The sequence below is a fragment of the Oncorhynchus nerka genome, linkage group LG2 (assembly GCF_034236695.1).
Source record: "Oncorhynchus nerka isolate Pitt River linkage group LG2, Oner_Uvic_2.0, whole genome shotgun sequence".
Lineage (NCBI taxonomy): Eukaryota > Metazoa > Chordata > Actinopteri > Salmoniformes > Salmonidae > Oncorhynchus > Oncorhynchus nerka.
In genome coordinates this window covers 53,637,177-53,690,109 of record NC_088397.1, presented here as the reverse complement: position 1 = coordinate 53,690,109, position 52,933 = coordinate 53,637,177, and the positions used below count along the sequence as shown (strand labels likewise).

Sequence of the window (52,933 nt, the reverse complement as noted above, 5' to 3'; positions counted from 1 at the left end):
AACAAATGCTTTCTAAAAGAGTTTGGTTCAGGGTTAGTTAGGCTAAGGTATTCTGGTCACACACGTTGTTAAGGAGTTGATAGTCATCATGCCAGTCACCATCTTTTACCCACAACAGTTTTGAAAGAGAAAGTCCCAGGTTTCATCATCCATTGTGACAGAGTACATTTGCAGTAGTGATTTTGAAAGACCTCCATGTCACAGCTGAGGAGGAAATGACTCTCAGAGAGGAAAAATACATCTTCTCTCTTTTTTTTTCTTAAAAAAAATGTATTTTTGTTTCATGCAACAAAATGTAAAGGGTAAAACACAGGCTTTGAAGTAGGGCTAAATTAAGTGGCATACTATCTGTGAACTGTCACTCAAAACCTTCCTTTTATGCCCTAATTCCTCTGGTGTAGAAAGCCATATCTGAGAATCTGTCTGTGAAAATATCAATTTGAACAAAACAACAGTTGTGAGGTCATGATCTGTTTGAGCCACGTTTAAGCATGGCCGATATCCCATATTGACAAAAGTAAAGCCCAAAACTATTTTAACAACTAACTTTCCCATCCCATTCCCCAAACACCAGAGGGCAACAACCGTGTGAGTTGGAAGTAGGGGAAAGGTGCTTTATTGTGGTATATTCTAAACATACAAGGATGACCTTCCAGAGAAGAACTCTGAGAGTCAAATGGCTATGTTCCAAATAACAGCTCCATTTCTCCTATTTATAACTACCTCACAAAGCTTCATTAAGAATCCTTGTTCACAAGGAACAGTCAGTTATGTCCTTGGTATGATCATTACTCTGGTTTTACAGTTTGGAGATCAATAAAGGACAATGTCTTATTTCTTGCTTGACAGGTACACCAAGTAGACTATATTCTCTCCATAACCTAAAAATACACTTTTGATCAAATCTGTAGACAGTCCCAAGCACCTTTCAGTGACCTTATATGGATGCCTAGTTAAATAAAGGTTACATTAAAATATAAAAAAATTAAACATAACAAAAAAGAGAGTAGAGGCGCCGAAGGCTCTAGGCTCTACTGAAGTAGTCCTAAACCCACTAAACCCAAACAAAAACAAAGAAGTCATTTCTCAAGGCTGACACAAGTCAGCTTTCCACATCACAACATTGAGCCACCATCCGGTTACATAAGGCTGCCCTGATCTCACCAACAGGACAGTGACTGTTGTTCTACAGTATCTATCAGGGTAATATTACCCTGGTCTGCATGAAGGACCTTGAAAAAAACAGACATTGTAGTAAAGTGTGCAGGCAAGCCTGTAGAAGTACCCGTTTTAAATTATAATTCCTAGCCAGCATTTAATGACATCCGGTTAGTTGGGAAGAAGACTTATTTGAGGAAACTTGCCAGACAATTGGAGTTGCCTGTGTTGAGTTTGATGCTTTTGAGCCAGTTCTGTGTTAGTGAGACTGCCCTGACTCTGAGTTTGTGTACATTAGAATTAATCTCTTTTAGTCCTAAGTAATTAACAGGACAAAGTCTTTCAAAGGTTGTTTTAATCCCTGAATAAAGGACTAAGACATTGTAATAAAACAGCATGGATAACTTATGGGGCATTTCCACCTGAGACTTACCCCACACCAGTGTGTGGAGCAAGCAGAATCAAACTTGGAGCAAGCAGAATCAAACTTGGAGCAAGCAGAATCAAAGTCTGCGTAATCAAGACAGTTGCTTAGTAAGCAGGTGTTAACCATAGAAGGAGTTAACCCATTTATGTAAATGCAGGCTGAAAAGTACCAGTGGCCTGAACTTGGCCCCAAGTCAGAGCAGGTTCGCTGAAGCCATGATCCAGTGAGACACTGGAGCCGTGCCTTGGAAGTAAAAAACAAAAGTTTGAGCATGAGGTAAGTTTCTTCCTGAGATAAGTCTCAGGTAGAAATTCACCACCAGAATGTGCTGGTTTCAGACAGTCCATGGTTGGTCTGTCTAGTTTTCTTATCATCATTTCCATCATGCACCAAAATGTTGAGAAGGTGTATGATCTGTGATATGAGCAGGCACGCAGTAGGCCCGAGACTCCTGCGCAGTTCCCTAAGGACTGCCACACAGAAAGAATATTAGCCCACAGCGAGAAGCACGAGATTGAACTTCACTCAACTTTCTAGAGCATTAGTCACCAACCAGTCGATCGCAATCACATTCCAAGTCGGTCACCAAACACTTCTGTAAAAAACCCAATGATAAAGCCTTGTGTTCCTATTTGTTTTATTCATCCCGGGATGTTGGCGCCCAGTGCACCCGATTCAGCTACCCTGTGTGGCGGGTAGGCAAACTGTTGCCATTTTGAACTATTTCATTTGTCTGAAGGTACAAACTCTGCCCTCCCGCTGGCCGAGAGAGCAAATCAAGTGCACTATAGGCCTACCGCTGGCCAATCAGATGGCTCAGATTACCATGTCTGCAGTAACGTAGCAGACATAAAAGAAAGCTACAACAAAGTTGATACTGTGAGATTTCAAAACGTTTAAAACCATGAGAGCGCGACGAATAGAGCAAAGATATGCTGTTTTTATGAGGGAGTTCATGTTGAAGTTCTTACTCTTTGTATTCATCACTTTTATAAGCCATAAAATGTGTGTTCTTCCTATTTCCACTGAGCGCTACAACAAGCACTGCAGCAGTAATGATTGAGTGGGAAAGTGTATCGATAGGCTTGATGTTAAGTTCCCCAGTTTCTGTGTTTTGGGTTTTGGGTTAGTGTTCCTTTGTTAGGAAAGAGAGCTTCTTGGTTTGTCCTGTGTTTCGTTGGTTTTCTGTATAATTGTTGTGAAGTAGTTTGTAGCTGGTCCTGCAGACATATATGTTTGTCAAATTGACTATGTTTTTTATTATTGAAATTGTTCACTTTACATTAGTAATTATTCTGTTTTTGTTCCCAGGGGGGAAGGGGAAGGCACCTTGGGAGTGCTTAGGCAAGAGGCCTGCGGGCATACATATACCCGTAGTATGTACTCTGTCTATGCACACTAGGTAAGACCTGGGCAGACCACCCCCTGTATTTTGGTTAGTGCGCCAGGTGGTATTAAGAATAGATAAGTAGTGGGTGGGTAGGTAAGGTAGGAGAGGGGACTTTTGCTTTGTTATTATTAGAGGCTTGAGGCTTTTTTTTAATATAGAGGAATATTTCACTTTCTCTGTTCATAGGAGGAACAACATTAATTTGTACATGAGGCAGAAATAATGTGGTTTCGCCATCAGCTGGAAGACTGTTTCCCTTTTTGGTCTGTGTCAGTGGAGGAAAGGGAGAGCGGAGGGATGCTGCTCTCTCCCTCCGCTGAGACTGACCATAGATTCATGTACCATCGACCCAATAAAATAAAAGCAAATTATTTAAATGTATGCTCACTCAGCTGTGCCACATAAGTAATACAACAACGGATCTATTACCGGTGTGATCATTTACAGTATCCTACCTCGAATTCCCAAACAACAATGCATTGGCAGGGCAATTGAAGAAAAGGCTATATGCAATGAAATTATATTGGGCCTATAGCTTACTGAACAAACCTCATTGCTACAGTACTGTTTTTAATTGGTTAATGTTGCATAGGCTTACGTTTTTTAAAGTAATGTAAAAAAAAAAAAATTTTTAAGTCTAAGCGGTAGATCTCTGCTTGCATTTTGACTCAGTGATTTTAACTCAAAGGTTGGTGACCACTGTTCTAGAGTTTTCCCTGTTAACACAATGTTTTGCCTTTACTGTGGCAAATTTGATCGAATCAACGCAATATTAGCCACTTTCAATGCAACATATCAAAACAAAATTAACTATGCAAGAGATTTTCTTGTAGGCAGAATGCATCGGAGTAGGATTCTATTGCATTGACATGTACCAACCAGCCCTTGCTCTACACAGACCAGTTAGGCTTAACCAATCAGAGCTGCAGTAGGCCTATATGCAAATAGAACATTGCCATATATGGATCTGTGCCATTTACTTTGAACTGGACTGTGTTTACAGCATGAGTGGTTCTGAGCTTGGTTATTAGCCCAGTTATAGATGCTTTGTAGTAAGCAATAGGGGAGTATTTACTTCCTACAAGAGCACAAATCGTGTACATTTCGAGACATCTTTGAAAAGAGAGTCAGGTAAAGAGCTTTTGTTGTCTTAAAGGGGCAGTGTTGTATTTTGAGACAGGCTTGAATAAGCTAAGTAGCCAATAGGCAGAGGTTAGTATAATTTGTCTGATTCTATGTAATAATGGTATGGGAATAATAATGCATTTTATTTTGTAAAGCAGTTTCTTGCATCAAACAACACAACATTTTCAGTCACCTCCTTGTCTGAAGAACAAGTGGATAAACAGGTTAATGTCAGGCCCTGTGTTTTTTTTTCAAAAGTCTCATGGAATGTTGGCGTACATTGAACACCACACATTGGCTGCTACTGCAGGCTGAATGATAGAACAGCTATTTCCATGTTAAAATGTTATGGGATGCATTTTCTCCATAGTTTTTGATGGTAGGCCACTCTGGTAGGCCTACATTATGATCAAATAGCCACAGTAGATGACTTGGCCACTGTTAACTGTAAATGAAAGCGGGTACAGCCCAAGTGTTCACAGTAAACGCACACTGGAAGTTGCACAGAATTTTCACAACGTTCAAGTTTGCGTTCAGCAGACCTGAAATTTGCTCAGTGCTGAGCATTTTTAGAGAGAACATTGGTTACAACACACATAAACACACAGGCACACACACAACAAACATACAGGAACTTATAAAGAGCAGATTCTGAATGACCTTTCAAAATAACACACACACTAACACACAATCAAATTAAAAACGTATGAAGGCCTACAGTATGAAGGCCTGCTGATCTTGGCTGATAAGTGTTTCATACATTGTCATCACTTCATGTGTCCTTCAATTCGACTGATTGCTGAGAATCTCCAAATAACATTTCCCTGCTGTTTCCTAACAGTACCCCCTCCCTCCTTTATGCCTCTCCTCTTCTCCCTCTGCTGATTTAAGTATGAACACACTCCCCCTGATAAATCTCTTCTGCATGTTTCTGCCCAGACCTCCCACAGCCTTTTCCCCTCCCAGCTGTTCCAGGTGTGTCCTCTGGGGTTCCCTTTCTGTTCTGGCTGTGGCTTCCCTCCCACCTCCAGTCTTTCACTGGCTGTTGCAGACGCTGCCTCCCAATTTGCCCCCGGCAGCGGCCTTCTTGCGTCTCTTGTTGAGCAGTGGGTTGCTGGAGGTGTCCAGGTCTTTGATCTTCACCTGGTCGTAGTCCACACGCATGGTGGCCAGAGCACTGGTCATCTCCTCCTACAGCACATAGAGAGGAAAGGGTTAGGGAGAAAAGGAGGGTGGGAAATAGAGAAGAGAGAGAGAAGAAGAATCAAAGTGAGGGCGGGTTTATTCAATGATAGATAGATAGACAGAAGATAAAGCTCTGCTCTGAATATAGCCTACAGCATAATAAATATGAGAGGAGGCAATAAGCCCTCTGTTTCTAAAAATGGCTTCAGACCAGACTCTGATGTTTGCCTCCCCCTTGTGGAAGGTCAACCACTCCAGGGTCATCTGGTCTGGGAGCAATTCCATTTCCATATTTTCACACCACAAAAGCACTGAAACTACACTCACATTTTGAGATATCTATGTGGTAAAACGTGTCATTTTCATTGTTTCAACTGCATTTAAAATATTGTCTGGATGTAAAGTCTATACATTCTATGATTCTGTTGATCCTGGGAAGTTCCTGGATGACCAGAGGTGTCAGTGTTAGTCTGATTCTGACCTTCACGTCGTCCCACATCTCTCTGTCCTCAGTCAGGACCCGTGTGGTGTGGAGCGGTGTGGAGGGAACAACCATGGACTGCTGCAATGACAAAACACAGACACGAATATATAGTATGCATGCACTGTAAATGCACACACACACACACACACACACACACACTCACATTGATCCAGGGGTGGTTCATAAACTGTGTGATGGTCATTCTGTCGTTGGGGTCTGTCTTTAGCAGCTGATGGATCAACTGTTTGGCTGAGAGAAATCAATAAGAGGATAGAGGTCAAAACACACACACACACACACCAGGCCCCAGCCAAGGCGTTGTTTTGGAATAAGGCACCAGTTGGTCCACATGAGCAGGAAGTCCTACCAGTGTGAATTCAGAGATTTAGCCATACTATCCCTGGCATTTAAGAGCTGCTAATCTGAGTTTATGTGCCTTGTCTATGTTTGGGTGTGCTTGTGGATGAGTGTTGTGCTATAAAACTGACTATTTAGAAGTTTGCTTATGTTTGTCTGAATGAAAGGGATTTCTGGGAGTGACTTGGGGGGCCAAATAAAAACACCCGCAGGTCACCAATTGAGGAACCATTGTCTAGTGGAAGGATGACCCAACCCAGTCTCACCTTCCTCTGACACCTCAGCCCACTCAGGTTTGGGGAACTCGTACTGGCCCATCCTGATCCTCCGTTTCATCCCTGGAGAGATGGCCTGGCCCGTGTTAGAGTAGAACGGTGGGAAACCACACAGCCTAAACAGAAGACAAATGCGTAGATGTTGATAGTTATTAGGTTGCACTGACTATCAAACGATTATATAGTATGCATGCACTGTATATGCACACACACACACGCACACACACACTACTCACAGGATGTACATGATGACGCCCAGAGACCACATGTCACATGACTTGTCATATTTCTCCGGGCCCAAAACCTCAGGAGCTTATAAACAGAAAAACAGACAGATGGAAAATACAATTACTTGTCCAATATTATAAGCAGAATATAGTGACGGACAGTGCATTCGGAAAGTATTTAGACCCCTTGACTTTTTCACATTTTGTTACGTTACTGTCACACCCTGATCTGTTTCACCTGTCTTTGTGATTGTCTCCACCTCCCTCCAGGTGTCGCCCATCTTCCTCATTATCCCCTGTGTATTTATACCTGTGTTCTCTGTTTGTCTGTTGCCAGTTTGTTTTCTTTCGTCAAGCCTACCAGTGTTTTTCCCTCTGTTCCTGTCTCTTGATTGTTCCTGTTTTCTAGTTTTCCCGGTTTTGACCTTTTCTACCTGCCCTGACCCTGAGCCTGCCTGCCATCCTGTACCTTTGCCCCACCTATCTGGATTACTGACCTCTGCCTACCCTGACCCTGAGCCTGCCTACCATCCTGTACCTTTGCCCCACATATCTGGATTACTGATCCCTGCCTGTGTTGAAGCACCTTTGGCAGCGATTACAGCCTGAAGTCTTCTTGGTTATGATGCTACAAGCTTGGCACACCTGTATTTGGGGAGTTTCCCCCATTCTTCTCTACAGATCCTCTCAAGCTCTGTCAGGTTGGATGGGGAGTGTTGCTGCACAGCTATTTTCAGGTCTCTACAGAGATGTTCAATCGGGTTCGAGTCCGGGCTCTGGCTGGGCCCCTCAAGGACATTCAGAGACTTGTCCCGAAGTCACTCGTTGTCTTGGCTGTGTGCTTAGGGTCGTTGTCCTGTTGGAAGGTGAACCTTCACCCCAGTCTGAGGTCCTGAGCGCTCTGAAGCAGATTTCCATCAAGGATCTCTTTGTAGTTTGCTCCGTTCATCTTTGCCTCGATCCTGACTAGTCTCCCAGTCCCTGCCACTGAAAAACATCCCCACAGCATGAAGCTGCCAACACCATGCTACACCATAGGGATGGTGTCAGGTTTCCTCCAGACGTGACTCTTGGCATTCAGGCCAAAGAGTTCAATCTTGGTTTCATCAGACCAGAGAATCTTGTTTCTCATGGTCTGAGAGTCCTTTATTGAGGAGTGGTTTCCGTCTGGCCGCTCTACCATAAAGGCCTGATTTGTGGAGTGCTGCAGAGGTGGTTGTCCATCTGGAAGGTTCCACAGAGGAACTCTGGAGCTCTGTCAGAGTGACCATCGTGTTCTTGTTTACTTCGCTGACCAAGGCCCGTCTCCCCCGATTGCTCAGTTTGGCCGGGAGACCAGATCTAGGAAGAGTCTTGGTGGTTCCAAATTTCTTCCATTTAAGAATGATGGAGGCCACTGTGGTCTTGGGGACCTTCAATGCTGGGAAATGTTTTGGTACCCTTGCCCAGATCAGTGCTTCGACACAATCCTGTCTCGGAGCTCAACAGACAATTCCTTTGACCTCATGGCTTGGTTTTTGCTCTGACATGCACTGTCAACCATGGGACCTATATAGAATGTGCCTTTCCAAATCATGTCCACTCAATAGAATTTACCACAGGTGGACTCCAAGTTGTAGAAACATCTCATGGATGATTCATGGAAACAGGATGCACCTGAGCTCAATTTCGAGTCTTATAGCAAACAGTCTGAATACTTATGTAGATAAGGTATTTCTAAAAACATTTTTTTCGCTTTGTCATTATGGGGTATTGTGTGTAGATTGCTGAGTAACATTTTTTATTTAATCAAGTTTAGAACAAGGCTGTAATATAACAAAATGTTGAAAAAGTCAAGAGGTCTTAATACTTTCCGAAGGCTCTGTAAATCTGATTGTTACACATATTCCTACAGTAGTTTAGTATTGTCACCCAGCTCGCACATGACGTTCTGAGAACCATATGTTTCTTAGAGCTTGGTGAGAGTGTGATTGTTCTATGTTCACTTTGCATACAACCTTCCCACAACATTCTGGGAATGGTGCAGGACAGTTGCTTGGCTTTGGAACATTCTACACACATTTAAGGAACTTGACAAAATTACAGTATTTTCTTGGTATTTAATTAATTTAACAGAACGTTTCCTAAAAGTTCAATCATGGTCAAATTTAATTTAAATGTTGGTAATGTTCTTGGAACGTTCTCCAATTGGTGTGACATTGGGAATGTTCTCAAATATTACAAAGAACATTAAAGAAAAACTCTACCCAAAAACTATCTTTTGTTATTTGTTTCATTCGTGCATTGTTGATATTGTTCCAAATGTATTGTATGTCAGCAATGAAGTTTTCAAGATATGTAACTTTCAAAATACAGTAATCTGGCCTGTATGATGTGTTTTGCATCATACAGATGTTCTCAGAACTTCCTTGCAACCTAAAAATGAACGTTCCCAGAACAGGCGAAATATTCACTTCCGTTCTCCTAAACGTTTAAAAAAACATATGGCTTCATTCCCAGAACCAATGGAAAACCAAAGATGTACGTTCCCACAACTTCCAAGGAATCAAATATGTTAGCTGGGAACTTACCCACATAGTAAGGGGTGTAGCAGGGGGTCTGCAGGAGGTTGTGTAGAGTGGTCTCCTTAGCGAAGCCAAAGTCTGTCAGTTTGAGAGTCCCGTTGCTCTTCTGATGAGTGTACAGCAGGTTCTCAGGCTGAGGGAGGGGAAGTGAAACGTATCTGTCATTAACTGTACGCATATTATTACTAAATGTATGGCAAATTTGTCATTATCTGCTGCTGTTATCTTTATCTGTGTGTCAGTGTCACATTGCTCACCTTGATGTCTCTGTGTGCGATGTTCATGTTGTGGAGAAACTCGATGGCCGTGCCAATATCCCGCATGATCTCTGAGCCCTCTAGATGAGAGCAGAGTTACACAGTCTCAGGACAACACTGTCAGTAACATTACACATATACAGTATAGTATGTCCATTCCCAGAAACAGACTCCTTGGCCCCCTCCACTCTGTGCCCCTTCACCTCTCTCAGTGAAAGCTTGGTCTCCTCTGGCCTGGATCCGGCTGAACAGTTCTCCCCCTTGCATACTGGAACAAGAGAAACACATACATTGAGTTAACATTGAGATGCTGTCATGTAGTTATCATTTGACATTTTTCAAAAAGATGAACTCTGCTACTTGAATAAAAAGCCCTAAAACAATAGTGAAAACAGGAACCATTTAGATGAGGTTGATGTTTCGTGGGATAACATTAGACTGGGAACAGAACAGTCTGCTATGCACAAGCACTTCATCTGGCCCTCTGTCTTTCCATTTTGTCATTATACACATAAACATCCATACAGACTGGGACTCCTCTATCCTCCTCAATGATCTTTGTCTTTCGAAAAACACAGTGAATCACCTTCTGTTATGTGGAAAGAATTGTTTATATGCTCTTTTGAGTGTGCGTGTGTGTATGCATGTGAGAGATAGAGAGAGTGAGCGAGAGAGTAAGGAGGAAGTGAGTAAGAGAGATTGATCCAAGTCAAACTCAGTTATAGAATATTCTCCTTCATTAAACTAGCTGAGCTTGACTGAGCTTAGCTGCCCTCCTCTCAACCTCTCTGAGACAGGAAAGAGCTGGCCACAAAGACAGATTACTTTACAGGGAGCAACACACGTCACATACACCCCCAGCTCTGAATCATCACACTCACTGTCTATGACTTGCCAGTACACTATACTCCCATTTCTTTAGAAATGTAGCTCATTGGAAATCAATGTCAGTATCTAAAAATTCCACATACACACTTGAGTTAATGCATTCTCACTGCTCCAACCATGTGTTCTTTATTTCCTTAAAACATGACTACGAGAGAATACTACAGTATATCAAGAGCGTCTATGTCATCTCTGAGTACTGAGGAGAACCTGTGGTGATCTGTGAGGCACAGGTGGAGCCCCAGCTGTGGCCCAGGCCTGCCCACATCCTTGGCCTGCATAGACATACCAAGGCCAAGTGACTGACCTTTCCATCAAGCCTAATGGTATCAGAGAGAAGCTATGAGGGATTGGCACTATGTCAATAGTTTATGGCTAGCTGCTGAAGACAGATAAATGGGACTTGTATTCCCACATAGCAGAGGATTCTGGGCAATGTAGTCAAAGAGCTGACAGGACAAGATCCTACCATTCCATGATGATGAGCAGGCACTTCTTCCCATGATGCATGTTCTCGTACAGACTGAGAATACCAACGATGTAAGGCCCCCCCGACACCCGCCAGTGAAGCTCAACCTCCTGCCTCGCCTTGGGACTGTCATAGAGGATCTGTGTTGGAGTGAAGTGTGGGGAAGGAGTGGAGTACGGGAAGAGCAGAGAGTGAGATTGATTTACTTCATTTAAGCGAAACAATTGGCATTCCAACCAGGCACTCGTTCTGTCATGAAGGGAATTGATCAATCATGACAAAAGAGGCTGGTTGGCCACACACCCGAACCTGATCCATTTAAATGTCAAAGTATTAATCATGATGACACTTAACAACTCCCCTGATTTGCCTGACCTGTCCGTAACAGGACTTCAATGTTATCTTTTCCCTCTTTCAGTTCTCTACCACAGTGGGCCTGTTAAGTCATTTCACACACACACACACACACACACACACACAAACACACACACACACAGTAGATAGCTGGCAGGCCTTGACATAGCACCCGTCTTCCATTCCATCAGAGGGTATTTTTGGGTGCTGACAGTTAGAGTGGGCTCCTGCTGGATAACATGCCGGCCCAGTCACAGAGCTGCAGCTGAGAACAGAACACAACACAGACAGTCTGGCCACCACTCATCCTTTTGCCACAACCTTACACACGCTTTACCTCACTTTTTACAGCTTCAATTATATGACAACGTGGATGGTGAGAGAAATGTGGAAGCTCCTGTACATACATTTCTCTTGCACTTGGAGAAGGAGTTTCATCGAGAAAGTTGTGGTTTCAGAATGACTGGCAATAAACAAAATGTTATGCTCTCATTCGATTATAGAAGTCATAACCAGAGAACCTGAGTCCCTCACTTAACAAGGAATGAGTTTCTTGAACACAGGGAAAGTATGCAAAAGTTTGGATTTGGCCCTAAGAGACTTGCTCTCATCGTATCCTCGTTGCATCATCCATCCAAATGGAATGGCTTATGAGTGGCCAAGGCACATGCTGTAAAGAGCAGCTAATTAAAAGACACAGGTGAAACTTCAACCTGAACAATCATAAACCCTTTTTTAAGATTTACAATGTTACCATAGGAACTAGGTTTCATATCAACTTCACACAAAATGAGGGATTCTTCATCTTTGAGTATTTATATTGTGAATGAGTGTATATTTATGTGTGTGTTTATCGTACACATGTGCTTAGTTGTGTTTTCTTTGGCATGAATTAGTGTGTGAGTGTATTTTTCATATCTATGCCTATAGTGATAGTCTTTCTCTGAAGAGGAAGGATGGATGTGTGGTGAAAGTGGAAGCGATGCGAAGGACTTCCGTTGGCCTCTTTAACTGATGTGTGTTTAAACTTAATCTCACAACCCACAGTACCCAGGGTCACTATAAAAGAGTGGTCTTCATTTCTGTCCAGTATCTGTGAGAAAGAGTCTTGGCTACTTTATTGTGTTTTATGGGTTCTCATATGAAGATACAGATAGCTTAGGGCCCCGTGCGCTTCATTTCCTGGACAGTGGATGAGAGTGTCTGCTAAATGATTCAAATGTAAATGTAATGTAGGCACAACTGGAAACGCTGGAAAACGTTAGTACAAGGGGATTTAAGGTGCTACAAATGGGATTTTTTGAGAATATATTTTTTTTCCGGACATTTCTGTAATTTCAGAAAATGTCCATAATATATCTGCAGTAATAGTGGAATGATGTGTTGATTTGCCGTGATATTCACCTCTTGATTTCTACCTCTGGGTCGGCTTCTGTTGTCAAAATGGGATAGCTGTTTTGACTTTGCGGCTGTGATATCTGGTGGAAACCGGGGCAAGCGGCCAATGTAGAAATCTCTCTGTCATTTCCTGCTTGATAGAATTCTATACTGTTCATTCAATTTCTGCACTGAATAGTGTAGGAAATCATTGTTACATCTAAATAGCTTTTCACAGCTATTATTATTATTTTTTACAGCTATTTGAAGCTTGTCAGTGGTGGAAAAAGTACCCAATCATCCTTGAGTAAAAATAATGATACTGTACCTTTATAGAAAATGACTCAAGTAAAAGTGAAAGTTACACAGTAAAATACTACTTTAGAAAAAGTCTGAATATACAAAATGTTGAATATAAGTATCAAAAGTAAATGTAAAAGTATAAATCATTTCAAATTCCTTATATTAAGCAAACCAGACGACACCTTTTCTTGTTTTTTAAATGTATGGATAGCCAGGGGCACACTCCAACACTTAAACATAATTTACAAACAAAGCATTTGTGTTTAGTGAGTCTGCCAGATCAGAGGCAATAGGGATGACCAGTGATGTTCTCTTGAGAAGTGTGTGAATTGGACCATTTTCCTGTCCTGCTAAACATTCAAAATGTAACGAGTACTTTTGGGTGTCAGGGAAAATGTATGGAGTAAAAAGTACATTATTTTCTTTAGAAATGTAGTGAAGTAAAAGAAGAAGTTGACAAAAATATAAGTAGTGAAGTAAAGTATTGATACCCCCCAAAAAACAACTTAATACTTTAAAGTATTTTTACTTAAGTACTTTACACCACTGCCGAAAGTAAAAGGCTCAAGCACGAGTCTCCGCCATGTTACAGGGAAATGGGATGTGGTGGAGGCAGAAGACTTGCTGTGAATGCAGCCTAGTACTGTTGCAATCCATCTAGCTTCCACATAGGGGAGAAATTCTGAGAAATTCAATGTGGGCAAACACATAGACGCAGAAACACACAAACACACACACACACACACACACACACACACACACACATATTCTCATAACAGACTTTCCAGGGTTCAGGTTAGTAGGTTAACTCTGCTACAGACAACATGTTTTTTTTTGTACATTAAGCAGACACTCTGAACCTTTGAATGCAGCCAATCCATATAGCAACCACATCGGTGAGAAAATCAACAGTCCCCCCCATCTTCCTCAAAACCAATCAGATCCTTCTCAGCCCCTTCTAACATAGCATTGTGTCCTGGTAGCCACAGAGGAAATCTCGTATTTTCCTTCATATAGCTCCATAGACTTTCTCACGCACACTGGCACATGCAGCATCAATAGCTTTACACGCTGCTGCAAATGAGGACGTTTAGAGACTGTTCAAGGTTGAGGGCAGTCTGGATATTGATGTGTGTGTCTCAGGAACAGAGCTTGTTTACCCTACCTTTCCCTTTATAATTGTTTCTAGCCAACAAAGCGGAGGTCATAAAATTGAGTAAATAGAGCTGAGAGATAGGCGTGAGAGTGCAGGATATATAATGAGTAGTTATGGAAGAACAGATGAAACTGGAGAGAACGTTAAGAGATACTACTGATATTAGATTAGGAACCTTATCTGATGCTCAATAGATAATAAGATTCCACTTTAAACTAAATGTAGCTAAATCTATAGTATTTACATATAGGCTACACAGGCAGACATTGTACTAATACCGATTTGTGGTATGTAGCCAGGTATAATCGTGAAATATATATTAACCCGAACAGAACATGTTTTTACTATAAAGCTTATCATCACACCATTCTTCTCTGACTGATTAACTGGTTCAATTCTCATAACCAACTTTTTAACTCTGGTTAACTCTGCTACACGGTACATTTTTAGCCAGACACACATTGACAGATTTTTCACCTAGTCGGCACGGGGATCACTTTCATGTGAAACGAAACCATAGTATTTTAAGTGGGCCTCAACGGAAGCACAGATGGATCACAATCCTGCCAACCATGCCAAAAAGTTGTATAAGCCATGCCAGTGGTTTATAATATAATAACAACAACCACAAACATAAACAGAAGCCGAGGAAGCTAAAACTACATAGATGCAAATCCATGAAACGAGATTAATCAAAAACCTCTTTGAAAGAAGAAGAGCTTGGCTATGAAGAGAGTGAATTAGAGTTCCAGAATGAAACATTCCCCAGCCAAATAAAGGTTCTAATGGAACATACAGTGAATGGAATCTCAGGATTTCCTTCATGGAAGAACACCGGGTATTTTTAGGCTATACTCAGACTCTTAGAGCTTGCAGCTTGACAAGTCTAAGACGAGAGAACCCTGATCGCTGTAATCGAATCAGATTAAAAGGATGGCTTCTCTTCAGGTCTAGTAGAGTGGATTAAAACTATACTCATCCATTACCCTTAGCGCTTAGGAGTGGACTTAATTATAAAGTGATGGAGCTGGACAGCTGTTCATCCCTATGACTCGTTCTGTCTATGGCTGTTTGTCTTGTGGTTAAAAACAAAGGACAAATCGAGTCGTAAATGTGTCCATTTTATACTTTATGCACAAGGCTCACCCAGGCTTATACAAACAGAGGCTGGCTTCTGTACAATCACAAAAACACAAAAGCAAACTCTGAAACATCACCACACCCCTGACAGAATATTTTCCAATCCACATTTCACACTTTGTATTTTATTTGGCATACAGTGGGTGGTGTCCATTCCCTGCAGTCAATATTGAAATGCTTTCCATTGGTCACATTCTCCAAGCTCATAAATTGGATCTGAGTGAGAGCCCTTGTAGGACAGCTTTGCCCTGTGGCTCCATGGGTAGTTCCTGGTCACTGTGACCAGAGAGGACTAGGCGAAGCGAGAGGGTTGACTCCGCCCAAAATATGTCCTCACAGGTTAAGCAGACTTGGTCTGCTTAACAATTATAGGGTTAAGCAGACCAAGTGAGGAGTTTTTGTATGGGGGCAATGAGAGAGTGTTCATTTGGTAAAGATAAAAGTGAATTGCTATTTTGATAGGTGAGGCTTATTTGAGCAAACAGAAGTTTCATAATGCTTACATTTTCTACGAGTATATTGATATGTTTTCCACAAAAGATCAATGGCTAGCTAGGACATTCCCACCTGATCTCGCCTCCTCCAGCCTGTCTTTCGCCTTTGTGGACATGTATTTCCATTAGTAGAGCGGTCAGTCGACCATCTTGTCAATATAATAGATCATCTTTGCTGTGACCTGCTCTGGGTCCTCTCTGACAGTGGGAGTTATGATCAGGCACCTGGTGAGACACCCAGTTGTGATTGCAATTAAAATGCGTAACACAGCTTCTTACCTATAATAGGCAACTATACCAGACAATGTCAGTCAGCAGGCCAACTTTCAGTCCTCCAATTTAAAATGCTCATTACTTATCCACAGCATCCGTCAGTACTTGTACCCTAATTATCCACAGCATCCGTTTGCCAAATGGTGTTTTCCTGACTGATTGCACTCTGCTGTATGTTGTCCCAAACACTGAAAATAACCTCTAATAATAATAATTATTGTAAAAACATTTATTTGGAGGGTAGATCAGATTTAATATTGCAGATAGATTGTGGCTTCCATCAATGTAATTGTCTGCATCATTTCCAATCCCCCATATATTTTTTTGTAAATATATATATATATAATTTATATATTTAAAAAAATTGATTTTCCTTTATTAATTTCCCCTAACCCTACCACCCCTTCCCTAACTGGAGTAAACTAATGGGACAACAACACTTAGGCTTCTACTTCCAGCTTATACATACTTTATACATTTTAGGGACACGGTATATTTTACAATAGTTATCTTTTGTTTGTTTTTAATCCCATTCTTCAGCTACACACAACCCCTCCCATCTATCTCTGAAGACCATCCAGTTTGGATTTCTAATTGCCATATATTTTTCAACTGTGCTGTGATGTTTCACAAAAGTTCTGAATCTTTCTATTCTAATAGTTTCTACAGATTGTAAATTAAAGATAAATTTTTTTGTTAAGAGTATTATTATATTATTGATCGATTGACTATGATTTTCAAAATCACCCAGCAGTGCTAACTGCAGAGTTAGCTCCAGGTAAATGGTACAATTCCTCAGCCATTCCTGAACCTGTTACCAAAAACAAGCTACATATGAACAATACCAAAACAAATGATCTAATGATTCTGTCTCTCCGCAGCTAAATCTGCAGAGCTGGGATGGTTGTACCCCCCATATATATATATGGGGTAATGGATGGGTATGGTTTTAATCCACTCTACTAGACCTGAAGAGAAGCCATACTTTTAAATCTGATTCAATTACAGCGATCAGGGTTCTCTCATCTTAGACTTGCCTGGCTGCAAGCTCTAAGAGTCTGTGTCTAGCCTAAAAATGATTGCAACCAATAGAATGTTATATATATATATATAAATAATTGCAATAATTTATCTCTTTTTATAGTCATTTAAATTGAAAAACTGTACATTTAAATAACCTCTAATAATTGAATGTGAATGACAACATAGATTTGAATTCAGGACAATTCCAGACACATATGACTCTTTTTTTCTGCCATCCCCTGTAAAATGACCTGCTCTCTTCCCTTCTCTCTCTCCTCCGATTCTGTACTGTAGCCAATATTTTTATCCTGACCCACGCCCCCCTCGTCCTTTGTGTGTGACTATATGCTCCTGGTTAGGAGATTCTGATCCGGCTGGATTACTGTAGGACTGTCACGCCCTGGTCTAAGTATTTTGTGTTTTCTTCATGTATTGGGTCAGGCCAGGGTGTGGCATAGAGTTTTTGTATTGTGGTGTGTTTTGTCTTGGGATTTTGGAATGTGTGTATAGTGGGATTGTAGCTTAGTGGGGTGTTCTAGGAGAGTCTATGGCTGTCTGAAGTGGTTCTCAATCAGAGGCAGGTGTTTACCGTTGTCTCTGATTGGGAACCATATTTAGGCAGCCATATTCTTTGGTTGTATTGTGGGTGATTGTCCTGTGTGTCTTGATGTCCTGGTTAGAGGTTAGTAGACACTTGTATAGGCTGTTTTCGGTTTGTTGTGTGTTACGTTTGTTTATTAAAGATGAATCACAATAGACACGCTGCAGTTTGGTCCGACTCTCCTTCACCATTAGAAAGCCGTTACAAGGACAACCATATGTAAAAAGGAGGATCCGGACCCAGAACAGGGTCAATACGGACCACGGGCCCAGACTATAAAAACAAAATATATATACTTATTTATTATGAATTCAGTCGGAATTCAACTCCTGGTATCATTTGAACACCCATAAAACATAGAAAATATGTAGAATTGCCAGAAAAGAGCTTTAAAACGGCTACTTTTTCCCTTCCTTCCATGGCAAAAGTGTAGAATTGTAGGAAATTAGCTTAAAAACTGTATTTTTTTCTCTGCCAACAAGATGGATGTGAACAGTTTGGGATTGAAAGGGTTGCGCAGGTGGGGGTTTGACACTACGCCGATAAATAACATTATCCATCTGGACCTTTGTCACCGAGGAAATGTCTCTGACCAGACCTTTTCAAATAGTATTTGAGTACCCCTGCTGTAGGCAGTAAACCGCTGCCTCTGTAGCCCTGTACTAATAGGTGACAGCTTTCCATTGGCCAGAACAACGTGAGTTGTGTGTGGTGTGTGATGAGAAAACCTACTGAGCTAAAGCATAAGTTAACAGTGTCTTGCATCATGCCAATGTGCTAAATATTATATGGTCAGATCACACACAAGGTTGTTGCCGCTCAACCAGAATAGTAACATGCAAAGCACACTCGTGCAGATGTTGGAACCAGTTCAGAGAACAGAACCAAAAACGATTACATTTTTCAAGGAACAGAACCAGAACCAAAACCGAGAACAAAAGTGATCTATACTGTTCCGGACCAGAACCATTATTTTAAAAGCATGGGAACTGGTTAATAACGTTATTTAACGTTCTGGGCATTTTTTTCCCCAGTCCCACAAAAAACTAAACAAAGCACCTACAGTATGCAAAGCCCTCACTCACTCAAAAACGTATTCCAGTGTCTGCCTGCCAGCTGATAATCTTTCCCAGTGTGTGTGTGTAGACTGCCTGCCTCTCCCCCTCCCGCTGAAGCATGCACAGTCTGCTGTAGCTACAGACGTTACAAGCGTGATTCAGAAATTAGGGAGAGAGATTTTTCATTAGAGAACAACGGATTAACTTTTTCAAAGCTAATTAAGGATACTATGGTTATTACGGTGTTAACTACCCTGCTGTGTTACAAAAAGGTAAGACATGTTTTTATTTTAATTCTGATGCCACTCTGTACACACTTGTTAGCTAGCTAGCTGGTCTAGCTCTTGAAAACTCGAGGCGGCATTATGTGTAATGTAATGGAACGGAGAGTCATGATCAAGGGCTATCTCTGGTCCAATGTTAGTTAAACCAACTCTCTGAAGTTCAAAGACATTCAAAGTTCTTTCATAGAAGCTGCTCTTCCGTAGGTATAATTCTGTGGGCCTAATTCAGATAATGCATGTCATAACAACAAGATGCCCACTTGTCTGCCCAATGCATGTGCATAGCTTGCCCGCACCATAGTAAGCTGCTCTATCCATTGGTGAAGTAATTTAATGTTGAGCTAAATGTAAAAAATAATATATATTTCAAAGTTTTAAAAAGGAACAGAAAGGAGTGATATAAACCATGACTTTTTTTTGTTCGAACCGGTTCAGAACTTTATTTTGCTGGTTGGAACAGTGGAACGACACTAAAAAAATAATGGTTCTGTTCAGAATTAAACAATTGGAAAATAATTTTGGTTCCAACCCATGCACACGTGTAAATCAAAACCAGTGTAACACATTTGTTCTGAGCCTCAGCCTATCTCATGATCCCCCCTGCCTGTCTTCCAGGAACCCAACCCCAGGAGCAGAGTCAGCACCTTAAAGGAAAACTCTGTCTTTTGGTATTTGTTTCATACGTCCATTGTTGATACAGTCCTAAAATGTTTTCCATATCATCAATCAAGTTTTCAAGATCTACAGTACCAGTCAAAAGTTTGGACAGCTACTCATTCAAGGGTTTTTCTTTAATTGGACTATTTTCTACATTGTAGAATAATAGTGAAGACATCAGAACTATGAAATAACACATACAGTGGGGCAAAAAAGTATTTAGTCAGCCACCAATTGTGCCAGTTCTCCCACTTAAAAAGATGAGAGAGGCCTGTAATTTTCAACGTAGGTACACTTCAACTATGACAGACAAAATTAGAAAAAAAATCCAGAAAATCACATTGTAGGATTTTAATGAATTTATTTGCAAATTATGGTGGAAAATAAGTATTTGGTCAATAACAAAAGTTTCTCAATACTTTGTTATATACCCTTTGTTGACAATGACAGAGGTCAAACGTTTTCTGTAAGTCTTCACAAGGTTTTCACACACTGTTGCTGGTATTTTGGCCCATTCCTCCATGCAGATCTCCTCTAGAGCAGTGATGTTTTGGGCTGTTGCTGGGCAACATGGACTTTCAACTCCCTCCAAAGATTTTCTATGGGGTTGAGATCTGGAGACAGGCTAGGCCACTCCAGGACCTTGAAATGCTTCTTACGAAGCCACTCCTTCGTTGCCCGGGCGGTGTGTTTGGGATCATTGTCATGCTGAAAGACCCAGCCACGTTTCATCTTCAATGCCCTTGCTGATGGAAAGAGCTTTTCACTCAAAATCTCACGATACATGATCCCATTCATTCTTTCCTTTACACGGATCAGTCGTCCTGGTCCCTTTGCAGAAAAACAGCCCCAAAGCACGATGTTTCCACCCCCATGCTTCACAGTAGGTATGGTGTTCTTTGGATGCAACTCGGCATTCTTTGTCCTCCAAACACGACGAGTTGAGTTTTTACCAAAAAGTAACATTTTGGTTTCATCTGACCATATGACATTCTCCCAATCTTCTTCTGGATCATCCAAATGCTCTCTAGCAAACTTCAGACGGGCCTGGACATGTACTGGCTTAAGCAGGGGGACACGTCTGGCATTGCAGGATTTGAGTCCCTGGCGGTGTAGTGTGTTACTGATGGTAGGCTTTGTTACTTTGGTCCCAGCTCTCTGCAGGTCATTCACTAGGTCCCCCCGTGTGGTTCTGGGATTTTTGCTTACCGTTCTTGTGATCATTTTGACCCCACGGGGTGAGATCTTGCGTGGAGCCCCAGATCGAGGGAGATTATCAGTGGTCTTGTATGTCTTCCATTTCCTAATAATTGCTCCCACAGTTGATTTCTTCAAACCAAGCTGCTTACCTATTGCAGATTCAGTCTTCCCAGCCTGGTGCAGGTCTACAATTTTGTTTCTGGTGTCCTTTGACAGCTCTTTGGTCTTGGCCATAGTGGAGTTTGGAGTGTGACTGTTTGAGGTTGTGGACAGGTGTCTTTTATACTGATAACAAGTTCAAACAGGTGCCATTAATACAGGTAACAAGTGGAGGACAGAGGAGCCTCTTAAAGAAGAAGTTACAGGTCTGTGAGAGCCAGAAATCTTGCTTGTTTGTAGGTGACCAAATACTTATTTTCCACCATAATCTGCAAATAAATTCATTAAAAATCCTACAATGTGATTTTCTGGATTTTTTTTCTCATTTTGTCTGTCATAGTTGAAGTGTACCTATGATGAAAATTACAGGCCTCTCTCATATTTTTAAGTGGGAGAACTTGCACAATTGGTGGCTGGCTAAATACTTTTTTTGCCCCACTGTATGGGATCATGAAGTAACCAACAATGTGTTAAACAAATCAAAATATAATTTATATTTGAGATTCTTCAAAAGTAGCTACCCGTTGCTTTGATGACATCTTTGCACACTCTTGGCATTCTCTCAACCAGCTTCATGATGTAGTCACCTGGAATGCATTTCAATTAACAGGTGTGCCTTGTTAAAAGTTCATTTGTGGAATTTCTTTCCTTCTTTGAGTCAATCAGTTGTGACAAGGCAGGGGTGTTATACAGAAGACAGCCCTATTTGGTTAAAGACCAAGTCCATAGTATGGCAAGAACAGCTCAAATAAGCAAAGAGAAACCACAGTCCATCATTACTTTAAGACATGAAAAATGTATTGAAGTGCAGTCGCAAAAACCATCAAGCGCTATGATGAAACTGGCTCTCATGAGGACCGCCACAGGAAAGGAAGACCCACAGCTTTCTCTGCTGCAGAGGATAAGTTCATTAGAGTTACCAGCCTCCGAAATTGCAGCCCAAATAAATGCTTCACAGAGTTCAAGTAACAGACACATCTCAACCACAAGTGTTCAAAGGAGATTGCGTGAATCAGGCCTTCATGGCTGAATTGCTGCAAAGAGACGTCCTTGGGCAAAGAAACACGAGCAATGGACATTAGACCGGTGGAAATCTGTCCTTTGGTCTAATGAGTCCAAATGTGAGATTTTGGTTCCAACCGCTGTGTCTTTGTGAGACACAGGGTAGGTGAACGGATGATCTCCACATGTGTGGTTCCCACTGTGAAGCATGGAGGAGGAGGTGTGATGGTGCTTTGCTGGTGACACTTAGTGGGTTTGCACTTAGTGGGACTATCATTTGTTTTTCAACAGGACATTGACCCAACACACCTCCAGGCTGTGTAAGGGCTATTTGACCACGAAGGAGAGTCGTGGAGTGCTGCATCAGATGACCTGGCCTCCACAATCACCCGACCTCAACCTAATTGAGATGAGTTGGGTTTGGGATGAGTTGGACCGCAGAGCAAAGGAAAAGCCTCCAACTAGTGCTCAGCATTAGTGGGAACTCCTTCAGGACTGTTTGAAAAGCATTCCTCATGAAGCTGGTTGAGAGAATTCCAAGAGTGTGCAAAGCTGTCATCGAGGCAAAGGGTGGCTACTTTGAATAATCTAAATTATAAAATATATTTGGATTTGTTTAACACTGTTTTGGTTGCTACATGATTCCATGTGTTATTTCATAGTACTGATGTCTTCACTATTATTCTACAATGTAGAAAATAGTTTTAAAAAATACGAAAAACGCTTGATTAATAGGTGTGTCCAAACTTTTGACTGGTACTGTGTAACTAAACAAAATGTATTATGTTGGCTATATTTCTATATTTTGGAAGTTATATATCTTGAAAACTTGATTGCTTAACATGAAAAACATTTTGAGACAATCTCGACAATGGACTAATGAAACAAATACCAAAATAACGTTTTTCGGTGGAATTATCCTTTAACTGATAGGCTAGTTGAAGGTCAATGACACAGCCAGCCAGCCAGCAGGGGCTTTAGCTTTAGCCCCGAATGATTTTGGGTCATCACCGAATATGTAGAGCTGCTGGGATGGTGTAAAACAAAATTATCAACTGAATATGCCGCTTAGTTCATAGAGCTGTGGTTACTTGAAACTCCTGAAGTCATCCACACTTTATAATCAGCGGTATAGTGATGCTGTTGGGCAGCGGAGCGATGCTTCGCCCCTTCTCAGTATGGTGCTGTGTCTCACACAATCAATTAACGATTCATTCGTTCTCTAGATAACAAAGCGAATATAATAGCATATATGATGTTAGGCTACTGTTAGACCAAATACACCACGTCATTTCTTATGACAATTTAGGATGATTGTGCTGAAATGTAAAAAAATGTTTTTTTAAACTCAACAGCGTGCGCCATAGGCTAAATATGCTTTGATTGAAACAAAATACAGGTGGCTCTGTTTAACTCCATCTGCTCTAACATTTGATTAAACATTAGTTAGGCTACTTAAATAATTTAACAAGATCAAAATGCATATTCCCAAAGAGATTGGGATCAAATTATTGTCATGCAGGTTGTTGGCATGCAAATGACTAGATGCTGATCCAGTAAAACGTTAATAATTTTCCTTCACGATTGACAATGATGATGGCCTAATTTATAATAAGGTAGGCCTCATTTTTTGTTTTAGGATGAAAAAAATAGAACATTTTCTTTGAGCCACTAGGCCTATGTGTAGGCATATGTAATCGTGCAATTTGGATGAGGCATTGTATGTAGGCCTATATTCTAAAATTATATTATACAATCGGCCTACATTTAGGTAGTCTACCAACTTTAAATCAGAAAATAGTATGTAATAATCATTTAAAAAATTGTGCTCCGGTAGGCAAAATATATCACGACACCACTTGTTTGCCTATAATAAATGTAACACCAACGCGCTGCTTTAAGCCAAGCATGGTACATTGTTTTTTTGTTTTCACTGAATCTCCGTTTGGATATTAGATTACAATTAGGTTGGGAAATGTTAACTAAATTGGGTAACCATGAGAAAATACGTGATTAGATCGAACCACTTGTTCATTGACTTAATGGAATTATTCTACAGGCTACTGGCTGATATATTACTTTAAATATTATTGTAACAGTAGGCCTAACTATGCAATAACCTCATATGGGGTTACTGACTACAATCCGTTGAATTAATAATAAGAAGTGTTGATTATATGGCCTTGGGGAGAGCACAGTACATGGAAGGGGTGCTGGAAGTGCTGCAGATAAATTGAAATACATTTGCCAAATTATATAATTAGCCTACTGTTGTCTGTATAGAAATGAATTAAATCATTGAAAATACTACACCAGAGAGCATAATTTAGCCACATAGGATCAGTAGCTTCTTTAAAAAAAAATCGTTGTCGATTGTTTTTTGTCACATCAGGAGCGCATAGGCCTAGGCTACAGTCGGAACTCAGCTGATTGTTGAGTTGTGGCTGTTGTGGCTGTCAATGAACAGTAGGCAGTAGCTAAAAGGCCTTTCGCAATATAAATACAAAGATGAGTGAGTGCCACTGTAAAGTTGGTGGGCTATAATTCCAACTCATAGCGTATCCACTATGAGTTGAGCCCTGAATGTTATGAACCTCTGGTGATGCCCCTGCCAGCCATCACGTACACACATAGAATATGCATTACACACACATGGATACCGGTATACACTAGTTGCCCATGTGAATTACCGTGTTATTACACCGCCGTGGCTTTTCCTCAATAGAATACTTATTTACAATGTCATGCTAGTACTTGGCACATGGTGAATGGGTTTGTATACTGTTAGAAAACATGGTTCCAGTGGTTTTCAGCTGTCCCCATAGGTGAACCTGTTTTAGTTCCAGGTATAACCCTTTTGGGTGCCATGTATAACCCAAAAAGGCTTCTACCATGAAACAACAAGTGTTATTTAAAGGGTTCTCCTATGGGGACAGTCGAATAACCCTTTTATAGACATTTTTTTTAAAGTGTATAGGCAGAGATAAATCTGAAAAGAAACTCCGATCAAAGTTCCTAAGTTAGTTTTTCTAGTTGATTTGATCTTCACTGGGGAATATGCAAGATCCCAATATGACCAAATGGAATCAGGACTCACACTCGGAGTGAGCAACAGCCTATTTCCATTGGTAGGTGATATTACCTTCAGTGCGCACTTCTCCCCCGTCTTCTTATTTGTGCATTCCAGAACCTTCCCATTGATCCCAAACCCAAGGACCTGACTAGATATCTTATAATCGTCTGTCACCGCGTTCCGCTTTATCTCCAATTTGGGGAACTCTGGCAAGGGGAAGTGCGTGGAATCCGTGTCCTGTGCCGTACGCACTGCGCTGTCAGTGGGGGCTGGCTGGGTTGAAGGTTCTGATGGGAAGTCTGGTTCTGGCTCAGCCTTCGGCAGTTCCGAAGGTTTCTCCTTACCAATACCATTTTGTAGCATGGTCCCACAGATGCTGTGTCTCTGTGAGTGGTCCCCCGGGATGAAAAAAACGACCTCAATAGGCTAATATGATTCGCAAGTGAAATGACGCGCTTGTCCGTTATTTACACCAAGCAGAAATGACTCCCAGACACTGAAAAGGGCGCGCATTCGGTAGTCACTTTCTCTTGGCCAGTTCCTGTGTGCCTTGGGATGTTTAAAACAATAGTCCAACTATTAAGAAAGTTTGAAACTAAAAGTTTTCTATAACTTAAATGATTCTATTCAAGTTCAATTCAATAATCCTGTATATCCACAGTGTAATATTTGTTTCACTAAAACATGTCCACATCTGAGTAGGCTATAGTAGAATGACTTCGGTTAAACTGGACTCGTCACTTTCCAACGTCCTTTCGTTACATTCACACCGGCTACTGACTGAGGAGCTTGCGGAAACATTACCCTCTACTCAAGTCATATTTCTCTAGCGGCTGTCTTTTAAAGGAGCAGTACAGTTGACAAATAACTGGTAGTCAGGGTAGGGTTGAGTTGAATGGAATCAAATCAAAATGTTTCCCCTGAAGACTAACAACAAGTAGGATGGTTTCTATGCAATACATACTATCCACAGATGTTAGATTACTGTATATGTTAGATTACGTGTTTAAAATGACTGCCAGTATTAGCTAAGCAGGCGATGCCTGCTTCAGTTTTCAAGGATATCCATCCCTCTATTTACACTACATGACCAAAAGTACATGACCAAAAGTTCATACACCCATTCAAATGAGTGGATTCGGCTATTTCAGCCACACTCATTGCTGGAAGCTGTATAAAATCAAGCACACAGCCATGCAATCTCCATACACAAACACTGGCAGTAGAATGGCCTTACTGAAGAGCTCAGTGACTTTCAATGTGGCACCGTCAGGCATCGCCAGTTCGCCAAATTTCTGCCCTGCTGGAGCTGCCCCGGTCAATTGCAAGTGCTGTTATTGTGAAGTGGAAATGTCTAGGAGCAACAATGGCTCAGTAGCAAAGTGGTAGGCCACACAATCTAATCTGGAGGTGAAAGAAACGCATACCTGTTTAGGTGATGTGCCGGCTAGCGGAGTAGAAGACTTGAAAAAGAAAAGGAGAGCTCTATAGGAGCTCAGATGCAATAATTGAATAACCTAATATCCAACATTTCGATAGACAAGCTGTCTTCATCAGCTCACAAGCTCACCGAATGGGACCTCCAAGTGCTGAAGCACAAAGCACGTAACAATCGTCTGTCCTTGGTTGCAACACTCACTACCGAGTTCCAAACTGACTCTGATAGCAACGACAGCACAAGAACTGTTCATATGGAGCTTCAGGAAATGGGTTTCCCTGGCGAACCAAGTGTCAAGTGTCAAGTGTGCCAAGTGTGGGCTGGAGTGACGTATCATGCTTCACCATCTGGCAGTCCAATGGATGAATCTGGGTTTGGCGGATGTCAGGAGAACGCTACCTGCCTGAATGCATAGTGCCAACTGTAAAGTTTGGTGGAGGAGGAATAATGGTCTGGGGCTGTTTTTCATGGTTCGGGCTGGGACCATTAGTTCTAGTGAAAGGAAATCTTAAAGATACAGCATACAATTACATTCTAGACCACAGGACTCTATGTCAAGGTATGTGTGAAGGGTTGTTGGAAGTCAGGCACAGGAGAGCAGATATTTGGTAGCAAAACGGAGCCTTTAATTTGGCCAACCAAAAGCACACGGCCCAAACGAACACCAAATACAAATACGGGTCGAACATAACCCAGCGCAACCAGCCTAACGTGCGCATACATAAAAACAGATAAACAATACCACACAAAGTCATGGGGGAAACAGAGGGTTAAATACACAACACAAAATGAGGGAAATGAGAGCCAGGTGTGTGGGGAAACGAGACAAAATAAATGGAAAATGAAAAATGGATCGGCGATGGCTAGAAGACCGTCGACCGCCGAACACCGCCCGAACAAGGAGAGGCATCGACTTCGGCATCGACCCTAAGACCTGCAATTTGACATGTTTCGGGCTTCGACCCCTTGTATCATATAAACACACACAAGACATGGAAGAATGCATAGAATTTAAGGAAATTAGCTTTAAAACAGCAAAAACAGCAAAAAATATCCACCAACAAGAGGGGTGTGAACAGTTTGGGGTCGCATGGGTTGTGATCTGCGGGGTTTGTTATTACGTCGATAAATTACATTATCCATCCGGACCTTTGCCACCTCAGAAATTTGCGTGACCGGACCTTCTCAAATAGTACTTGAGTACCCCTGTTCTAGATGACTCTGTGCTTCCAACTTTGTGGCAACAGTTTGGGGAAGGCCCTTTCCTGTTTCAAAATGACAATGCCCCTGTGCACAAAGTGAGATCCATGCAGAAATAGTTTGTTGAGATCGGTGTGGAAGAACTTGACTGGCCTGCATAGAGCCCTGACCTCAAACCCATCGAACACCCTTGGGATGAATTGGAATGCCGACTGCGAGCCAGGCCTAATCGCCCAATATCAGTGCCCGACCTCACTAATGCTCTTGTGGCTGAATGGAAGATAGTCCCCGCAGCAATGTTCCAACATCTAGTGAAGCCTTGCCAGAAGAGTGGATGCTGTTATAGAAGCAAAGGGGGGACCAACTCTATATTAATGCCCATGATTTTGTAACGAGATGTTCGACAAGCACGTATCCACATATTCTGGTCATGTAGTGTATGCGTTCCTGTGAGTACCTTTGCCTGCCACATGTCAAGTACTTTTTGACGAACAAGCTGTTGGCCATAAGCGGCAGTTCTGATGACCTCGCCACTAAGCACTTTCGAGCCTTCACTATATCACTATATCACTGAGGCTCTGGGACACGACCGCTAACAACCGGGTTATACCTGAGAGAGAGAAGGTTGGACGGATGAGAATTAGAGAGAGATACTAAGGAGAATGGTGAAAATGGGCCAGTAACCGAAAGGTCGCTCGTTTGAATAACCGAGCCGAAAAGCAAAAATGTGTCAATGTGCCCTTGAGCAAGGCACTTAACCCCAATTTGTTCCAGGGGTGCCGTACTACTATGTCTGACCCCTTAAAACAACACATTTCACTACAGCTATCATGAGAAGAAATATAACTATAGAAGCGCTCTCTGATACGGAGGATTAGGATGGTAACTGGAACTGGCTTGAGGTTAATGGTGGGAGAAGAAGATGTGGCACTGACAAGACATTAGGGACTTCAGCAGTGATTAATGACAGGGCTAGGTTACCTGATGACGTCCTGGATTAGGACTGTGTTCATGGACTCCTCATACAGGACTTAGTCATCACATCCTGAAAACTGATAGGGGACAAACAAGATGCATTACTAGCCCAGCCTTAATTAATTCAAACTTACAACACACAATAACTCAAAATCCCCATCCCCCCGTGGCTGGCTGGTGGGGGCCATGACCTTGTTTTGGGATATGTACCAAACTGATTAGTTAATAAGGTATGTTAGCATGTCAACAGAATGGTATCCTGAGCATTTCCTATGAGCTTTTGTTAACAAGAAGAATGTAACAAATATTCTCTGTTAAGCTTCAACTCAAATCTGTTGGTCTTTGCAAAGTATAACATCTAAAACAGACTACAGTAAGAGCTATATAGGCATAAAATATAAGTAAGACAAGTTCAAAACCGGTTTCTTGCTGGAGTAGAGTTTCAGTGAGAGAGGACACACACACACACACACACACACACACACACTCTCTGAACCATATAAAAATGCATACTCTTGCTAGAAGTATTTGTTTCAGCTGATAGTTCAAATGTATGTCATAAGAATGACATTTTAATGACAATAGGAACCAATTTGGAATATGTGCAGTGTGTCAGACAGAGGACAAGGATGTGTAAAGCGTTACAGGGAGAGAAGAGAGATAAGTTACAGAACTGTAGACAGGAGAGAAGTGTATAAATAGTGGACAGTGGAGAATAGCTAGCACAAAAGGACCAGGGATAACAGTGTAGGACATGAGAGTATACAAAAGAGAAAGAAGGAGAGGTGAGATGAAAAGAGAAATACCAAAGGAAAAGTGGGAAGAAAAGAGATTGAGAGCGAGAGAGAGACTTCAACACCTTGTCCTGGTACTCCTCCAGGAACATCTTGAGCTGATACAGATGCACAGGTCACCGTCAATGAACTCATCTGGGATGTTCAACCCCAGTGCGCCGAACTTCCTGAGCTCAATGGCATTACCGTGGAACAGGCAGAAACACGGACAGGGACTTAAGCTCTGCAGCCTGGATAGGAGAGAAGAGGAGGAGCAGGGGACAGTGTTAGGTGAGGTGTCTGGATATGATGTTTTCCACCTGAATTACACAATACAATGCACAGTATAGTATGAAAGTGGGAGGAGCCAGACCTTGGTGCAGGTAGTGATGAAGTCATCATTCAGGCTCAGAGAGGTCTTCAACAGGTTAGCCTTGATGCCTCTGGGAGGCTCTATGGTCATCTTATAGTAATTCTGGAGGATAGACACTGGGAACGTGCTGCTGGGCAGGCTGGTGAGCCCCCCAGAAAATCCTGGTGTACCTGAAGAGGTGTTGGCAGGTTTAAGAGTGACAAAGGTTTTTACATCTTGCTTTACTGAGTGTAGAAAACATTATGACGACCTGTTCTTTCCATGAAATACACTACCGGTCAAAAGTTTTAGAATGCCAACTCATTCAAGGGTTTTTCTTTATTTTTTACTATTTTCTACATTGTGGAATAATAGTGAGACATCAAAACTATGAAATAACACATATGGAATCATGTAGTAACCAAAAAAGTGTTAAACAAATCAAAACATATTTTACAATTACAATTCTTCAAATAGCCACCCTTTGCCTTCATGACAGCTTTGCACACTCTTGGCATTCTCTCAACCAACTTCACCTGAAATGCTTTTCCAACAGTCTTGAAGGAGTTCTTACATATTCTGAGCACTTGTTGGAGGCTTTTCCTTTGCTCTGCGGTCCGACTCATCCAAAACCATCTCAATTTGGTTGAGGTCAGGAGATTGTGGGGGTCAGGGGATTGTGGAGGCCAGGTCATCTAATGCAGCACTCCCTCACTCCCTTTCTTGGTAAAATAGCCCTTACACAGCCCGGAGGTGTGTTGGGTCATTGTCCTGTTGAAAAACAAATGATAGTCCCACTAAGCCCAAACCAGATGGGCTGGCATATCACTGCAGAATGCTGTGGTACACATGCTGGTTAAGTGTGTCTTGAATTCCAAATAAATCACAGACAGTGTCATCAGCAAAGCACCCCAAACCATGACACCTCCTCCTCCGTGCATCTGTTCACCCTCACCGCTTCTCACAAAGAATTTGGACTCCAGACCAAAGAACAAATTTACACCAGTCTAATGTCCATTGCTCGTGTTTTTTGGCACAAGCAAGTCTCTTCTTTTTTTTGGTGTCCTTTTGTAGTGGTTTCTTTGCAGCAATTTGACCATGAAGGCCTGATTCACAAAGTCTCCTCTGAACAGTTGATGTTGAGATGTTGAGATGTGTCTTTTACTTGAACTCTGTGAAGCATTTATTTGGGCTGCAATTTCTGAGGCTGGTAACTCTAATGAACTTATCCTCTGCAGCAGAGGCAACTCTGGGTCTTCCATTCCTGTGGCGGTCCTCATGAGAGCCAGTTTCATCACAGCGCTTGATGGTTTTTGCGATTGCACTTGAAGAAACTTTCAAAGTTTCCGTATTGACTGACCTTCATGTCTTCATGGTGTGATGTGGGGTGGGCATTCTATGTTTTGTATTTCTTTGGTTTTGTCTGAGTGTGGTTCCAAATCAGAGGCAGCTGTCTATCGTTGTCTCTGATTGGGAATCATACTTAGGTGGGAAAACAGGCTACCTATGTTGTGGGATCTTGTTTGTTAGCTCTGTGAAGCCGGCAGAACGTGACGTTCGTTATACCTTTTGTTGTTTTTGTTTGGTGTTCTGAGTATTAAAGATCATGAACACTTACCACGCTGCACCTTGGCCTACTTCTTCAGACGAACGTTACAGAACTTTTAAGAAGACACACCTGTTAATTGAAATGCATCCAGGTGACTACTTCATGAAGCTGGTTGAGAGAATGCTAAGAGTGTGCAAAGTTGTCATCAAGGCAAAGGGTGGCTATTTGAAGAATCTCAAATATACAATGTATTTAGATTAGTTTAACACGTTTTTGGTTACTACATGATTCCATATGTGTTATTTTATAGTTTTGATGTCGTCACTATTATTCTACAATGTAGAAAATGGAAAAAATAAAATAAATACAAACACTTGAATGAGTAGGTGTGTCCAAACTATTGACTGGTGCTGTATATCTTCAGCTTTGTGTGTGTGTGTTCTTCTAGGTGAGCTCACCTTATCTGGGTCAATGTTGTCAATCAGTTTCTCCACGAAGGGCAACCAGCTGGGTGCCAGGTGGCAATTCTGGAAGAAGAACCACTTGCCTCTCTCCATGGCACTGTGTATCATGGCCTCAGCCCTGGGACCCTGACGCACAACCACAACACACAGGACCAGTTACACAGCGGTCTCAAGATGATACCAACATGGACAGGTAAATACCATAGAGATCTCCAGGCTTAGGTTCAAACCTCATGACCTTGAGCCTGGGCCTAGCTCTTTCTCAGTTATTTCCCAGACTGGCTTGCACTCTTAGTGATGGTGAACATAGCATTTCTTTGGTAGGGGATACAGGGAACAGAGTAGTCCTCTGGCTAGAAATAGACTGGTAATTCACACTGAGGTGGGGAGACTAAGCTATTCTTAGCATGACAAATGAGAGTTCTCATTGGGAGGACTGATTTATAGTGGGCTGTCCTTTGGGTGTGAATAGTGAGTTTTCCCAGGCATTCCCCAAGCCCGGCTGACCTGCCCCTGGCCCAGGGAGATGGCACTCATCTTGTAGAACTTCATGACGTCAGCAAATTTAAGAGGTCAGAAGCTAGGTCAGTACCAGGGGAGAGGCAGACATATCTGAAGCCTGAGGAGGAGATGGAAGGAAGGAAAGAGGGAGGGTAGGGAGGGAGGAAGGAGAGAGGTACAGTACAGAAGGGTGTTTGAGAAACATCAAATAAACAAGCTCTGAGCTCTGCAGTGATTGTAAATATTTAAACCAAATGGCTTTAGAATAAACCTGGTAGCAAAGTGTTTACACTGAGATGGATACAGGCCAAACCAAATATTAACCTTAGATGGCATTGACAGTGGCAATGAGGAAAATGCAACTTCGATATCTTCACTGTCCGGAAAGGCAAACGTGAAACAGTGCTGGTACAGCACCTGTGGCTTTATAAAGTGCTGACCCAGCTGAGCAGACACAAAGACCTGCAGGTTGTGAGTCATGTGATCAGCCCTCAGGCAGTGCGGGATCAACAGTTTCTGGAAAGAGATCAGTTGGGTATTCATGCCCCTGGGACCTGCTCTCAACACACACACACACACACACACACACACACACACACACAGTCAGCTATGTGCATCATCTATTGACACACAGCAAACTGGAATGTGTTGTCTAGGGTTGTCACGATACCAGTGTCACGATACTCAGAAGTATCGTGGCAGGGAAACAAATCATGAAGCAGACTAAATTTCCAGAGGAAACAGTCCTTATCTTGTCACTAAGATTTATATTTGTTTCTTTTCCATAAAGCAAGTTCTAAGAGGACCATAAAGTTTAGTCTGCTTGGTGTTTTCATTTTTGCCATGGAAAATCGGGTATCGCAATACAGGTATCGTGACAACCCTAATTGTGTCTATAAGAAATGTATGATTGCTCACTGCAGGGTTGGCCAGTTGCTGCTAGGGCCCTTCCCCTGCCAGCACGTATCGCCACTCAGACTGGCAGGGTGGGACACAGACAGAGTATGAGCATAGATACACTGTAAACACAACAATACAGACCAAACACCATCAGTTCCTCCTCTGACCATGTTGCTCTTGTTTTTGTTCATCAAGTGCACAGCAGGAAGACAAACATGAGTTTGCGCTTCTCAAACAGAGGGTGGCACGCTTTGCTGTACAGGCTTAAGTTGAAGAAGTCACTGCTGATGAACCTCTACTCCACCGTGTCTGGGAGGGACACACAGGGCCAACACAATGCAATTGGGAGCAGGTTATTAAGAGTGTATCAGGGCGTTGGATATTCAGTGCCTTCAGAAGTATTCAGACCCCTTGACTTTTTTCACATTTTGTTACGTTACAGATTTATTCTAAAATGGATTTTAAAAGTCCTCATCAATCTACACACAATACCCTATAATGACAAAGCAAGAACAGGTTTTTACAAATGTTTGCTAATTTATTAAAATGTGAAAAACTGAAATGTCACATTTACATAAGTATTCAGACCCTTTACTCAGTACTTTGTTGAAGCACTTGTCGTGACGTTGTATTAGTTAATGTGACGACTGTTGCTCATCGAATGATTAAAGGTTTCTAATTGCGTGATTAACTGAATCAAGCAATTATTAACTCATTAACCTGGGGCACCATGGGAAAAGTTGTTTTATTGAGTTTCTATTTCCTAAATGAACTCAAAGAATATCAGAATATTAATTTTACAACAGCCGCTAATTAATCAGTTACCTCTACAGTCTCGTTCTGAACGTCGCATAATCCGGGAATCTGCACAAACCCGAGTCCCACCAATGAGTTCATACCACACCAATCTTAGTTGAGTATTTATTTACTAGAAAGCTAAAATGATGATAAAAGATATACATACACAAAAACACATTCTAGGCTATTGATTAGAACTTAGTATAACGGGCCAACACATTATGGCGCGTGTTACCCAAAATTTGGATTTAAAAGAGAGAGAAAAAGAGAAAGTACACGAGAGAAATATACATTTGGGTGAATTTGTCAGCTATGCTTATTCTAACCCTAGCCTTGCCCCAAACTGCAGAATATAATGATGTAATTACGTGGGGAAGGTCTCCGGGGCTTCTCCGCGTGGACAGTTCAGGCTGCTCAATGACGCACTTCTCCGGCGCAACTCTTTGGTTGTCCTCATGATGTCAGTGTCCTTTTGGCTTAGGAGTCTGTTCCCTCGCCCTTGCTCTGGAAGGGCTCTTCTGAGGACAGACAGCTCTGTAGCTCAGAGCTCACAGCGTAGGAATGAAACAGTGTAGATACCATGATTCGATGGGGAGTGGAGGCTAGGTGGTTCGACTTGAATTCACCCGCTTAGACACAGCTACTCATCTGTAGCTTGGGTAGAAAAATATTTATTTGTCTTCAAACTTGTGTTGCGTTTGGTTTCGTAGACTTTTTAGACCTCGGCTGCAGCTTGGGTCACTTTTTTTATTTCACCTTTATTTAACCAGGTAAACTAGTTGAGAAAAAGTTCTCATTTGCAACTGCGACCTGGACAAGATAAAGCATAGCAGTTCGACACATACAACAACACATGGAATGAACAAAACATAGTCAAAAAATACAACAAAGTCTATATACAGTGAGTGCAAATTAGGTCAAATAAGGGAGTTAAGGCAATAAATAGGCCATGGTGGCGAAGTAATTACAATATGGCAATTAAACACTGGAATGGTAGATGTGCAAAAGATGGATGTGCAAGTAGAGATACTGTGGTGCAAAATGAGCAAAATAAATAAATACAGTATGGGATTGAGGTAGATAGATGGGCTGTATACAGATGTGCTATGTACAGGTGCAGTGATCTGTGAGCTGGTCTGACAGCTGGTTCTAAAAGCTAGTGAGGGAGATGGGAATCTCCAGCTTCAGTGATTTTTGCAGTACGTTCCAGTAAGTGGCAGCAGAGAACTGGAAGGAAAGGCGAACAAAGGAGGAATTGGCTTTGGGGGTGACCAGTGAGATATACTTAGTCTTATCTGTAAATTCTTCACTCACAGGTTTTTATACCCTCGGGTCAGAAGTGGTCGTAACCGCCTTTAGGGAAATTCTCTGGGTGTACCAAGTTAAGAGCAAGGTCTAGATTTGACTCGAATCCAATTTTAGACTACTAACTTCACATTTCATCTTTACCAAAAGATTCTCTTTGATTTGGACATTTTCCATACAACGTACAATGTATAAACATCAGACATATATTAGGTAAACTGTTGACGTTACAATGTTTTCGTAATAACGTCATCTATTAACCTTTAATAACAAAACAAAGATGACATACATTTTCATATTCCATCTATCGTCATGACCACCATTGTGACTGACGGAAACCATTGTTCCAAAGTCCCTTTATTTCATGTTTAATGTTCTGAGGCTGGTTCTCCATAGTAACAGGACAAAAGGAATTTGTCTATGGCCTAAAATTTACTATGGGAGTGAGGGGTCATAAAAAACCCACATCTTCAGACCCCTAGATCTCTCCTCCTCTGTTGGGGTTGAGAGATAATCTGTGGGGTTGTGGTCTCCTGTAACCTGACCTGATCAGGACAGTCATGACACACCTTGGGCAGCGATTACGGCATTGAGTCTTCTTGGGTATGACGCTTCAAGCTTGGCACACCTGTATTTAGGGAGTTTCTCCCATTCTTCTCTGCAGATCCTCTCAAGCTCTGTCAGGTTGGATGGGGAGCGTTGCTGCACAGCTATTTTCAGGTCTCTCCAGAGATGTTCGATCGGGTTCAAGTCTGAGTTCTGGCTGGGCCAGTCAAGGACATTCAAAGACTGAAGTCCTGAAGTCACTCCTGCGTTGTCTTGGCTGTGTGCTTAGGGTTGCTGTCCTGTTGGACGGTGAACCTTTGCCCCAGTCTGAGGTCCTGAGCGCTCTGGCGCAGGTTTTCATCAAGGATCTCTCTATGCTTTGCTCCGTTCATCTTTCCATCGATCCTGACTAGTCTCCCAGACCCTGCCGCTGAAAAACATCCCCACAGCATGATGCTGCCACCACAATGCTTCACCGTAGGGATGGTGCCAGGTTTCCTCCAGACATGATACTTGGCATTCAGGCCAAAGAGTTCAATCTTGCTTTCATCATACCACAGAATCTTGTATGGTGGCCACTCCACCATAAAGGCCTGATTGGTGGAATGCTGGAGAGATGGTTGTCCTTCTGGAAGGTTCTCCCATTGCCACAGAGGAACTCTAGAGCTCTGTCAGAGTGACCATCGGGTTCTTGGTCACCTCCCTGTTCACCTCGCTGACCTTCTGTGATCCTGCGGCTACCGTTTCTTAGTAAAGTATTATGTTTATCCTTAACCACTGATTCCTTGTCTGGTCTCTTCTCTACACCTGGGTCCAACCTCACCACGTCACAAGCAGGGCCTCTGTGTTCTCTCTGCAGAGCTGGATCAAGAGTGAGACTGTGTGTATGTTGTATGCTGGACAACAACACACTGCATTGACACACTAGAAGTGGTAGTAAATTATGAAATGTCTTTAGTTCTCTGTCCTCTGTTAAGGACTGGCTTTCACTTGGCCTCCCTTACTCTGCCATTCCTGTCAGCCTTATGGACCAGATAAAGCCCTTTCTCCTGGTTGTAGTCAAGAACATCAACAAACTGCCAACTGTTTTCCAGGTTGGGGCTATTTGTGTCTACAGAACCAGAGATGATGAGAGAACTGTCTCAAACAATGTTTTATTTTCTGAAGAATGATCTGGCACATTGTTCATTACAACAAACACAACCTTTAGGTTACCATAATTTATATTTGGGACATCCCTCTTTAAACAACCGGTTTAAATTAAGAGCTGTTCTCAAAGCACCGACCTGGTGGTATCTTGTCAGTGGAGGCCAGCAGAGCTTTGGCAGGTGTGGGTTTGCAATCAGTTAATTATTTCACATAGCTTAGGGCAAGCCAGTCTTGAGGAGTGTGACAGTCAAACTCCTCACTGTCAAACAGCTGGGAGTAAAAACCAAGAAATAAGAGTGAGTCAAAAAAGGACCACATTGTAAGTGTTTTATTAGAGGAAGATGAACAGTTGAAGTCGGAAGTTCACATACACCTTAGCCAAATACATTTGAACTCAGTTTTTCACAATTCCTGACATTTAATCCTAGTAAAAATTCCCTGTCTTAGGTCAGTTAGGATCACCACTTTATTTTAAGAATGTGAAATATCAGAATAATAGTAAAGAGAATGATTAATTTCAGCTTTTATTTATTTCATCACATTCCCAGTGGGTCAGAAGTTTACATACACTCAATGAGTATTTGGTAGCATTACCTTTAAATTGTTTATCTTGGGTCAAACGTTTCAAGTTGCCTTCCACAAGCTTCCCACAATAAGTTGGGTGAGTTTTGGCCCATTCCTCCTGACAGAGCTGGTGTAACTGAGTCAGGTTTGTCTTGCTCGCACACGCTTTTTCAGTTCTGCCCACAAATATTCTATAGGATTGAGGTCAGGGCTTTGTGATGGCCACTCTAGTACGACGACCTTGTTGTCCTTAAGCCATTTTGCCACAACTTTGTCCATTTGGAAGACCCATTTGCGACCAAGCTTTAACTTCCTGAATGATGTATTGAGATGTTGCTTCAATATATCCACATCATTTTCCTTCCTCATGAAGCCATCTATTTTGTGAAGTGCACCAGTCCCTCCTGCAGCAAAGCAGCCCCACAACATGATGCTGCACACCCGCGCTTCACAGTTGGGATGGTGTTCTTTGGCTTGCAAGCATCCTCCTTTTTCCTCCAAACATAACGATGGTCATTACAGCCAAACAGTTATTTTTTTGTTTCATCAGACCTAAGGACATTTCTCCAAAAAGTACGATCTTTGTCCCCATGTGCATTTGTAAACTGTAGTCTGGCTTTTTTATGGCGGTTTTGGAGCAGTGGCTTTTTCCTTGCTGAGCGGCCTTTCAGGTTATGTCAATATAGCACGCGTTTTACTGTGGATATAGATACTTTGTACCTGTTTCCTCCAGCATCATCACAAGGTCCTTTGCTGTTGTTCTGGGATTGATTTGCACTTTTCGCCCCAAAGTACGTTCATCTCTAGGAGACAGAACTCGTCTCTTCCATGCGTGGTCCCATGGTGTTTATACTTGCGTACTATTGTTTGTACAGATTAACGTGGTGCCTTCAGGCGTTTGGAAATTGCTCCCAAGGATGAACCAGACTTGTGGAGGTCTTCAATTTTTTTCTGAGGTCTTGGCTGATTTCGTTTGATTTTCCCATGATGTCAAGCAAAGAGGCACTGAGTTTGAAGGTAAGCTTTGGAATACATCCACAGGTACACCTCCAATTGACTCAAATGATGTCAATTAGCCTATCAGAAGCTTCTAAAGCCATGACATGATTTTCTGGAATTTTCCAAGCCGTTTAAAGGCACAGTGAACTTAGTGTATGTAAACTTCTAACCCACTGGAATTGTGATACTATGAATTATAAGTGAAATAATCTGTATGTGAACAATTGTTGGAAAAATGACATGTGTCATGCACAAAGTAGATGTCCTAACTGATATGCCAAAACCATAGTTTGTTAACAAGAAATTTGTGGAGTGGTTGAAAAACGAGTTTTAATGACTCCAACCTAAGTGTATGTAAACTTCCAACTTCAACTGTACGTTTGAACTATGATGATGTTTGAGGATCTCACCTCCAGAGGCATGTAGTTTGTCTCAGGTGGGAGTGGATTCTCTGGTTTTGAGGCATCAGGAGATTGGAGTCTGTGCCTTGCTCTGTCAGAAGCTGTGTAATGTCCAGATGCAGGCACTCCTGTCTGTGCCTGAGAGGAAAAACAACACGTTTCAGATTGTTAACTACACACATACTGTGTGTGTGTGTGTGTGTGTGTGTGTGTGTGTGTGTGTGTGTGTGTGTGTGTGTGTGTGTGTATTTAGCTGTGAGCCTCACAGATTTACACACCTGGACAGACAACTCAGGTTTCTGCTGGTGCTGGATCCATGTTTGTGTAAAGGACATCGCGCTGCTTTGCTTAGCGAGTACCACTTCCTCCCGATTCGACCCGTACCTAGCGTGAACTTGGGACTTCTGCCTTGCTAGCCCACGTGACCAGCCTCCTGAAGTTTCAAACATCCATGTGCTACACTTGTCCCTATTAACCAGGTTGTGCAGGTCAGACGGAGTCCAGAAGGTGGCAACAGAGCAACAGAATACAGAATAAAGAAATTGTTTTTGACCGACTATACCAATACATATTTACACACACACAAATGTAAAGTAGCTGATGTATTTCAGTGTTATGTTCATTATCCAACAGAGGCCCTGGGTAACAGTCTACGCAGCAGGTTAGGATAATTAGGACAAGGTTAGGAAAAAAGTTAGGGTTAAAATGTTTGTAGCGGTATTTATTAGAGAGGGGTAAAGAAAGATTTTGTTCGGGCGCCAGGCAGGTATTAACCATGCCGAAAGGAAAAGAGTAGAATAGAGAGAGTACCACTACCAGACCCACACACATCAGCAGAAGAGACTGCCTAGAGTGTAGCCTGTTTACCAGATAGCCAGTGGAGAGAAAAAAGAATACACACCATATAAAACCCACATCACAGCACAGGGGTAACCCAAACAAGAATACCTCATACAATAATACTAATACTAATAATGGCAGAGCAATTCAACAGCAACTTCATACAAGAACGAACCCAGTCATCAACATAGGATTTGCAATAATCTGTATTATTTTCTAGTGGGTGAGTGCAGAGGGTATGAATGGGGGGGGGGGTGTTCATCGACACAACAAAGGCCTTAAAAATGTCCAGTCTTCTCGGCCACATGTCATTAGTACACCTCACCTCAATACAGTTCACATAACAATGCACAACTTGCAAGCAACCTCCCTTTTAACTAAAATGTCCATCAAAATACTTCTGGCAGGGCAATAATAGTCCAGCTCTAATGAACTTCAAGGGGAAGTGCATTTGAAAAATAGAGAGTCTGTTGCAGGGTAAAGCACTGGAACGAGAGGGAAGAGAAATAGAGAGAAAAAGAGAAATCTTAGCTGTGGTCTTCAGGCCTGCCGTGTACCGTCTGACTGTCCGATGGTTTGTTGGTTTGTATGTTAAAGCTTCGCAACAATGTTGCTACGAATCCATAACGGGCGCGGTCCCAAACAAAAACAACCACGATCTAAAGCGATCACACCGATGATTGAGTTAACTACATTATAAACTACAAACGCTGAAAACAAAACACCTCTGCAGCACAGCACACACAATCAAACTGTCGCGCCACCCAATAGCTCCTCCCCAAAGAGCTGAACGAACTCTTTATCGCCTCCTTCCTTACTGCTCATGCGCTCTTAAAGTGGCAGTGCACGGTGAAGGCTCCGAGCAGATTTCGCCACACTCCTCCCCCCATGAAAAAACAATGCCTGTAGAAACAGAGAGGATGCAGGCTTTGACAGGTTCATGTTCCTGCTACACAAAACCAGGGAAGTCCTCCTCATCAGAGTCCTCCACGAAGAGGTCCTGCAGGTGTTGCTTTTGCCTGCGATCCAGCTCTTCTGCCGTAGGGTAGCAGGGCTTTAGGTCAACAACATGCACTGTCCTGACATCTTCCCCAGTGTCCTCCAAACAGACCAAGTAGTTCACTGGTCCCAACTGCTGCACTACACGGTATGGACCTTTCCATCTCGAAGCTAGCTTGGCAGTGAACTTCTTAGATGCCTTTGACAGATGATGGGAACGTATCCAGACACGAGACTGGGGTGGAAAACACACGTCTCGTCTATGTTTGTCATAGTTTCTCAGCTGTCGTTGTTTGGCTTTGGTTTTGCTGGCCTCCACTCTGGCTAGCAAGGTGTGGTGGTGTTGTACGGCATCAAACGCTGGGCAGTCAGGTGAAACATTTGAACTTTGCAAGACCCTGTCCATCGGACCTTTTAGTGGTCTTCCCAGGTGGAGTTCGGCGGGAGTGACCCCAGAAGTCTCCTGCACGGCAGAGTTCAGTGCAAAGCGAAATTCAGGGAGATGCTGATCCCACCTTGTGTGCTGATCCCCCACGAATGAAGCAATCATCCCCTTCAGGGTTCGGTTTACCCTCTCGGTCAGGTTGGTCTGAGGATGATAGGCTGTGGTCAACTTGGCAATTACACCCCAGTAGGTACAGAGCTCTTTGTAGATTCCTGATATGAACTGCGGACCTCGGTCAGAGAGGATTTGGTCTGGAATTCCATATCTGGTAAACCCCTCCCTTCGCAGAATTAGAGCAATGGCTGATGCAGTAGCTTTGCGGAGGGGAAACAACTCCACCCAGTGTGTGTAGTAGTCCACTACCACCAATAAAAATTCATTCCGGGTCCCCCGGCTGGGAGGAAAAGGTCCCATGAGGTCAATTCCCAACATTTCATTTGGATGGTTCACCACGGTCTGCTGCATTTTCCCGGCAGGTCGGCCAATGTCTGGTTTGTATTTCTGGCAGACTTCACACTGCCGTACAAACTTCCGGGTATCAACCCACATGCCGGGCCAGTAAACCACCTCTTGTAGTCTTCGATAAGTTTTAAAAAACGCCAAGATGGCCACTCATGGGATTGGCATGATAAGCTTGGATTATCTGGTCACACAATGTAGAGGGAATGAAGACGCGATAATGGGTGCTGTGTATTCCATCTCCTCTTGGAGTTTTTCGATACACTTTATCCTGAATTATGCTATACTTATCATTGAAGCGACTCTTGGAGTCTTCTTCAGACAGACTCTTGTGGATCGCCATGATGGCAGCATCCATCTGCTGTGCTCTCCATACACTCTCATCATCCAGAGGAAAGGAATCATCCAGACATTTAGCGGTAGTATACGTACTGCACAAGGGAGGACAAACATTGGCAGTCTCTGTAATCCGAGAAAGGGCATCTGGTACAACGTTCAGTTTTCCTTTGCGATACTCAATGATGAAGTCAAACTTCTGCAGTCTGATAGACCAGCGAATAAGACGGCTGTTGGTCTTGCCTGATGCCAGAACCCACTGCAGAGCAGCATGGTCTGTGACAACGGTGAAGATCTTTGCCTCCAAGTAGTAGCTCCATTTCTCCAAAGCCCACACCACAGCGAGGCACTCCCTTTCAGTCGTTGAATAATTCCTCTCGGCTGAATTAAGGGTGCGACTTGCATAGGCAAGAACTTCTTCTGTTCCAAGTCCTGTTTGTTGAGCCAAGACTGCTCCAAGTCCTGTTTGACTTGCATCCGTGTACACAATGAAATGAGCATTCAGGTTAGGATGTCCAAGCACTGGAGGAGTAATTAGACTGTTTTTGAGTGCTTCAAATGCACTTTGGCATGCAGGGGTCCATTGGAATTTCACACCTTTCTTCTTAAGGTGGTTGAGGGGTTCAGCTACCTTTGAAAAATCAGGCACAAACCTGTGGTACCATCCAGCCATACCCAGAAACCGCTGAACAGCCTTGAGGGATGTGGGAATTGGGAATTCCTGCACAGCTGCAACTTTGGCTGGATCTGCATGGATACCTTCAGCATTAACCACATGACCAAGGAACTTGAGTTCTGGCAGACAGAAACGACACTTCTTCAAGTTCAAGGTCAAACCTGCAGCCTTTAGTCTGTCGAAGACGGACTGAATGTCTTGCAGATGATCCGCAACAGAGGAGGAGTAGATTATGATGTCATCCAGATACACGAGACAATTTCTACCCCTCAGTTCTCCCAGGACAGTCTCCATCAACCGTTGGAAGGTTGCTGGAGCATTCTTCAAACCAAAAGGCATGACTTTGAAGGAGTACAAACCAGCAGGGGTGACAAAGGCAGTCTTGTCCTGACTAGCGGGATCCATTGACACCTGCCAATAGCCACTGTTCAGATCCAGATTACTAAAGATGGATGCTCCTGCCAGAGATTCCAGTATGTCATTTATGTTTGGTAGAGGGTAGGCATCACTTTCTGTTATGGCATTCGGCTTCCTGTAGTCCACACAGAATCGATATCCACCATCTTTCTTAGGAATCAGGACAACCGGAGAAGCCCATCCGGAAAAAGAAGGTTCCACAATTCCATTCTCCAACATGCTTTTGAGCTGTTCATTGAGAATTTCCAGTTTGGCGGGGACAGCCTGTAGGGACGCTGCTTAATGGGGACCTCATGCCGGGTATAGATTTTGTGTTTGAAGACGGTTGTACGGCCGAGTGTAAGAGTACAGACCTCACTGTTCACGTCCAACATCTGGGAGAGCTGCCACCTTTCATCATCCGATAGACATGCCTGTTCCACCGCTTGCTTGATGTAGAAATCAGCATCCGGTTTGCTTTTGCTCTCGGATAGAAGGGGGTACGGCGGTAATCAGGGTGATAGTTGGGTTCTCAGACTTCACTAGTGGAACATGTTTTTGTCTTTGTCTCTTTATATTTTCTCTGTCTCTGACTTGACCTTGTCCGGACCTTGCATAATGTAGCAGGCTCCAACCTGAAATCAGTGCATTACCAGGTTGAAATGGATGAGGCTGGGAATAGTCAGAGTGTAGCCGATAGGAGGGTTCGGACATAGAGATGGTCAGTCCACTGAAGAACAGGAAGTCTAGGCCAAGGACTACAGCAAATGCAAGGCTTGAATCTGCAAGTATTGCCACAGGAAGGTTAATAGTCTCACCATGCAGTTTTATTATTATACTAATCCAGCCCAAGGGGGTGGTAGGTTCTCCATTGGCCAAGTACAATGGTCCCTCCTCCCATGTTCGTAGCTCCTCATGAGGTAATGCCATGTTCTGCCACAGGGCCTCTTGCATCAGGGTGTAAGATGCCCCTGTGTCGATTATGGCCTTCCCTCTCCAGTTCCTAACAGTCAGAGGAACCAATAGTTGTTGCGGAATAGGAATAAGACCACTAGCTGTGCTGTCTAAAGGCTTCATGGTGGGCATTAAGGCTGACCCAATTGTATGCAAGCCACCACGCCTGTGTAGACTTTCAGTCTTCGGTCCTTTCTGACCTTTTCCTGAATCCTGATGCTGGACATAGAGCGGGCAAGAATCTGGAGGATGTTGGACTTTACACCTCCAACACATAACTGGACTTTTGTCCTGGATCTTGGGTACAAATATCTGAGACGGTTTAGCCCCAGGAGAGTTATGGGTATACTGGGATGAGGGAACGGTGTTTTTAGTTTGGAGGTGGTGCTTCCAGTCCTTCTCAAACTGAGTCCCAAGACGCACCAGATCATCCACATTTTGCACACGTTCTCGAAGTTGACTAGCAAGGCGGGGAACCATGTTCTTAAGAAGGAGTTTGACCATCTCCTGCTCAGTAATGTCAGCCTTCCATCTCCTACATAGAACTCGATAGGAGAAGGCAAAGTCCCGTATTGGCTCTGCTTCACCCTGGACTCTGTTACGAACACGTTCCGCCAGTTCATCCCCATAGTCCTCTGAGAGGAAGGCTAAGAGGAATATTTTTTGAAACTCCTCCCAGGTTGACACATGTTCCTGGGCTATCTCCCACCAGTCTCTTGCTGTACCATGGAGAACACTGCAGAGGGTGGCAAGAACCTCCAAGTCAGTAAGGGGCCGGATAGAAAGAAAATCATTACACTTAGATAAGAAAAACAGTGGATCAACATCATCTTCTGGGCTGCCAAAAGTGGGGAAAAGTAGTTTGATAGGGATGGAGCGCTCTATAGGAGGCATGACAGTGGCAGAGGGAGTTCTGTTGGTTAACAGTATCTTCAGAGGGGTTGTTGTAGTACTACCTGTTCCTATTCCCTTACTGGCCAAGCCAGTGGCAGAGGTAAAACCTGAGGGAGGTGCAGAAGATTTGTCCAGAAGGGAAAAGCACTGCATTACCTCCTGGTGCAGCCCTTCCAGTTGAAGGTCTGTGGCCTTCTGTGCTTTTTTCATCTCATTAACGGTGTCCTTTTGAGTCTGTTCAATCAAAAATCGTAGTTCCCCTGTGAGAGAGTTCTTCATGTCCTCCATAACTTCCTTCAGATAAGAACACACTCCCTTCACAACAGAGGCTGACTCCTCTGCTCTCTGTTTTTGTTCCTCCTCAAGAAAGATTATGACTTGATGATGGTTAGTTTCCATTTGTGTTTTGAACCGGTGCAGTTTTCCTTGAATATCCTGCTTCAGAGAATCTTGTAAATATTTCTGTCTCTGAACAATTTGTTGTTGGTTTTCCTCCATTTGACAGGGAAGGTAATCCAACCTCTGCACATCTGTCTGATGAGCCTCCATACATTCCCTGAGTTTGCGAATGGCATTCTCCTGCATTGTCAAACTATGATTGGTGTGTGTCCATTGATGTTCCAGTTGTCCAGTGATCACAGAGACACCTCTTCCAGTCTCTGGACAGGGTAACCGGAAGGGTTTGAGGGGAGGGTAATGGTGGAGATGTTATAGGTGAGCCAGAAGCCTGGGGATTAGGGGCAGTGCTATCCAACTCCATTAGTTCATCGAGTCCTTCCACAATGAAAGAATCCCGAACGTGATTACCGTCAGGTGTGTCCACATTGACACAGTATGGGGTTCCAACAAAAGACATGATTCAACCTTGTGTGGATGGTGTCATGAGTGTTTCTCTTCAAGTCCCTGTTCGGGCGCCAATTCTGTAGCGGTATTTATTAGAGAGGGGTAAAGAAAGATTTTGTTCGGGCGCCAGGCAGGTATTAACCATGCCGAAAGGAAAAGAGTAGAATAGAGAGAGTACCACTACCAGACCCACACACATCAGCAGAAGAGACTGCCTAGAGTGTAGCCTGTTTACCAGATAGCCAGTGGAGAGAAAAGAGAATACACACCATATAAAACCCACATCACAGCACAGGGGTAACCCAAACAAGAATACCTCATACAATAATACTAATACTAATAATGGCAGAGCAATTCAACAGCAACTTCATACAAGAACGAACCCAGTCATCAACATAGGATTTGCAATAATCTGTATTATTTTCTAGTGGGTGAGTGCAGAGGGTATGAATGGGGGGGGTGTTCATCGACACAACAAAGGCCTTAAAAATGTCCAGTCTTCTCGGCCACATGTCATTAGTACACCTCACCTCAATACAGTTCACATAACAATGCACAACTTGCAAGCAACCTCCCTTTTAACTAAAATGTCCATCAAAATACTTCTGGCAGGGCAATAATAGTCCAGCTCTAATGAACTTCAAGGGGAAGTGCATTTGAAAAATAGAGAGTCTGTTGCAGGGTAAAGCACTGGAACGAGAGGGAAGAGAAATAGAGAGAAAAAGAGAAATCTTAGCTGTGGTCTTCAGGCCTGCCGTGTACCGTCTGACTGTCCGATGGTTTGTTGGTTTGTATGTTAAAGCTTCGCAACAATGTTGCTACGAATCCATAACGGGCGCGGTCCCAAACAAAAACAACCACGATCTAAAGCGATCACACCGATGATTGAGTTAACTACATTATAAACTACAAACGCTGAAAACAAAACACCTCTGCAGCACAGCACACACAATCAAACTGTCGCGCCACCCAATAGCTCCTCCCCAAAGAGCTGAACGAACTCTTTATCGCCTCCTTCCTTACTGCTCATGCGCTCTTAAAGTGGCAGTGCACGGTGAAGGCTCCGAGCAGATTTCGCCACATGTTAAACATTTGAACTTTTGACGTTAATATGACAAAAGCTTGATCCTTTCTAGCATGACCGGAAACAAGCGAATGTATGGCGTGCTCCAAGTTCATAAATCTCTATATTTTTGTGTGTTTTCAGAAATGGTGCATGCAGATGTTTAGTGTTACACTTTGGAAACGGCTATAAATGAGGCCCAGGGTACTTTCTGACATGGGGGGAGTTTGCTCCTCTGCTCTTGCAGTGGGGGTAACTTGTGTTCTGCAGGTTTCCTTGGGGTATGTGGCAAAAATAGCCTACACCAAACCCATGGGGATGGTTTTGGTGCACTTGCTTTTCTTCCATCTTCAGACACATTTGTAGATATCTGCCTTACAAAATAAGCATCCAAAGTTAGTAGGTAGCTAGCTAAGCATTCCAGCACGCACTGGAGGGTGTGGAGAAAGAAGTGCTATCTGGTTAGTAGAGACCCTACTGAGTATTCCCACCCCACTTTAGCTGAGAGAGGTACAAAGGTTTTTACAAGCCAATATGTATCTAATGTACAGCAGTTTAGGCTCCTCAGAGGAAGGGGAGGACCATCGTCAGTGAATTTCATACAAATACAAATTGTGAAACAATAAAAAAAGTATTAATTTTTTAGATAGAACTATACTAAATATATTCACATCACCAAATGATTGATTAAAACACAGATTTGCAATGAAGGTCTACAGTAGCCTCAACAGCACTCTGTAGGGTAGCACCATGTTGTAGCCGGTGGACAGCTAGTTTCCGTCCTCCTTTGGGTACATTGACTTCAATACAAAACCTACGAGGCTCATGGTTCTCACCCCGTTCCATAGACTTACTCATAAATTAAGACAACGTCCAGAGGACGTCTTCAAACCTATCACAGCTCTTGCAGCATGAACTGGCATGTTGTCCATCCAATCAAAGGATCAAACAATGAATCTAGTACTGAAGGCACAGGGTGCAGCTAGCTAGCACTGCAGTGCATACAATGTGGTGAGTAGTTGACTCATTAGAGAGAGAAAAATAGTTGAACAGTTTTGAAAAAATGTAATTAGGAGAAGCAAGAAAGAGAAAGACAGCTAGCTATATTTCATTGTATTTTACTTTTCACTTCCACTTAGCTAGCGAATGCAGCTAGCTAGTTTAGCCTACTCAAACAGAGAGGGGTGCTATGTTAGCTAGCTGGATATGGCTATCCAACACTGGAACTCTTCCAAGTCAAGGTAAGCTTTAGGTTTTAATTAATGTATTGCAACCAGGGTTCACCGGGGGTAACTGCTAAACTGCTTGCTGACTGTACACTGTACTTCGTGATTGTAGCGGGTTACTAACACATTAGTTCTAGTAGTTATGTTGACTATGATGTTAGCTAATATGGTGACAACGATGTAGGCGGTGTGTAGCGGTTATGATATGAATGTTTGGCTTGGAACGTTTGTTTTCACCTGGTCACAGACATCTGATGTGTCGTGCACTGAAGTCCACAAAACGAAAGTAAAAGGTAAAAGGAGGAGAGCGCGTAGATGTATAAAGGAATTTTACAACGAGCAAAAATTATCATGCTGTTTCTATGTGGCTGCTATGAAAGGGAACTGTGTTTGCGTGTGATCAGGGGGGTATTCATTCTGCCGATTCTGTTGAAAAACATTTCTTAAACGGAAGCAAACAGAACGAACAAAACTATGAATTAGTCCAATTAGTCCAATGCTGAATTAATCCAATAGAAACGCTCATTTGCAACTGTTAGACTAATGATTACACCCTAGATCAGCTAGATGCAGGCAAGAGTACGTGTTCAAGGCGGTATTGAATGTGTCCCTGTCTGTAATAAAAAAAAAAATCATTGTAAACTTTCATTCTTAGGCTAGGGTATATATCAAACAAAAATATGAACGCAACATGTAAAGTATTGGTCCCATGTTCCCGTGTTGCAATTGGCATGCTGACTGCAGGAACATCCACCAGAGCTGTTTCCAGATAATTTAATGTTAATTTCTCTACCATAAGCCACCTCCAATGTCATTTTAGAGAATTTGGCAGTAAGTCCAACTGGCCTCACAACCGCAGACCAGGTGTAACCACGCCAGCCCAGGACCTCCACATCCGGCTTCTTCACCTGCAGGATCTTCTGAGACCAGCCACCTGGACAGCTGAGGAAACTGAGAAGTACTTCTGCCTGTAATAAAGCCCTTTAGTGGGGAAAAACACATTCAGATTGCCTCGGCCTTGCTCCCCAGTGGGCCGGCTTGGCTCCCAAGTGGGTGGGCCTAAGCCCTCCCAGGCCCACCCATGGCGGCGCCACTGCCCAGTCATGTAAAATCCATAGATTAGGGAATAACACATTTATTTAAATTGACTGATTTACATATATGAACTGTAACTCAGTAAAATTGGTGAAATTGTTCCATGTTGCATTTATATTTTTGCTCAGTATAGGATCCTCATGATGGGTATATGGAAAATTTGAGTATCATGTAGTAGCCTAAACCTATCAATGTAACATTGAGCTGGGTAAATGGAATATGGATAAAAGTAATCCAATATGCTGTAATAGAAATAAGGTCATGCATATAAAAACATTTGTCCTCCCTCATCTAATAAATGTCACCGAATGCCACTGATGAACAGTCTATTACAGTGAATTGCATTGGGGGCTATGGAGGGGACGGAGTGAAAAGCCAGCAGCTGGCCATGTGACACAGTTCTCCTCCAAAACGAACCATATTTGGTTAGTAGAGACCCTACTGAGTATTTCCACCCCACTTTAGCTGAGACAGGTAAAAGTGTTTTCTCTACAGCCCAATATTTTCAACATACCAATATTCTCAATATACCAGTATCAACATTACATTTTTCATTATTGGTCTTAAAAATTATTAATTTGTTTCCATAAATTACTCAATGTATTTTCTTGTTGGCACAATAAAAGTGGCCATTGATTTAAAGTCAATATCATTTGAATGAGTTATCCAGATTTTAATGTTTTTAAAAGTGGCCTTTTATTTTGAAGGTTTCCTCATTACCATACCACTGTGACGTCCTCGTTTTTGCTGCTAGCAGAATACAAGACAATACAAGAATGCCTGCCATTGAACACAGGCTACTAAATTGACATCGTTAGCTGATGTTGCTGGCTTGCGAAACAATTTAGGCTACATGATAAATAAGTACTGATAGAGTTTGACACTTGCTAAATGGCTGTAACTTACATTTTCAATAACATTTACATCTAAGGGATACCATGAGTTTTAAGATATAAAACTGGCAACTTGCTGTTGACTTCAAATCTCCTTTTCTTTTTCAAGTGTTCTACTCCGCTCGCCAGCACCTCCCCTAAACAGGTTGAGCGTTTCTTACGCCTCCAGGTTAACTTCAAATTCACCTTCAACTTCCATCCCTGTACTGAAATCTCTGTTTCTGCGCTACTGGAGGACGCGGCAACAGTTGTGTTCTCCTATCAAACAGCTGGGGGTGCCAGAGCTCGTGTGATGATGATTTACTGCAGGAGTGAGTAGCCTACAGCATAGATAAGTGCACATTTACATTGGAAGAAATTAACACAAGTGAAAGGGGGATGCCTAGTCAGCTGTACTACCCGAATGCATTCAACTGAAATGTGTCTTCCGCATTTAACCCAACCCCCAGAGATGCGGGGGCTGCAGTAATCGACATCCATGTCATCAGTTGAAAGAACACAGTAGCATTTCTTTGTTATATTTAAGGAGATGAAAGAGAACTAAATGCTCATTTGGGACAATATTATTTACTACTCTCTGAGAGTATTGTAGGCCTAATACAGGGCTCTTGACAGAACATTCTGTCAGCCTTTACTGTTTAGTGCTACCAAATATACAGTACCAGTCAAAAGTTTGGACACATCTACTCATTCCAGGGTTTTTCTTTATTTTTATTATTTTCTACATTGTAGAATAATAGTGAAGACATCAAAACTATGAAATGACACATATGGAATCATGTAGTAACTGAAAAAGTGTTATTAACAAATCAAAATATATTTTATATTTGAGATTCTTCAAAGTAGCCACCCTTTGCCTTGATGACAGCTTTGCACACTCTTGGCATTCTCTCAACCAGCTTCATGAGGTGGTCACCTGGAATGCATTTCAATTGTGTGCCTTGTTAAAAGTCAATCAGTTGTGTTGTGACAAGGTAGGGCTGGTATACAGAAGAAAGCCCTATTTGGTAAAATACCAAGTTCATATTATGGCAAAAAGGAATGAGAGTCCATCATTACTTTAAGACATGAAGGTCAGTCAATCCAGAAAAGTTCAAGAACACAACAGGAAAGGTACAGGATCACCAAGTCTAGGACCAAAAGGCTCCTTAACAGCTTCTACCACCAAGCCATATGACTGCTGAACAATTAATCAAATGGCCACCCGAACTACATACACCCCACCCCCTCCATTTCTTTTACACTGCTGCTACGCGCCATCTATCTATACATAGTCACTTTACCCATACCTACATGTACAAATTACCTCGACTAACCTGTACCCCCGCACTTTACCTCGGTACCGGTACCCCCTGTATATAGCCTAGTTATTGTTATTTTATTGTGTTACTTTTCATTATTTTTAACTTTAGGTTATTTAGTAAATATTTTCTTAACTCTTTCTTGAACTGAATTGTTGGTTAAGGGCTTGTAAGTAAGCGTTTCACGGTAAGGTTGTATTCGGGGCATGTGACAAATACAATGTGATTTGATATAGTGACAATCATCATACTGTAACTTCTGACAGCATGGACTCTTCTACAACGTGTCTATTGAATGATCTCCGTGAATGATCTCAATGAGGGAATAACCCACATCTGATGACTTTATCAGAGCCCTCAGCTGTTTGATGCTGACAACCTTTCATTAGCAGATGCTGATCATGCTCAGGAGATCAATGAGAAGGATTATCCAGAGGGATCCAAAGAAAACCATATTAGCCCCAGAGTCTCTGATGGGGTGGTGGTCCTCAAACATGGCTGCCTGCCAGGGTTGGCGGGCGGCCCTGTGGTCAAAGCTGAAGCTAGAATCCACCACTGTGTCGGCTTTGTCTGACAGATGTGTAGTTAGGAGCACTCGGTGTGTGGAGCTGATTAAAGTCTAACAAGCTTGTCATGGCTTTGATCCACCCAGCGGCCCTTCTCCCAGTCCCTCTCTCCCTGCAGTCCAGCGCCGCAGCGGCCATCCCCATATTAACCAGCTGGCTTACCATCAACCACGATGCCCCCTTCTCTTGCATCTTTCGCCCAGGCTCTCTCCTTGGCTTCCACCCGCTCTGCTTTATTCTGCCTCTCTCCTGCTTTTACAGCACTGGGCTGTAGTGGGGGTCATTCCTGCATGAATGTGACTCCCATTTTACAGTAATGAGAGCAGCATGTGCCGCTGCTAACTTTAGCTCCTCCTGATGACCAGATGTTGGCTGGTGTGATCAAACACTGCCGACTCCCCCCTCAGCAGTGTCACATTGTTGGGGGAACCATAAGAACTGAGTGGTCTCAGTTACACACATACCCACACCTTCTTTTCCTTATAAAACCTACATGCCAACTACAACTGTGGACACACCCATGTGTGTGTGGATGCACATTATGCTAGCATGCATAGTTTCCCAGTTCTACGTGTCGTTCCTCTTGTAATCTTATAACATAATATGCATGTTGTTTTCATGCATGTTGTTTTAAATTCAGACCTAAACGATGCTGTTTGTATTTCCAGTCAAAGGAACATTGTGGACAGTTTGTAGGCACCATTTGCATATAAAAGCCTTCCATACTTACAGACTGAATGCGGAGGGGTTCTTTAGTACTAATCATAGAGATCCCTTATCTTGGGGGGGGGGTGAGAGCATACCACACCTGGAAACACTTTAGAAAATAGAAAATGGTCACACCTTGGATTTTACAACATCTTAACTATTGCAACACATCATTCTCAAAGTATTTCTTGTCTTTATGAGGCATGCACACAACAACAACAAAAACACCAAATGCACTAGCTGAATGTCATATATGTTACTTAATAGATTAAATTGATACACCGTTAGGGAAGCAAATGTCACTAACACTGCAGTGTTTTATGGCTGTGGGTTTTAAGAAAGGTTGTCCCACGGAGTGTTGGTACTGA

The 52,933-nt window shown here is 42.6% G+C and overlaps 1 protein-coding gene and 1 long non-coding RNA gene across 2 annotated transcripts; both read right to left on the bottom strand.

The window, feature by feature from the left end:
• Positions 1-1,498: 1,498 nt before the first annotated feature.
• LOC115137994 (MAP kinase-activated protein kinase 2-like) lies at positions 1,499-25,739 on the bottom strand. Its single transcript, XM_029674369.2, has 10 exons — positions 25,027-25,739; positions 10,804-10,943; positions 9,653-9,717; positions 9,450-9,529; positions 9,199-9,325; positions 6,638-6,713; positions 6,393-6,517; positions 5,933-6,018; positions 5,767-5,847; positions 1,499-5,291 (listed from the first exon to the last, which is right to left on the bottom strand). Exons 1-10 carry the CDS (start codon positions 25,318-25,320, stop codon positions 5,136-5,138), a joined length of 1,230 nt encoding a protein of 409 aa, XP_029530229.1. The 5' UTR covers positions 25,321-25,739; the 3' UTR covers positions 1,499-5,135.
• A 7,431-nt stretch (positions 25,740-33,170) lies between these two features.
• Positions 33,171-46,789, bottom strand: LOC115145683 (uncharacterized). Its single transcript, XR_010458483.1, has 4 exons — positions 45,979-46,789; positions 39,150-39,819; positions 38,881-39,009; positions 33,171-37,177 (listed from the first exon to the last, which is right to left on the bottom strand). It is a non-coding gene; the product is annotated as an uncharacterized LOC115145683 (long non-coding RNA).
• Between the last annotated feature and the right edge of the window lie 6,144 nt (positions 46,790-52,933).

What these genes read in the sequence shown, in the direction of transcription:
- LOC115137994 (XM_029674369.2), bottom strand. Translation starts at nt 25,320, where the DNA reads ATGCTACAAAATGGTATTGGTAAGGAGAAACCTTCGGAACTGCCGAAG. An exon ending in CTACACCCCTTACTATGTGG is followed by an intron (nt 6,714 to 9,198) that starts GTAAGTTCCCAG and finishes TCTGTTTATAAG; the next exon opens with CTCCTGAGGTTTTGGGCCCG. An exon ending in AGATGTGGGACGACGTGAAG is followed by an intron (nt 5,292 to 5,766) that starts GTCAGAATCAGA and finishes TATGTGCTGTAG; the next exon opens with GAGGAGATGACCAGTGCTCT.